General features: G+C 35.8%; 3 protein-coding genes and 1 long non-coding RNA gene across 4 annotated transcripts; all 4 read left to right on the forward strand.

Annotated features, from left to right (window-relative positions):
* Positions 1–15,508: 15,508 nt before the first annotated feature.
* On the forward strand, positions 15,509–16,855 carry LOC138177671 (olfactory receptor 51A4-like). The gene has a single exon (XM_069108883.1). It carries the CDS (start codon positions 15,917–15,919, stop codon positions 16,853–16,855), a length of 939 nt encoding a protein of 312 aa, XP_068964984.1. The 5' UTR covers positions 15,509–15,916.
* A 9,212-nt stretch (positions 16,856–26,067) lies between these two features.
* Positions 26,068–50,533, forward strand: LOC138177674 (uncharacterized). Its single transcript, XR_011172549.1, has 4 exons — positions 26,068–26,320; positions 41,496–41,521; positions 45,873–45,937; positions 50,385–50,533. It is a non-coding gene; the product is annotated as an uncharacterized lncRNA (long non-coding RNA).
* LOC138177673 (olfactory receptor 51A4-like) lies at positions 34,644–35,585 on the forward strand. The gene has a single exon (XM_069108884.1). The coding sequence runs from the start codon at positions 34,644–34,646 to the stop codon at positions 35,583–35,585; it is 942 nt and encodes a 313-aa protein (XP_068964985.1).
* A 6,241-nt stretch (positions 50,534–56,774) lies between the features above and the next one.
* LOC138177675 (olfactory receptor 51A4-like) lies at positions 56,775–58,079 on the forward strand. Its single transcript, XM_069108885.1, has one exon. The coding sequence runs from the start codon at positions 57,144–57,146 to the stop codon at positions 58,077–58,079; it is 936 nt and encodes a 311-aa protein (XP_068964986.1). The 5' UTR covers positions 56,775–57,143.
* The last annotated feature ends 10,767 nt before the right edge of the window (positions 58,080–68,846 follow it).

The following is a 68,846-nucleotide window of genomic DNA, read 5'->3' on the forward strand; positions in this document are numbered from 1 at the left end:
CAATACTGTATGCTTGGGGATCATTTGGGGGTTGATTGGGAGAGGTGGGTATTTGTATGCACAGCTTTAATTTCTATTCTGACATCTTTGCTAATTCTCCCTTAGAATGACTTTTAGTGCTTGGTTCTTTCCTGGTCTGACTTCTTACATGTATTCATTCTGATCTTCAAGCTTCTTGCTAGCTGTACTTCTAGAAAATTTATTGCACTCTGCCCAACTCGTTGAATCATCATTTGCGTACGTTTCTTTGTTCTTTCAGCCATAGAATTATTGAATCATTGATTTCAGGATTTTGGATCTCAAAGGGTCTTCAGAGGTTATTTATTGTTAAATCTCCTTGAAGAGAAATCCTATTTTTAATTTGTCATTTACTTTCCTCTTGGGGTCCCCCAAGGATGAATATCTTGCTATTCAGGGTATCCCATTCCATTTTAGATTTCATGATTTATCAAAAGATTTTATTTACATTAGGCCAAAGCCTGCCTTTCTGCTTCCTCTACCAATTGCTCCTAGATTTGCTTCCTGGGACCAGGCAGATTAAGCTTATTTCTTTTATCAAAGACAGCCCTTTAATTACTTAATGGTAGCTATGAAGATCCTGACAAGTGTCTTCTCCAGGATAATCATCTGGCAATCTACTCAAAGGCTAGATTTGCCATATAACCTCTGGACCTGAATATTTTTATTTGTTTATTTTCTTTCTAATGTATAGTACTGAGAACCGAATACAATAATTCAAATGTGATCTGATCAGGCAGAGGACTACCTAGATGCTCTAATTTTTTTTTGTTCTGTTTTTTAAGATGAAACCTAAGTTTCTAGCAGACTTGGTTGTGTTTTTTTTGTTTCTCTATTTCTTTGTTTGTTTTGCCTCCTTTAGGTTCTTAGAGTGTGACCATTCATACAGCTGAAATTGCTTTGGAATAATAACTGTTTTAGAGAGGTTTCAAAGGTTGGGAAGATTAGAGAAAATGTCTTCTCTACCATCGTAGAGCCCATGTGATCCAGGACTATCATGTAGTGGATTTTAGCTAAAAGATCACATTTTTACCTCATGTTGTATTGACAATCATATCCCATTGATAAAAAAGGAATCCAGGTTCAGGCAAACATGAGAGTATAAGCACAAGGATTACATATAAAAAATGAGTCATCAAGGAGTACCAGCAACATAATTAAAAGACGTACAATTTTAAAGGGACTCCAAGAGCCAAGAAGTATATGAACTCAATGGCCTAAGAAAAGGTAAAAGCTAAATAAAGCCAATTCATAACAGAGTGAATACCAACAAAACATTTTTGTGAACCATTTAATATCTTAAAATTTTTAATGTTGACCTTTTGTATGTATTTTTTCTGTTGTTATAAGTAATATCTCTGAAAAGGCCTCAGATAATTCTGGGAACTAATTATCATTCCCTTAAGATTGAATTTAGGAGCAGCTAGGTTGTGCAATGAATAGAACACCTGCTCTGGAGTCAGCAGGACCTGAGTTCAAAATCTAACCTCAGACACTTAACTCTTACTATCTGTGTGACCTTGGGAAAGTCACTTAACCCCAATTGCCCTGCATTCCCCCCCCCAAAAAAAAAGAAAAAAAAGATTGCATTTATATTCTATTCTTTTACTTAGTGTATGTAGTTTCATTCATCATTGTATGGACAAGGGGACTTTGATTTTGACACAATTTAACTCAGTAGAAACTTCCAAATGAGAGCAAACAATGGAGATCAAAAGTATTGCCTTGGAGTTTTCACTATAGAGCCCTGGAAAGCCCAAAACTTGACAGCAAGAAGAACCAGGCTTTGCTACATATTTATAGAGGAAGAACAGAGGTAAGGGGACAAAACTCCACAAAGGTGAAACCAGATATTAGCTGCCTGGAAGAGGAGGTATTTTATGCAGAAGCCTGTGCCAGCCACCTTGGTTAGGATAAGGATATATTAATATAACATTCTCAGACCAGGTAACTCAAATATTCTGTACTCTACATTTCCTTATTTTCCATTAGAATCAACTGGTGCCACAATAGAAGGCAGAGTTTGGCAGTGAACAGCTTACCCTCATGCCCTTTTGAAAGGAGAGAAGTTAATCTCTCCACATCCAGTCTATCTCCTTCCACATGGCTTGCTCAAGCATTAACATTCATTGATCCCATTCTAAATTCATCATACAACTTCCCTTGAGAGATTTAACATTCTTTCCTCTACTGTTGTTGAGTCATTTCAGTCATGTCTGACTCTCTGTGGTCCCGTTTGGGGTTTTCTTCATAAAGATCCTGGGGTGCTTTGTCATTTCCTTCTCCAGCTCTTTTTACAGAAGGAGAGCAGAGGCAAACAGGGTTAAATTATTTGACTAAGATCATAGTTAATAAGCACTTGAGGCAGTATTTGAACTCAGGTCACCTGACTGGGACCAAGGATATATCCACTGCAGCCACCTAGCTATCCTTCTTTCCTCAGGGGCCCCTGTTTAGAAGAGAGGCTCTTAACTCAGAATCTATGACCTTTAAAAAAATAGTTCAACATAGATTATTTCCTTTGTAATCTAAAACACATGCACATATATAGATATACACACATATATTCCTTTGTAATCTAGCATATATATGTGTGTATATATATATATATTTGTTAAAAGAGGCAAACAGACTAGGTGATATAAAAATTCATATTTTTTATTCCCTTAAAGCTAGCAGATACATGCTACACGGAGACAAAACATAAGTTCTGACTATCTGATAAAAGAATGACCAGTTTTAAATATCTTTTTAGAACAATCTCAACTCAGGATCTCTATGTCACTCAAATTTATGTTCTCCATATATGTTTAACCACAATATGAAAAAGGAATTTTCTTAATTGAATAGGTGGTAAATACAATAAGATAAGAGAGTTGACAAAGTGTCAATTGAAATTATGACCCAGGATATGTGTCTTCTTTACCATTAACATGACATAACATAATATATGTCCATAAAATATTAAGATAAGAAAAAGTCCCATTATTCAAGGTAGTGTCTCAGATTAAGGGTCTCATCCTTAATGGCCATAAACAGAAAAGGAACAATACTCTTAAGTCAACCCCATCTGGCCTTGTTGACATAGGGAGAGGTATTCTCTGGGTTTACTTGGAGAACAAAGGAATAACCCTTATGTCAAGGGGTTTCTTCTGATTGATTAGTTCAGGCTCTGACCCTTATTGAGGTTCAAATGATATTTAATATCTATCTATCTATCTATCTATCTATCTATCTATCTATCTATCTATCATCTATCTATCATCTATCATCTATCTACCTACCTACTTGTATACATATATCTACACACATACATAGTATATATGTGTGTATATGTGTGTGTATGTATGTATGTATGTATGTATGTGTATTGTGAACCAGTTTGAATCCCCCATCACCTGATAAAAGCCCCAAACTTGAATTGGTTAGTTAGGAGAAAGACATTTTTACTCACCTTGAGATAACATGCCATAATGCTTTGCATGCTCTCTGAATGAACCCCAAATCATCCAGCTGTGTCAACATGCACAAGGCTGCATAAAGCTGACCAGGAGCATTTCTGTTTATAACTGATAAGGACTAAGCACCTTGAACAGGACACTATCTTGATTAATGAAGACTTATCTTCACATTTTATGGACATTATCCTGTTATGACATTCAAATTTTATAACATGATCATGTTTATGACTGACAGAGATGGAAACTATAATTTTGGCTGACCTAGGCATCCTAAGTCAAGAGGGGTTTGGGGCAATATTTCCTTTCTCTAAGGGTATAAAGCCTCCTTCAACTAGCCTTTTGTTGAGTCAGACCATTCTGACTCTTGTGCATATGTTTTCTCTAGCTTAAAGGGAATATATAGCATATATTAACCTCATTTCATTATCTCTCTTTAGACCAAACTCTGAAGGATTGACAGCATCTATGTAGATATACACATATGTATATATATATATACACATATATGTGTGTGTATGCAAAGTGAGACATATATAATATATAGTGTGATTTTTATATATGCACATATGGTTTACATATATAGATATATGTGTGTGTCATACATGCAAATACTTTATGTACTTGAAAACATTATTCTTAGGAGAGGTTCAAAGACTTACCACCCTGTAGAAGAAGACAATGACACCTACACAAAAGTTAAGAACCTCTGATTCAAATTATACCAGACTGAATGAAAACACAAAAATGACCTCAAAATCTTGTTCTAGTTTTATTTTATTCTACTTTTTGCATAGGTGTGAACTGACTTCAGGTCTATGAGGATTCCTTTCTCTGCTTTTTGTGGGAGCTTTTCATTATTATTACAGGTATCACTTATATAATGCCTTAATGCACTTTATAAATGTTTAATTTTATGTTCATCATAACCCTAGGATGTAGGTACTACTACTTAATTGAAGAAATTAACACTGAGAGGCTGAGTAATTTGACCAGGATCACAAAGCTAGTAAGTTTTTTGAAATTGAATTTGAACTCAGGACCTCCTGACTATGCTGCTTAGCTGCTGTTATTAATCAAACATTGCCATATACTTCTTGAGCTCTGAAGCCAAAATGATGGAGCTGTTCTGCCTGTATTCTGAGTATTCAATTAGTTATACTTGGCTTTACTTAGAGAATATCAGCTTTAAAGTAATATTGAAAACAGCATGAAAATAAATTAAAAGGAATAAATAGCTAGGATTTAAATATCCATCTTATTAGCTGAAAAGCAGAGTAGAGAAAATAAAAGGAACACCATTGCCTCAGATTCTCAGCCATGGAAGTAAGTTCACTAATGAAGGGGATACTATTTTGACTCAGGACAGTTTTTCTATCCACTCCTAAGGATGAAAATAACCACCTGGAAAGAGTCAGGGTGCACTTAATATCATTATCTTCTGCTTCTGCATCCATTTATTCATTAGTCCATATCTTTCCATGTTCATTTTTTCAATATTTTCCCCCACTCTTTCTCAGACCAGTTAAAAACTTCTCAGGTCAGTATAAAGACCTCTCATTTTAAATTATATTGTAGACCCGGCTCTTGTTATGCTTGTGAAGACTAGAAAGACTAGGGTCCCTAGTGAAGGCCTGGTTATTATGGAGCCACCAGCTACATTCCCAGCCTGAATAGACTGCTAATGTTTCTGCTCCAGGAAATGCTAATAAAGCCTTTTGTTTTACTATATATATGTATATATATATATGTATATGTGTGTGTATATATATATATATATATATATATATATATGTATGTATGTACAAATAACTACATCATCTGCTCTCTGGTATAAACAATGGAACAACCTAAAGAGATTGTGAAGACCAGGATAGGTAAATGGTGATAGCAATAAAGAAAGAGTACTGATTTTACAGTGGGTGATGGTAGGAAGAGAGGGTTGAGAAAAATAATAGGAACACATACAGAAGAAAAAGTAGTTGATCAAACAATGCCCTGGGGTAGACTGTATTTTATCCCAGCTATTATTAAGAATAAGGCAGGCCCACTGTCCTGACTTAGATACTGCCTAGGCTGGATACAAGTGTCAGTGACAGACTTAGTCATGAAGAAGTTTTGCATTGCTTTTCTCTTCCTGAAGAATACAGAGGAAAAATCTTTTTCAGGATGGGTACATGGCAATCGACAAGAGGTGAGTTTAATGGGGTATTAAAAACAAACAAAAACAAAGGAAAGAAAGGAAAAGAAAGAAATTGATACTTAATTCCAAACATTCCTGAAACGATTCATTTCAAGATTACTTGGTTCCACAGAAAGTAATTGATTGACTTTCACTTTAATACACTCTTATTGTCATCTTAGATATCCCTATATTTGGCTGACATTTCTTCTTGTTGAGCTGTCTGACTCTCAGGGTCACCGAGGATTCATAATTTCAAGAGACTTTCTTAGACTAATTATAGTGTATACATAGTAGTTGTAGGAACTGCTAACATGTCATCTTTCCATGGCCCTGTTCCTCCTTAGTCATAGATTCCACAATAATGTTCAAGATTTCTGGACTTTGAAAATCTTCCATGGGAGCAGATTAAAGTGAGTTGTAATTTTCCTTCTGTATTCTGCTCTCTTCACACAATTCCTAGATGAAATGTTCAGTTATGAGCATTTTAGGAAGGACATTGATAAATTAAAAATGTCCAGGGAAACCATGGTGGAGATAGAACCTGAGATTTTGCCATTCAAAGATTGGTTGAATGACCTGGTAATGTTTAGCTTCAGCAACCCTGGCAGGTAAGGAAAATGGGAATTGTCATGACCATTGAACAGATGAGGAAACAGAGGCTTCTTTCCCAAAAGACACACATCTAATGAGTTCTAGAGGGAGTATTTTGACTCCAATCTTGCTGATTCCAGGTTCAACACTCTTTTGGGTTATCTCTTACTACTAACAGAATCTAGGTTGTGAGGTTTCTAAATATAATAGCACAAAGGTCTTAGGAGATCAAGTAAAGTTCTAGTTAACACAGCAGAATGTATAATTAATAGAATTAAAACCTAGAACTCGGGTGTCTAACTAAGGGCAAGGGTTTCTTTTCTTAGGAAAGAGCCATATGGCCAAAGATGAATGAACATCTGATTCATTCCTTTTATCTGCCTTCTCAGGAGTGAATGAAATGCAGTTGGTAGTTTTATTTGGATCCCCAGAAGTGCCAGTTAGGCTTTACTAATTAAAAGAGATATTATATTCAATGATTTAAAAAGTCTAGGAATAAATAAAGAAAAAAAATAAAAGCATGCATCTTCTGTAAGGGGCATGCTATTGATTCATGTTGCCCCATTGGACTAACCAAATATGTATCAAATCATGTCTCATTTAATCAAACCCCACCCTACCATTTACTAGGTTACTGTCATTGCCTCAAAGACAGTACATCCTGGTTTCATTATAATGCATCTTATAGTCCATGACACCTACTTTAATTTTATTGAGCCAAAATATTTTCTTATCTTCTAAATTGTCTTGACTTGTACATTCATCAAGCTTACTAAAAGTGTTCTCTCTGAAGTAATAATGGCCTCATAATCCCTAAATCATTTCTCAACATTTATCTTCCTTAAGCCTAATACCCAAATGACTAATTCCTTTCATTGCCTATTCCTCTAGACTTTTGTTTATGATGTTTTATGTTTTATTCTGAGACCTCAGAGAGCAAGGTTAGCTTGCCCAGGGGATTTCTATATGCCAGGGCAAGCAAAAGGGGGTGGAGAGTAGTATCTGTGATAAACTCTCCTGACTGAGTCTGAAAATAACACTGGATCTTCTCCAGCACCTGTCCTTTACTTCTGTGTACCTATCTAGTGATGTTTAGCCTGGTGAGTGGTCTGGTTTTGATTAAAGTTTCTTAAATCATTTGATTTCTTCCAGGTAAATGGAAGCCTTCATGGGATGACTATATTTATTTTTTGCTAATCATTTAGGTCTTTTCAAATGGCAGATAGGTTTTTGAAGTATTAAATTCCAGTGTATTCCATCTGTCTAAGACCAGAAGGTCTTCTTCCTGGGGTCTAAAGTCATTGGAACAGAGCATTGCTCCACTTTTATCTCTCCCAGAAGTCCCTTTCCTTGGCATTGACTCTTAAACAGCAGTGGTAAATGGAGAAAAGCTGCTTTGCTTCCAAGGAAAGTCTTTCAGTGAAACATTGGGAGACTTCCTGCCCTGAGAGCTCCCTATCTTTAGTAATCTTTTTTTTTAAAGAAATTGGGGTTGAGTAACTTGCTCAAGGTTACATGGCCAGTTATTTCTGCATGTGGTACTAAGTATCAGAGCCCGGATTTGATCCCAGGTCATCCCGACTCTGGGGCCAGTACTCTTACTCACTGCGCCACCTGGCCGCCCCTCTCTTCAGTAATCTTAATTCTACCTCCTCAGCATGGAGGCTATTTTTGATGCTGCCCCTATTTTAAATTAACACATCTAAGTATTTTTTTCTCATTTCTATTTCCTTTTACCTCAGTCCAAGTCAGAAAAGCCAAATCTCTCTCTTCCTTCTGAAAAAAAAATTCAGTTTGCTTATAATCATTTTAATCTATAATCCTCATTTAGTTCACATTCATCTTCATTCTAAAAAATGATTCTAGTACATAGTGTAATTATAATAAAAATAAATTTGCTCTCAGATTGAAAAAAAATAAAAGTTTAAGGGATGATCACAGTTAAGTGGATGAGTGTAACAACTGTACCTAAAACAAGGGCAACTGAACGCTTAGAAATGTAAAACTCAAAGGTGGAGACACTCTGGAGGCCTGCATGAAAAAGAAATAACAACTAGTGAAACCTTACCCCTTGGGAGAAAAATAGTTGCTCACTGGATTCAGAGTAGGGCATTCCAACATCATAATTGAATTGTCAGTCCATCTTGGATAGCCAACTAAATCAATGATAGGAAAAGCAACTAGGAAGGAAATAAAGAGATGGACCTTGAGATAAACAAAAAACAGGGACATTGCTGGTCAAATGACTATCCAGTAATTCTGAGGAGGTATGTGAAATGTAACCCAGTGATTCCTCACCAGTTTCCCATTTGCAGACCTTCTCTTGGGGTTTGGGCAAATACACCTTGGCATTGAAAGCCCTTCACCCTCTGGAGGTAAGCCACCTTTCCAGAGCTATTTCACATCATTCCTTTTCACATTTTCTATGTTACAATAAACTGGACTCCTCACTTTCCTAAACCAAACAATCCTTCCCCTGCTTCTGTGCTTTTGCTTATGCAGTCCTAAATTCTGTAAACTATCCTGAAATGCAATCCATCCAGAGGCTACCTTTTATGAGGAAACATTTCATTGTGCCCCAAGATGTTAATTCATAATTATATAATATATATAATATATAATATAATAATGAAGACTCCTTCTCAAATTTGAAAACATTTATTCTCCAGGAAAATGTTGTGTTGCCCCAGGAGTATTGCCCTTTAGCACAAGGAAAGTTTTTCATTGTGTTTTTCTATTTCTTAATCATTAGACCATGCCTCACTCACATCAGGTGCTATAAATAAACAATTGGTGAATTTAACTGAATTAAGTTGCTGGAGATTTTAATTTTCTGAACTTTTCCCCAAAATCTATGGGCTTCTTTAATTGGTATTCCCTATAAACTGACCATAAAAATAAGGGCCTGATTTTAGGAATCCTCCTACTATAATAAAAAATGATGATTATACACTAAATTATCCCCCCTTATGTAATATCAAGTCTTCAAAAGTCTCTTTCTTGTTACTATTTTGGTTCAGTTCTTTTAGTCATGTCCAACTCTTTGTGACCCAAAGTTGTTGCTGGTTTTTGTTTGTTTGTTTTTTTGGCAAAGATACTCAAGTGCTTTGCAATTTCCTTTGCCAGTTCTTTTTACAGATTAGAAACCGAGGCAAACAGTTAAGTGACCTGCCCAAGTTTACACATCTAGTAAGTGTCTGAAGTCAGATTTGAATTCAGAGAGGTGATTTCAGGCCCAGGAGTCTATCCAATGTGTCACCTAGCTTCCCTACAAAGTAGCCTAGTATGTGCTATTTCATTTAAATCCAATAATAACCTTTTGAGTTGTTAAAATTATCATTGTCATTGAAAAGATGAAGAATTCAAGGCTAACACAGATTAAAAGAAACAAAAACATTTTCCCAGGTCACACAGCTAATAACTGTCTGAGATAGTATTCAAATCCAGACATTCCTGACTTCAGTTACAGTTCTCTAACCACTAGAAAGTAACACTTTTCTCTAGTAATAGGGATGTTCAAAAAAGTGCAGACCTTGAAGAGAGAGCTTTACCTGACTCAACTCCACTTTAAAGTAAGATATGACAGAGAGAGAAGGCCCCTGCAGGTCTCAGTACAAGGGAAATGGTCAGACCAGAGTTCTAAGCAAGGGATGGAACTCCTTTCTTTGAGGGTAGACTCCCCCAAGAGCTTCCACATTGCAGCTTTGGTGGCTTTTTCAGTCATTACTTACCTTACCACAAATATACATATATATGTATGTGTGTCTATGTATAGGAGTGTGTGTGTATGTGTGCATGTGTGTGTATAGCCTTTTTCCTAACTCCCAGCTTCATTTTTTCATTGGTAAAACAAATAAACAGATTGAAACCTTCATAACAAACACACCCAGTCTAAAGAAAATAAAATCCCACTGTAAATGGTTTCTGATAGAGAGTTGCTACAGTAAATGTAGGTTTTAACATATATATTTATATATTAATATCTTCTATGTACTTGGAAGTATATATAAATTGTCTTCTCTAAGACAGTCATACCTTAAAACATTTTTTTTTCAAAAGTCAAAAATGAAAGTTCAGCAGCACAAGCCCAACACTTTAGACAAGTCACATGTTATACGCAGCTGTCACACATGCAGTTTCCTATATCTACAAAGAAATAAAGGAAATGAATTTTCATCTTTTCTTTCAGTCAAACTTTGTAATTACTATTTAAAAATATTTAGTTTAAATAATTTTACTGTTCTTTCCTTTCACATTTTTTCAGTCATTTAATATAGTAATTTCAATCTGCATCAGATTGTATGTCTTTCCTTGATACTCTGTATTCATTATATCTTTCATTTTTTATAAAGCAATGATACCAGTTTACATTCATATATCCATGATTCATTTGGAGATTCCTCAAAAAGTAGATATCATTTTACTTCTAATTCTTTGGTGCTGATATATTTTTGTGTATATAGTAACCTTCTTTTTTGGCCATTAACCTCCTTGGAGAATATGTCTAGTTGCATGATCTCGGTGTCAAAACTTTTAGAAATTTATTTCACTGTCTTAACATAATTACAAATGAATTTCCCAGAATAACTGGACCAATCCATAGATCCACCAAAATGGTATTAGTCTACCCATCTTTCCTCATTCTTTCCAATATTGACTTTTTTCTCTTTTTTTTTTGAATCGACAACTTACTTGGTGTAAAGTAAAACTGCCAAACTGATTTAATTCACACTTTTATTATAGTGTTGATTATTTGAATATTCACATTGTTGATAAAGAAATTGCTATGCTTTTAAGAAAGTTTTTAAAAAATCTTTTGACCAGTTATTCATGGGAAAATGTTTTTTGTCTGGTATGTTAGAATTTAGATCCCTGGCCTAGATGTCAGTTATGGTCTGTACCAATTTGAGATTTTGATATTTTATCAAGAAGTGAGGTTGGGAGAACAGCAGAATACTAGAGGCCCTGGTTCAGTCACAGTGCTTTTGCAATCTTCTGAAACTTCCTCATTCTGAAAATTTACATGTCAGCATATTGTGGATAATGATTATATGAGATAGACTTAAGGCAATATTACTATTCTTCCTTATCTTAAATGTACTAGTTATTGGCTACCTCATTCAAAATATAGAACATAATTTGATTTTGGAATTCATGTGATTTAAACTTGACTACCAAAAGTATTGATGGATTAGTAATTTTAACATTATTTTTAATTTATGAAATAAAACAAGCAATTCTATAACATAGTACAATATAAAATGATTTGCAAGAAACTGAAAATCTACTGTGCACAACTTTCAAATCTGTAATCAAATTATCATGTAAATTTTCTTTTTTCTTTTTTTTTCTTCTCTCCCCCTTCCACTCTAGAGATGGCTACCTTTAGAAACAGATATGTATGTTGATTTTTTGGGTAAAATTATTCTATACATACTTATTTTTATCAGTTCCTTCTCTAGATGCAGATAACATAATTCTTCATATGTCCTTTATACTTAATTTGTGTATTTGTAATAGACAAAATAACTTATTTACTCAAAGTTTCTTAAAACAATATTGCTGTTACTATGTACAATGTTTTCTTGCTTATGCTCATTTTGCTCATTATTTCATGCAAGTTTTTCCATGCTTTTCTAAAATTATTGAGCTCATCATTTTTTACAGCACAGTAGAATTCCATCACAATCATATAAGGATTAGTATTTTTTAAATCACTTCTTAGAAGTTCCTCAGGCAACCTATTTTACCTGCATTTTAGGGCTAGCAAGCTATTGCCAAGGGTTTTTGTCACTGTTGTTGTTTTAACTTAATAAGTTATTGTTATTAAAATAACAACTGTAATTATTCATAATGCTAATAAAATGAACAGATTCATTAAAGTACCTCTTTGATATCTTACTATGACATGGAAGTGACAATGGTGTCTAAAAACTATGCTGGAGGAACAAAAGTTCAGATGTGGTATGCTCTTCTCTAAAGGAACAGTGTACAGTTAACAACAAAGTGGCTCTGAGTTCCAGCCTCTCTAAAAGCAAGAATGCTTATCATCTGATTAGCTATTAACCATTAGGACATACACACACACACACACACACACACACATACATACAAACATACTCTTTTTTCTTTTTTTCTGTCTTTAATCTGTATCTGTCTCCTGGTGGTTAATGGTTGACTATCATATATGTATATACACACATAAATATATTCATATTCCTATATGTGTGTATGATGTATATACCTATGAAAACTATGTTCTGTGGAAAACATAAATATCACTGTAGATTGGTAACAGAGGACTGTACACCAGTGAAAACATACTCAGAACAATCAATGTGCTTTTATTAATTTTGTAACATATTTCACATATAAAAGAATGCTGGTTTTGTGGTCAATAAGAACTTTTAATGGGCAATTGGTGTTTCGCAAAATTCATATTTTTCATCTTGCACTAACCATTCATGTGACATTGAGCAAAACACTTAATTTCATGAGTTTTAAGTAACTTTCTAGCATTTTCCTATAAAGGCATAGGTCAGCTACTATTTGTATTCCAGCTAGCTAAATAATTCCATGATATCAACATTGACTGTTGTAATGCTATTGAGCTAGCTGGAAGGTTTCTTCCAGGTTGGGAATGCTAACTTAAACCTACCAAACGTGGAAATTTAGACTTCCACAAAATGAGGACATATTCAGACCAGTTCAGTTCTGCTCAGCTGCAGGGGCTTGGCTCTGAAAAATGAGACTCTTCCCACTGTGGTTATCTATCTCAATATAAAAGCTGTGTAAATCAGGATTTACAAGCTAAAACAAATCATCAGGATAATCAATCCTAACTTGATTAGGAATTATTTATTTCAGCCTGGGCAAGTCATTTAACCCTGTTTGCCTCAGGTCATTCATCTGTAAAACTTGTTAGAGGAGGAAATGGCAAATACTCCGGTATCTCTGAGAGGAAGTCCCCAAATGTGCTCAGAAAGAGTTGTACATGACTGAAAAATGACTGAACAGCCACAGTAATGTGCCAGGCACTGTGCTAAGTATGTTAGAAATCTTATCCCATTTGATGTTCAAGGAAATCTTGGGAGTAGTTACTATTATCGTCCCCATTTTACAGTTAGGAAACTGAGATAAAAAGGTGCTATATTACTTGCCTTGTGTCATGAAACCAGTAAGTTTCTGAGGGCAAATTTGAACTCTAATCTTCCTGACTTCAGGTCTGGTGTTCTGCCCTATGTAGCTGTGTAGAAATGCACGAAATGTTGCCAGGAAAATTGGAATTGAGAATATAGGTGAAACAATAAGAAAATGCATTTATTAGATTTTTAATGTGTTCCATGAACTCTGTTAAGTGTTAGAAGCACAAAGAAAAAGGAATGGGGAAAAATGCTTGGTTTCAATGTGCTTACATTAAAAATGTAGGAAAAAATGAAAGTAAATAAATATGTACATATTTGATACATATAAACAGAAGATAATCTTAGAGGAAATGGCACTAGAAGATAAGGGCATTCAATAAATTCTCCTGTCTAGAAGGTGATATTTGATCTGGTTCTTGAAGGAAGCCAGTAATTTTAAAAGGAATATGTGAAAAGGGAGAGTATTCCAGACATAATAGATAGATAGACCTGGAGAAGGGAGGGAGCGAACATTATGTTGTGTAATGGGAAAGGAAGCCAGAGTAGTCAGTCCATCAATTCACTAAATTCACTAGCATTTATTGTTATTCAGTTGTTTCACTTGTGTTCAACTCTTTATGGCCTCATTTGGGGTTTTCTTGACAAAGACATTGGAGGGGTTTGTCATTTCCTTCTATAGCTCATTTTACAGAGGAGAAAAATGAGACCAACAGGGTTAAGTGACTTGGCCAGGGTCACACAGCTACTAAGTATCTGAGGACAAATTTGAAATCAGGTCTTCCTGAATCCTGGCCTGGCACTCTATCTACCGTGCCACCTAGTGTTTAATATGCACACACTATGCGCAGTGTGTTAAACCGTGGTTCAGGATGGCTGATTCATAGAATGCATGGAGTAGGGAAAAGGACAAGAGGATAAGAAAGGTAGGAAGGGAGAAATTTTGAAAGGATTTTAATAGCCAAAGGAGCCAATTCAGTTTATTGAGTAGAGGGGTTGACAAGGTCAATGCTATGCTTTAGAAAAAAATCAATTTATTGTATGGAAGATGTGTTCACATCAAGCAGTACGTTATCAGTGAGTACTTCTTTTGTAAAGGAACACAGTATTATTGTCATGTATGCAGTCCCATGCAAGTTTATAGTGATTATTATTAATGATACCATGCAGGTTGCCACTGACCTTTGATGTTGCCTATGACTTGGCTTTACTTGTAGAGTTGGTTTAAAGGCAATAGTAGGATTAAGTCATGGGCTTTCTACTTACCCCACACTGTCTTTTGAATATATGTTTTCTTTAAACGTCAGGACCATCACTCTGCATGTCATCTAACTAGGTAGGTTTCTAGCCTACCTTAAGAGACAAGTTAAAATCAACAGCCTCTTCACATTTGATGGCAATATTAAGATCCACATGTTTAGAAATGAATGCAGGGATTCCAGATACCTCAGAAATTATCACAGAAAGAGAGATGAATAATAAGAATCTTTCCCCCCTCCCCAATTCACTTGGAAAACACCTTTGGAAAAGATGACTTAGAAATAACCCCAAAAGACATATAAAGAATAATAGATTGAGGATATTTAGGTAGAAAAACGTACAAGCATTTCAAAAATAACTCCAGATATCCCACAAGAATCTAGTTATTCAAAATTTTCCTTTTGTTCTAATTCATTGTTTTAAAATATTAGCTTAAATGTTTGTTCTCAACTATATGATTGTCTATGTCTATATCTCTCTATATGTTTATATATTTATTTCTACATCAATCCATGTCTATATGTATCTATGTATCTATCTGTCTATCTGTCTGTCTGCCTGTCTGTCTATCTATCTATCCATCTATCTATCATTAAATACCCAAAGGTAGGAGTCCTGGGTTCTAATTGCAGTTCTTTCACTAACTGACTTGATGGATCATTGGCAAGTTACTCTCTCCCTCTTAGTTTCCTCTTATGTAACAGGGGACATTCAACTAAATGACTTTTAAGAGCCCTTCCATCTCCAGAACTCTATGATAGATTTTCTCTCTCTCTGTCTCTTTCTCCCCCTCTCTCTCTATCTCTTTGTCTCTGTCTCTGTCCCTCTCTCTCTCACACACACACCACATTTATACATATGTATATGCATACTCATACATGAATAATTTGAACTTGGTATTTTCTGAATTCCTTTCCAATTATATGATTCTTTCGGGAAATCTTTATGGGACTCAGGCATGCCTTATATTTATCCAGTATCCCTGTTACTGTAATTAGCACAGTGCCTGGCACATTGCACTTACTATTTAAATACTTATTCTACTACCCCTTAGTCATAAATTAGACAAACTCTGCCAAACATTCTTAGTAGTGAACAGTGTCGGATATAGAAGGTAAGAGATATAGGAGGGGAATAGGATTTATATTTTTAAACCTAGAAGGCAGCTCAGATGTAATCGATCGATCTGTTTTCTTTTGGTTTTTGTCCATTTCAGGGAATGCCATCTGTCATGTAAACCTTACTTCCCACCTCTGGCATTCATGTCTCCTCTCAACACCACTGTGGTTGAGATTTCTACCTTTTTCCTCATCGGGATCCCAGGAACAGAGCATGTGCACATCTGGATATCTATTCCCATCTGCCTCATATATATCATTGCCATAGTAGGCAACTCTACTATTCTCTTCCTCATCAAGACAGAGCCTTCTCTCCATGAACCCATGTACTATTTTCTCTCCATGTTGGCTTTCTCCGATTTTTGCCTGTCTTTCTCCTCCTTGCCAACCATGATAAGAATCTTCCTGTTCAATGCTCCAGGAATCTCCACAGATGCTTGCATTGCCCAGGAATTCTTCATCCATATCTTCACTGCCATGGAGTCCTCTGTGCTTGTCATAATGTCCTTTGATCGCTTTATAGCCATTCGCAACCCTCTAAGATATAACTCAATTCTCACCAATATCAGAGTCATTCAGATTGGGTTGGGCTTTGCCATTGCCTCTTTTGCATGTATAATTCCATTCCCTATCACTCTAAAGAGACTAAGATTTTGTAAAGGAAACCTCTCCCATTCTTATTGTCTCCACCAAGATGTAATGAGATTGGCTTGTTCTGATAACAAAGTCAATGTCATCTATGGCTTCTTTGTTGCTCTGTTAGGCATGATAAACTTAGCATTGATTTTGTTGTCCTACATAATGATCTTGAAGACTGTTTTAGGTATTGCTTCCCATCAAGAGCAAATAAAGGCCTTCAACACCTGTGTTTCCCATATCTGTGCTGTGCTAATTTTCTATATTCCTGTTGTCACCTTAGCTATTGTTCATCGTTTTGCTAAGCATGGGTCACCATTAATTCATATCCTGATTGCTGATGTCTATCTTTTAGTTCCTCCACTGATGAACCCTATCGTATACACCGTGAAGACTCGCCAAATTCGAGAGAAGCTCCTTGGGAAATTGTGCCTGAAGACCCTATGAGTGATTAATAGTTTTGTTATTTTTTTTCAGAATTTCTTCTTTTTTATACTCATTCACAATAAAAAAAGTGGGTTATGGTCCAACCCACTTCTCCCTCCACTCTCCCCCTTACTGACAGGATGGTGAAGCTCTGTAACCAATCTCAATGTCAACCTGAAATAAAGAGGATGTTCTTGGGGAAAATGAATGATCCCAATTATCTTATTTTACTTGCTGATGGTACATAACAATTACTCTCCATTATTTTTCCCCTTTTTCCTCCAGTCACTCTGGGTGCCTTATTACAGATTCCCTCCTTAAACTTTCAGCTTTCTCGATTTTCTTCTTTTTATATATGTGTGACCCTTAATTTTAGTTTTCACTATTACATCTACTTCATGGCTTACAATAACTTTTAGTCTTTTGATATCTCCTAATGGTTTGCTGATTTAGATTCTCACTTATCTCCTTATTCTGATCTTCCTGCTTTTTGCTCATCAGACTCCCAGAATATTTTCCTGACTCTGTTTTGAATATTGATTCTTCATTCAAGCACATTCCTTTGGTCTTTCAGTTACACAATAACTGATTTTTTGAATAATTGAGTCACATTGTCTCAGATTGGAGAAGACTTCAGATGTTATTTATTGTAACAAGTGCTTGAGGCATAACACCTGCAAGTATTTTGAAAAGCTGTATTTGAGTATCCAATGGAAGACCTCTAGTAATGAGAACTTGTCAATGGAGGGACTCCATTCTATGTTAGACAGATTGAATTGCTAGGAATTTTTCTTTATATCAGATTAAATTTCCTCTTTTTCAGGAACCCCTTATTCCTAATTTTTCCCCTTCAGACCAGACAGTACAATATCATCCCCCATTTTAAATAAAGGCACTCCTTTCAATACTTAAAAACAGTTTTCTTTTCTTCACACTAAACATCAACCATTCCTTTAAAAACTAGATTTATTGGAATATCTAGTCCTTTCCACATCTTGTTTGTCTTTCTTGGCGTCTATTTCTCTTTATCTAGGTTTTTTTTTAAATGAAGCACTCGGATATCAATACAGTATTCCAGTTGTAACCTGACAAGTACAGAGTATAAGGGGATTTTCACCAACCTTTCTCTTGCTGCTGTGCTTCTAGAGTAGGTGACACTTAGCAGTTGACTTGTTTGGGTCATTTCTTCTATGTTTTTTTTAAACAACTACTGAACTAAATCTGCATCAATGTGCTGAGAAAACAGCTGGCAAGTTATGCTAACATCAATGTTCTGAAACAGCAGTCACTCATTTTCATATGACTGAGTAAAAATAAAACAAAATCTGTTTCAGTATTTCATGCTTCAAAAAGCTCATTTGCTTATGAAAATGGAATATGTTGTGTTTAATTTTTGGTGAAATATAAACATTGGAACTATAATAATTATCAAAAAGATATAATTGCCTCATTATGGCTGTCAGAAAATATTAGCATATTATAATGTGAAATTACTCAAAAAATCCCTAGATGATATTCCAGTGATGAGTATATAACATAATAAAATCATTTTAATGAAAAGCTGTAATTCTCACTTTGTACTGCCACTTAGTGTCAGGCAGATTTGGTTGCCTAAAGAGAGGTTGGAGTTGCATGTTTATTGACTATCCCTATGAAGGAGGAAAAAAAGGAGGAGGAGGAGGACAAAAGTGATCATAATAATGACAAAGAAGAGGAGGAGATATTAGAAGGAAGAGGGAAAAGAGGAGGACCAAGAGGAAGAGGAGGATTGGAAAGGATACAAATTTCTTTCTGCTACCATCTGTTGCTTAGAGGAAAGAAGAAAAGAAAACAAAATAAAATATACTTATCTGCAGCCTGTTGTTGAGAGATGGAATAAAAGAACAATCCTTCTATTGATTAAAGTTAGAAAGACTCAACTTTTGCCAAAATTGAGGTAAAGATTACAGTTTTTTTTTTTTCACAAAATTCATTACATTACTTCAACTGGACAAATTATATACGAAGCTGGAGCTAAGAGATACTACAGTTTTTGTCAAGGAGGAAGGCCTGTTGAGGAGAGGAGCAGCTTAGACTGCATCAGAAGAGAAGCAGCCTAGCAGATCATTCTGATTGAAAGACCCAACATGGACACCATATCCATTAGTGTGAGTGTCTGTCTCTATAGTGGGGAGTGTTTGGATGATAGGGGATTTCCCTCCTCCCCTCTGGAAAGCAGAGGGAACAATCCTCCCAGCTCCTGTCCATCTTCTCAGATTAGCCTGGCTCAAAGTTCAACCCTTCTTCAGTTCTATACCTCTACTTCTTTTGTACCTTCCATATCATTTGCTAGAGATTCTTAACACTTAAGCAGTGAGATTTCTCAGTAGGTAGAACAATGGACCTGGAGTCATGAAGCCCTAAGTTCTACTCTAGTCTCATACTCACTAGTTGTTTGACCTTGGGCAAGTCACTCAACATCTCTCACCTTCAGCTTTTTCATTCATAAAATGGAAGCATAATAGCACCAAATCTCAGAGCTGTTGTGAGGATCAAATGATATAATATTTGTAAAGTTCTTTAAAAACCTCAAAGTACAACATAAAAGCTTAAAAAATCTCATGACTTTTAAGTCTTTTTTTTTCTGACTTAAGAAGACGCCACTGTCTTATAACAGGGCTCTAGATGTATTAGATGATAAGACCTAGATTAGAATATATGATGACTGTGAAGAGATTATGGATAAGGTAACAAAATTGAATAGAGGTATTTAAAGGATCATAATTCAGGAAAATTATTGCTCAAGGAAATCAGGAATGATGATCTCTAGTCCTTCAGTCCCATGAGCAAACACAGGTGATTATGAGGACATATGGGAAAATGTGTAACCTATATTTGAGTGCAGAACTCTCGATCTGTGCTCCTATATCTAATTGTTGTTGCTCAGTAGATTCAAAGGAACCAAGTGGAAACTAACTTTTGGTGAAAATTATTGGGTAGATCAGATTTCTACTCCTGCTTATTATTCACAAGGGGATTTTGATAAGGAAAGTTTATTAACCTTGCAAATATAGACTAGATGAATTTTATTAAATCTAATATGATCAGGAAAGAATTCCATTACTTACTTAAATAAAGCTGACTAATATGGTTATTGGATACATAGGGACTTTCCAGTATGTAGATAGGTTGATCAATGGTCAAATATGGAGTTACTTCTTTTTCTAGTGCCTAGCAATCTGTAAATCTTTACAACTAAATTTTCAATTTTGCAATGCCTTACCAACTGAGTTTTGATACACTCAGAATGCAGTATTATATAGAAAAGCATACAAAATTAAATCAGCACTTCACAAATATGAGTAATGGTAGGGGGAGTGGGTGATAGACCAACCACCTCAAGCAATCATCCTAGTATGCTTTTCAAAGGAAATATATATATGACTTTATATATCTGGAAAGCCAAGCACGAGTAGTTTTCCAGAGCACTGCTGCTATGAACAGCTTTCAAAATTCTGATTACACAGTATAGTGAACTCTGTATTTATTCAATAGCAAAACATTCACATAAAATCAAGGTACAGAATTCAGAATGTTACAACTTATCACAGAAAATCAAAATAGCATTCATCATGTCACAACTCAACAACTTATCACTAAAATGGACACATAGTTTTCACCAAAGTGGTCACGTGGTTTTTAAAAAAAAAGTACATTGATTTAGTCAATCAAAAATCCTTAATTCAATCACAAAGTACAAAAGTAAAAAATTCTTCACCCCTATGTCACAGTAAATCATAATCTTAGTCAGTACACAATATCCAAGTAAAGTCTTCTTTCAGCTTGTCTCAAGGCTGGCTCTCAGCTTCCATGGTTCCTCTTCCATGGTCCAACTGTCACCTGGGTTCAAAGGCAGGAATCTCCCAGTTCTTTATCTAGCTCCTTTTCCAGCTCTTCATTCAGTTCCCATTCCATATTGAAGTTCACAATGTCCAGTCCACCTCAAGTCCTTCATAGTTCCTGTTTCTGGGAAGACAAAGCTTGACAGAGCCACAATGATATTCATGCACATTGCCAGCTCCATCATCAAATCACTATCTGCCTGTGAAATCAATACAGACCCACCAACAAGGTCCAAGAACTCAACACAAAATCAACATAGAAATCAACACAGACACACAAACAGGGCCCATGACGTCAGCACAAATCATCACTAAAGTCCCAGGACCTCCAAAACCCTCCTCTAGAACTTCTGTAAATATACAACCAGAAAATCCTCTTTCGAGGCTTCCAATAATGTCCCAGGGCTTCTGTACAAAGTATCACAAACAAACATCAACACAGACAGAGCAGACAAATAGAGTTCTGGGATACCACAAATTTTCTCTTTCTTGACTCTGCTACCACAAGAGTCCTCTTCTCAATTCTGCTTTCTCTAGCCTGGAAATTCTCCTTATATATGGTCATTAGCTCCTCTGCTTCCTGTTACAGGAATTCATGAATTCTAGGGTTCACATGTTGTGGGGTTCACACATTCTGTTTCTTAACAGACTTGATACAAGGCTCAAAAGAAACTTGAACTGAGACGAGGTGTTAATTCAATAGCTGAAACAAAGTGTGAACTACTTCTGTGCTCAACACTACAGTATCATCACAGCTGCTTCAGTCATTATGGGCCTAAATTATATTCAGAACTCAATATACGTTTATGCCAATGAAGTGTACTCTGATCCACATAGTATAAGGAAACATGCATAAAAGCAGTAAAAATGAAAGCAATAATATCATTTAGAGGTCCACAAAATAATATATTGCAAAAACAGGAAATTAGGCCCACATAACTGACAGCAAAACTCAGCATAGTTCATATACTAACGAGGCTACTATACATGTATGGCAGGAACAACAATAAATAAATAAAACAAAAACATATTTAATCATGCAGCAATTAACATATGCATCAAGGAATATAAACATTTATATGCAAGAGATATGTGATATGGGTCTGACTAGCTTTATATCCTTTTTACCAGTTTCATGAGAGACAAAGATAGTAAAATAGTTGAAATGGCTGGATAATGTTAGCTCTCCTAATATTCTATTTTATTAATTTTTTATTAAAATTTTATTCTTCTACCAGTTGTAAATGATTATATGACTGGCCTAATCCCCATTAAAACTTAATTGATGTCTTCTTAACCCTGAACCTGTAGAGTACTCAGGCTAGCAAACACTGTTACTATACTCCATAGCTTTTGTCTATCACAGGATTCTCTGAAGCAATATGATTAAGAGATATTGCTTCTGAGTTCAGTCTTTTTCATGATTTGAACTCATTGCTGCAGTACAGTGCATGGCCTTCCCTTACAATGTCTGCTTTTGACCAGTCAGGTAATCTTTTCATGATTAGCAGATTGTCTTTCTTTTTTTTTAAGCAATTGGGGTTAAGTAACTTGCTCAAGGTTACACGACCAGTTATTTCTGGGTGGGTGCTAAGTGTCTGAGCCTGGATTCGATCCCAGGTCATCCCAACTCTGGGGCTAGTGCTCTTACTCGCTATGTTACCTGGCTGCCCCAACAGATTATCTTTCAGCGCAATTAAGTGTCCATCAGTCTCAACCTGACTATCTGAGACTTCAACTAAGTTGATATTTGGCAAGGAATTATCATGGTAGTTTTCTTTATTGATCCCCTAAGTCTCTAGGTCTATTTTAAGTATAGGGTAATTTACATCAATGCATTAATATATGTGTTCCATGCACACTCAAAGTTTTCAGCAGAATTCTGTCACTTTGTTGAATTAATGAAAATAAATACAAATTTCATGCAATTATTTATTTTCTTTCAGCATTTTTTCATCTGAAATTATAACTAGGTGCTAAATGTCCTTCTGTTAGTCTCTATACCAAGAGATGTGCTAGTTGTAAATGTTTGTAATCTGCCCATCTCCAAGGACACCAAAACATCAAGTGATAGGTGTCCATATATCAGTGGGTTGAAAGTAAGGGGAATTATTATTCTTGGTGGAGATACATGCCTGTTTTAGGAGAGCCACATATTTATTTGGTCCACTGTCTGTTCCTAACTTATTTGTCAGCATGTTATAAGGATCAAATGAGATCATATTGGTTAATCACTTTGCAAACCATAAAGTCCTATATAAATCTGAGATATTGTTAATGTTTGGTTGAAATGATCAAGTTGTGAGACAAAAATTGAGGATATCAAGTGATTGTCTTCAACTCAGTGCCAGAAAAAATGATTACATATCAAATAATTTATGGCTTGATCTAAATGGATCTGGCAGGATGTCCGTACACTGAAGAATACTTCTTCCACTAAACATTAGCAACCTTGGAAGCTTGCTGGTTCTTGGTTGGGTATTCCTGTGCAGAAATTGTAAAGTTATCAGACACCTCCAATTTATGAAATTGCCTTGTTCTCCCCTAGAGATAGGAGGTCATTGTAGACCTCCAAAGGTTTGCTAGTGTTTTTGTTCTCCAAATATTTATTCAACATGATAAAGCATTTAATGAGATAACACCTATAAAGCAGTTTATAAACCATAAAGTGTTCCATAAATGGTAGCTATTTTTGTTTGATCATTTTAAGAGTAATGATAATAGTACTGTTAATAATAATGGTTTTCTTTTTACAGTGAGCTCATCTCATACCTCTTGGCTATTAGAATCTATTTATCACTAGCTTTATTGTTGTTTCTTCAACTAAATACAGAAAGATCTTATGTATAGCTTTTCCAAAAGAGTTATATGCACTGGGAAACACTAACTCCCTTTTTGTGCCAGGTGTGGGATCAGTGATTGATGGTCTGATACAATACTCCAGTGTATGGCTCCAACTTCTGCCATTGTTTTAATAGAAAAGTGATCTTAGAACAATGGCATTTGAGTCCTTTAACATCACCACTTTGCTTCTTGGTCTGTATCAATTCTTGGTCTGTACACAATTTTTTCATTGGCCATGTACTGATCGTCAGTTATTCACATACAACTGGGTCAAGGAAAGATGGGTCCATGAAGTGAAGTCAGTCAGTCCATATATCTTTATTAGGCATCTACTATGTGTCAGACACTCTGCTAACTGCTGGAAATACAAAGAAAGAAAAAAGACAGGTCCCACCCTCAAGGAGCTCACAGTCTAATAGGGGAAAATAACACATAAAAAGAAGCTAAAAATTAGGGTACTTGGTGTGGAGAGCATTATGAAGTCCTGTAGTCACATGGGAAATCATGAGGCATCTTCCCTAGACTCCCTACTTATTCAAAGGCACTCTGCAATGTCCACTCTCCACCCTCTCCAGTCAGAGGGAGGGACCAAAAGGCCAGGAGTTGCTTAGAAGGTGTGAGTTTCAAAGTTGATATTTTATAGAAGGATAATTTTCTGGGAACAATGATGAAGAGCAGGTAAGGAGCAAGGTAGGAAATTATAAGTCTGCCATGTCTCCCGCCTCTGCTAAAACAGAGGATACGTATTTTGATGGAGTGCTGTTTAGGGAAGTCCCAATTATTCAGCTGCAAAGCCATCTGTTTTTAACTCAGATCTTTTGTATTGAATATAGCTTTCACTACTTTAATTTAGGTATAATGAGAGGTTCAATGTCACATGACCTTCATAATAGGGCACTTACGTCCATGTTATTAATCCTTGGCCAGTAATATATGCTGTTTGTAGGGTTACCACTCAACTTTGGCTAATGATATTTAATTTGACACTGTACAAAATACATAGTTCTCTCCAGCCCTGACAACAGAATTTTTGTGATCTCTTGTGATCAAATGAGAGAATATTAAAAAAACAAACAAACCATCAATTAGCACAGTGTCTGGTACCCAGAAAACACCGAATAAATTCTCATCCCCTTTCTTCATTTTCCATTCCCCCATCCCTATTATAAATGACTCAAAGTTAGTATCACCACTTTGTGGACAGAGATAAAGTTTCCTAGTATGTGAATTTTTCTCAAATCATTTCAACCCTTGACACTTTTTAACATACCATTATTTCTTTGGTAGATTGTTGTCAATACAATCTGATAAAATAAAAGTTTGCCTTCATCTTTGGCTGCCCATTTTAGGAAAAATACATTGATAACGGCTCACAGTGTTTATCCAGAGGAGGATGACCAGAATAATGAAGGTTCCCCAACATTGAAGGATCAGCTAAGAGAATTTTCTTTTTGAGGGGAAGGAAAAGATTTCTACTTACTTCAAAAACTCTTCAAATATTTGAAGAGTTGTCCACTTGAAGAGGTACTGACTTATTCTGTCACAGAGAACAGAACTCAAAAAAATAGGTAAAAGTCACAGCCAAGCAAAGTTACACTCAATAAACATTTCTTTAAAAAAAATAGAAGCTTGACAAGATTTAAGAACTTTAATGCATTACAAAGACTAATTATTATTTTAAAAAAAACCTAGGGAGAATTATATTCACTGCCTAACAGACAGATGATTGACTAAATGTACAGAATGAGGCAATTTATGGACATGAACAATGTGGGAATCTGTTTTGTTTGTATATACACATACACATGTATATGTATATATATATATATATATATCTACATACATACACATATAGTGTAGACATACCACATATACACACACCATATATATGTGTGTATGTGTGTGTGTATATATATATATATATTGTGTGTGTTTGTGTGTGTGTGTGTGTTTATTACAAAGGTTTTACTTCCCTTCATCAGTGGGAGGTTGGAAAGAGAGAAAATGTATATTTATAAATTCGCTTGATCAGTCTTTTATTTGTACTACCCTGGTTTAGGCTTTCCAATTTTGGTTGTCTGATGGTTCCATACTGGGAGATTTAGGCCTGTTGTTCAGATACTATATCGGGTTTCCTCATTTATAAAATTAAGTGGAGAAATGAGTGGAAAACCATTAAAGTATCTTTGTCAAGAAAACCCAAACGTGGGCACAAAGAGTCAGACCGAACTGAAATTACTCAAGAATGACAGTGATCTGTCTCCTGGAAGCTTACATGTACTAGTCTTAATTTAACATATCCAATTCTTCTACTTTATCCCCATATTGGTTTTTTAGACCAATAATCTCCTTCCTCTACTTTTACTCTGTAACTTTTTGCCTAATAACACAGGCATGAATTTCTATGAACAGAAAGTGATGACAATGGTAGAAAATCCGGTTTTCTAAGAAGGAACATTAAAGATTTCCTCTCTCCTGTCTACTTGTTTTTCCTTGGATTCAATCTTCTATTAGATAATATATTCTATTTACTCTCATAGTTGATTCTCCCCAGTCTTTATCTCCAGAGGGCTGTGAACCCTTGGACCTGGGGAAATGATAACATTGTAGGAGAGGGAAGAGGGGGAGGGGAGTGGCAAATCAGTGAATTCTATATAAAAAAAATCTGTGTATTAGAGCAGGGAAAAGAATGCTCTGGGATTGTCAGTCTGAGCCCTGCCCTTCTTCACTCTAATGGGCTCATTCAGAGTCTCCTACCCAGGTGAGTGATCTGATTTTTTATGGCTGTTGTTGGCCCCTTTATATCTGAGTTTTATCAGGGAATGACATGACAAAGAGCTTTCCCTTATGCAATAGACACATCCTTGCTTAAATGAATTCATACAGAATCAGAATTCCAGATCCCACAGAGACCTCTAGAAATCACAAAGATTAGTTTTATGCTCCCTGGAAAGAGGTCTTTTTACATGGCCCAGGTTTTTGGGGAACTAATCCACTACACAGTCACTCATTCTTTGAGGTTGTCCATAACTGCATGTACTTCTAATAATTTGTGGCTGTTCCTAAGTTTCTTCCTAACCACATTCCTAACACTCCACTGCCAAATATCCTACAAGTTTCCCCCACCTTCTGTTTTCTCGGGGATGGCAAAGAAACACAAGATACTCTGCTCTGAAATAGCAGAAAATAGAGGGGAGGTAGACTCCAAACTTTGCTGGCAATGACTAACATCACTCTCAAAAAGGCAAGCGGTTTATTTGTGAAAAACATTGTAGTCAGAGGCATGGAAATTATGTGTTAGTAAGTTTAGGATGCATTGTCCAGAAAGGTGCTATCAGATAATCCTCAGTTTGAAAATACTGCTAATGTATGTCTAATTACAGTATTCCCCGGATTAAAGACCTTGTTGGTTTTTCATTGTCTATAGAAAAAAATACACTTTAAGTACCAGTGATTTTTTTCCTTCATTATTTACATTTACCCACACTCCTTTCTTCCACAGCACACAAGTTCTTGGAGGAGGCAATTTGCAGTATGAGATAGAGTGATATACTTGGAGCCAGAAAGACCTGAGTAGTTATACACTAGTTATATCACCCTGAAAATTCATCTAAATTCTGAAAATCGGTTTCCTTATCTGTAAAAATGTGAATAACGACAGCTTGTATACATGCATGTAAACATGTATGTGTATATATCTACAAGGTATGTTTAATGTGTATGTGTATCTATATTCGTTGTACACATGTGCACACATATCATGTATATATGAATTTCAAGTGCACATGTATACACATATAAAACTGTGCAGACACATACATACATGTGTGTATATGTACACACACTGTGTAGAAATGTACAAAACTTTTTTTTTTTTTATGAGCAATTGGGTTAAGTAAATTGCTCGAGGTTACACGGCCAGTTATTTCTGGGTGTGGTGCTTAGTGTGGGAGCCCGGATTCGGTCCCCAGGTCATCCCGATACTGGGGCCGGTGCTCTTACTCACTGAGCCACCTAGCCGCCCCAAAATTTACAAAACTTAAAGTAAGATATACGCATATATGTCTGTGTGTCAGGTTTTTATTTTTACTTCTGTTCTGTCTTGTCCCTGTCCATTGACACAAACCATCTTCCATTCTTGGAAAAGTTTCTGTCCTAATCTCATTGTTCAAATTAATCTTTTCATTTTAGGATCCACTTTAGGATCCATCTCCTTCATAAAACCATTTCATCCATCCTCCTTCCTCCAATTTCCTCTGGGTACTTTTTCCAATTATAAGTTACTTGGTATCCCAGTTATTAGAGTATATGTCTTATCCACTTTGTTATAGTCTTAGTTCTATGACTGAAAGAATTAGACAATTTTTTTTGTCTATGCATTATTATTCCACCCCTACCTTCAATATCCAACCCAGTAAATAAGAAAGCCTGACTAGCGCTCATAGAGGTTGATTCAGGAATAAGTGGGTATCTTTCCAATGACCACAAACACTTTGATAACTACCAAATCCAGCTGAAAATAATGTTTGCTCCTGCCAAATATGTGAAAAACATTCAAATCTGTTTCTTTCCATTCCCCATTCCTTCACCTAATATGAACAATCATCTCTGTAACTGGCATACCACTTAAAAAACAACTTGGAGTATGGATATTATAGGGTGTAAAAGACTGAACTAGGAATCTGAGCTATCTTCCTGAATTTTAGGGGTCCTCATCGCTAAAACTTGGACAATTTATTTCACTTCTGTTAACCTCAATACTCTAATTTCCATAATGGGCATAATAACACTTGGCCTTAGTTCTTGGGTGTATTGTAAAGATTTCATAGGTTAATACATGAAAATGTGCTCTAATAGTAAAGTAGAATGTAAGCTCCTTGAATGAAAGGGTTTTCATTTTGACCTCTGGTTTCTTATAACATAGCACAATGGCTTACACATAGTAGATGTTTGCAAAATATCTGTTGAATTCAATAGATAAAGTAACTGCTAATGTAAGAATTACTAGATTTTAAAAATATAATTTATGTTTATTTTAATTTACATCATTTATTTCCACAAGATTCTGAGTTACAAGTTTTCTCCCCATCTCTCCCCTACCCACCACCACAAAACAGCTATCCCACTGTATACCCCCTCCGCCAATCTGCTCTCTCCTATATCCTCCCCCATTCCCTCTCTAAATTTCCAGTAGGACAAGATGGATCTTTATACCCCAGTGCCTGTATATCTTATTTCACAGTTGCATGTAAAAATAATAATAATATATATTTTTTAAACATTTTATTTTAAAACTTTGAATTCCAGAATCTTTCCCTTCCTCCCTCATCACCCACACTTACTGAGAAGATAAGCAATTCCATATAGGTTGTACATATGTACCTATGCAAAACATTTCTATAGTAGATATATTGTGAAAGACCGAGTATATTTCTCTCCATCCTATCCCTTCCCCACTTGTTCTATTCTCTACTTTGACTCTGTCCCTTTTTAAAAGTTGTGCTTCTCGGGGGTGGCTAGCTGGTGCAGTGAGTAAAGCACCTGCCCTAGAATCAGGAGGACCTGAGTTCAGTTCCAGCCTCGGACACTTAACACCCACACAAAAACACTAGCCCTGTAACCTTGGGAAATTTACTTAACCCCAACTGCCCTCCAAAAGGAAAAAAAATTGTGCTTCTAACTTCCCTCCCCCCCAAACCATCCCTCCCCTCCATCATGCCCCCTCTCATCCCCTTTCCCCCTACTCTCCTGTAAGGCAACATACCCTATTTCATGGGTATGTCATTCCCTCCCTAAGCCAAATTCAATGAGAGTAGGGTTGACCCATTCCCTTTTGCCTTCCTTTTCTTCCCCTCCATTGTAACAGATTTGCCTTGCCTCTTCTGTATGGGATAATTTACCCCATTCTGTCTCTCCCCATCTCCTCTCATTATATTCTTCTCTCGACTATCAATTTCATCTTTTAAGAATCATCTCTTCCTATTCAATTGGTCCTGTGCCCTCTGTCTATGTATACCTGTACACATATATACACACACTCAAATATGTATTCATATGGCCATATACCCTCCTATATAAACATACATGTATATATGTATATATATATATACACACACACATACATATATTTACTTCAACTATTCCCATACTGAGAGAAGTTTCATACATTATAATTATCATTTTTCCTTGTAGAAATATAAATGGTTCAACTTTGATAAGTTCCTTATGATTTCTTTTCCCTGTTTACCTTCTCATGCTTCTTTAGCTTCTTGTATCTGAATGACAAATTTTCTATTCAACTCTGTTTTTTTCATCAAGAATGCTTGAAAGTCCTCTATTTCATTGAATGATCATATTTCCCCTGAAACATGATACTCAGTTTTGCTGGGTAGGTGATTCTTGGTTTTAATTCTAGTTTCTTTGACCTCTGGAATATCATATTCCAAGCCCTTTAATCCCTCAATATGGAAGCTGCCAGATCCTGTGTTATCCTGATTGTGTTTTAATATGATAAATCTTAGGGCCTGAGGCTCTTGGTGGATATGATGTGAATCACTCTTGATGATTGTTGAAGTAGCATCAAGAATTAAACAGTCAGTTCTAGCTGCAGGACTAAGAGACAGGCAATTAAGTAAAATCCAAAAAGAATCAGCCCACTGCTATATGCAATGGAAACAAGAAGGCCCAGTGAATGAAGCATTAGGCCTGGCATCAAGAAGACCTGAGTTCAGATCAGCTACTTAGAAACTGTGTGATGCTGAGCAATTCACTTACCCTCTGTTTGCATCACTTTCCTTATCTATAGGGGGGATATAATAATAGCATCTACATTGTAAGATTGTTGTGGGGATCAAATAAGATGATATTTATAAAGTGTTTAGTATAGAGCCTGGAACATAGTAAGCATTACATAAATTTTAGTTTTTATACATTGGATTATGCTAGGAGCTAGACATACAAAGACAAGCATAAAAACAGGCTCTGGTCTCAGGGAATTTACATTTCAATTTAACCCTTTAAATCTGAGTGCCCCTATAACATGGTCACTTAGGTACTAACCTCAATGTTTCATTTCAGTTCCTCAGCTCTTCAACTAATTACTCTTCCTTATAATTAATTAACCTTTTTTTATACGACTGGGCTTTAGAATTTATCTGGCCATTTTTAGTAGGACAATAGAATTTTTTTTTTAATCTCAATGAAAGGATAAGAATTCTGTGTAAAACTTACTAGCTGTATGACCTTGCAAGTCATTAAACCCTGATTGCCCTGCCTTTCCCCCTCCAAAAAAAAAGAGTTCTGTGTAAAGAATCTGGTTCTATACCTAGTTCAGGTAAGGCAAGTTGATTCCACAGGTAAACTGGAAAGACAAACAATCTTCCCAATTTGGGGCAAATAACAGAAAGTAAACTGGCATCCTGAGTCCTCAGAAAATAACAGAAAGAGGGGCAAATAAGAGAAATCATTTTCTTCAATCTTTTTTTTTTGCAAGCATTTATTAAAGGATTACCTATGGGAATGATACTTGTTTGTTTTGACTTGCAAAATTTTCTGCTGAAATATGAATATTAGGAAAAATAGATTAGATATGCATTGAAAAATACAACCATATGAATCTTCCTTTAACTGTGTGTCTTTGTGACCTGGTTTAAAATGCAGCCCAGTATTAATAAATTCAGTAAAGGTGGGAATGGGGGGAGGGGAAAGAAAAACAATGGAAACAAAGGAAGAATAAGGGGAATTCAGAGAAATTTTGTTGATAGAAGCCAATCTAGCTTTGAGCTGCTCCTTGGTCTGGGTAGATGGAAGGTGGCAAAAAGATTTGAACACCATTAATCCAGTAGAATTATAGAAATTTTTCTATATTAAGTTTTTTCACATTAATCACTACCTCAAAAATATATGACTAATTAGCATTTACACTCCATGTCAAGTGTTACAAAGTCTTTTGACAATATTAGCTAATTTGTTCCTTTCAACAACCATTTGATGTAATTATACTGTGAAATATGAAGATTTTGCAATAAGGAATTGTAGTGTAGAGAGGGGAAGAGGATTGCCCAGTATCATAGCAGAAACATGGCAAGGTGAGAAATTGAGCTGTAGTTACATATTTAACTCCTCTTTTGCTAATCTTTCCTTACTGAACATTGACTCTGTTTTCTTGGCCTTTTCATTAGAATATAAAAATATTCCTCATAAAGGCTCTGCTAAATGGAATTTGTTTTAATGACATCTGAATTTCACATGTGTGTACATGTGAATGTGTATGCATTTGTGTGTGTCTGTGTATGTCTGTGTGTACTGAGAGAATGGGAGAAACAAACACAGAGACAGAGACAGAAAAAGAGATAAAGATAATGGAAAGAAACAGAGACATAACAGAAAAAAAAAACAGAATCAGGAATAAAGAGACAGTGTTTATTTTACAGTCATATTGTACTAATGGAAAACATGGCCATTATTTCAGTACCTCTTTCAAATAGTTTTGAAAAACTAGCAAGTTATGTTTCACAAAAGTATGAAGTAAATTAGATGCATTGCATGTTTATCCCTTAGTCATACTTTGGGGATATCATCTATAATTTGGAATAAAATTTAAAGAAGATAATATTATAAATTTCTAATGCCAAACTATTAATAAATTTTAGATATCTAAACTTTAATAATTAAAGATGTAATTATTGCAGGGGAAGTACTTACTATTTTTTTTTTGGAAAGCAATTGGGGTTAAGTGACTTGCCCAAGGTCATATGACTAGTTTTTGTGTTAAGTGTCTGAGGCTGTATTTGAACTCAAGGGCCAGTGCTATATTCACTGAGGGAAAGTAATTCTATGCCCAAGTAGATGTCAAAACATATTTAGTCTTGTTTTAAGAGTGATAATACTATTTCTGCAGACTATTGAAAATGCAGAAAATTTGCCAATAAAGTAAAAATGCCATGCATCTCCCAATCATTTGGTTATTCATTGTACTTTAGCACCATTAAATTAATTATTGGTTTTGCCATAAACACAACAATTTTTTTTGGAAAAAGATTTAAAAATATCTGGAAATAGAGCAGAAAGGGAACTGGACTTTAGGGAAAAATTTGGCTTCTAGTTCTAATTCTATACACACACATAGATACATACACACATACAATATAATATATAAACATATGAGTGTGCATACACACCTACATATATTCACTATACATATACACATATATATTTGTGCACAAATGCATATATTAATACTTAGGAATATATACACACATATATACATATATATGTATGTATGCATGTATATACTGTCTAACCCAGTTTGGCAAGTCACCTTATCTTTCTTCATTTAAATTTACTCATAGGGAGGGATTGAATTAGAATTCTGAGATCTCTTCCATCTCACAAACTCTGTGGCTTAAGTGAAAATGAGTTTAAAACAGCCTGTTCAGCCTAAGTACATGTGTGTGGCTTAAACAGTGATTTCTAACATCTATTACAGCTATATGAGTCTGTGAAAATTTTCTGAAGGGATTTGAGACTACCATCATCCTCCTTTGATATCTAAACAATATTGTGATGGTCCAAACTTCATTTACTGTTCCCAATAAGAAGCTGTGAGAGTGGGAAAACAATCATAAAAAAGTAAATGTAGAAGGGATTTCAAAGAGCATTTCATTCAGCCAACCATTACATGAATCAATTCTTATTCCATAATTTCTGACATGGGGTAATCCATCCTTGACTTGCATAGTGTCAGTGAAGGGTAATTTACTTTCTTTTTTTTTTGTCTTCATTAATTTGTTTGTTTACTTTTACTTTACAAGATTCAGCTCTGCAATTCCCTGAGTTTCAAATTTTCTGCCCCTCCCTCTCCCTCTGTACCCCCCCACCCCCCGGCCATGGGGGTATGCAATCAAGTATAGGATCTGCAAATACTTTCACATTAGACATTAGACAGGTTGTAAAGAAGGCTTGTAACCAATGGAATGAACAATGGGAAAGAGGAAACAGAACTAAACAAGAAAAAGAAAGAGAGCAGGTAGTTTGCTTCAGTCTACATTCAAACTCTGTTCTTTCTAGTTCTTTCTATGAATGTACACATCTCCTTCCAACATTAGTCTCTTGGAGTTGTCTTATAACCTTGCATGGCTGAGAAGAGTCCAGTCTATCAAAGTTGGTCATCACACGTATGTTATGTCTATAATTGTGTACAAATTTCTCCTGGTTCTGCTCTTCTCACTCTGCATCAGTTTGTATAAGTCTCTCCAGGTAAATATGAAGTCTGTCTGATACTCATTTCTTATAGCACAATAGTATTCCATTACATTAATATACCAAAACTCATTTAGCCATTCCCCAATTGACAGACATCCCCTTAATTTTCAATCCTTGCCACCACAAAAAGAGCTGTGATAAATATTTTTGTACATACTGGTCTTTCTCCCACTTCTATGATCTCTTTGGGATACAACCATAGAAATGGTATTACTGGGTCAAAGGGTATGACATTATTTATAGCCCAGTAATTTACATTCTTATAACCTAGATTTTTCTATCATCTTAACAACATAAGAACTTTCTTTTTTTTGGGGGGGTGTGTGGGCACTGTTTATTGAGCAGCAGGCATGAGAGGTAGCGGGCTCCATGTGGCAGGACACAGCAGCAGCTCACTCCAAGGAGCTAGCTGCTGAGGGGCTGGACCCAGCACTACAAGCTGCAGGTTGGGCAGGGGCAGAGGACAGGGCTGCAGGCAGGTGGGCATCTGGAGGAGGAGACGCCCCTGCCCACCCCCAGGAAGCAAGGAGCTCATGTCTACGGGGTGGAGTAGAGGCTGTGGTGATGGTGGCCAGCAGGCCCAACCACCTGGGAGAAGAGGAGCGGTGTGCTTCGGCTCTGGCTGCCAAGAACTTTCTTTTTGCTTAAGTTAAACAATAGACTTTTCACTGTGAAAAAATCCACACAAAATCTCTATTTTTTTTTCTCTTAAGGATGAGAAAATATGAGTAACCCAAATGCATGTTTTTCTTATTGTTTCTTTGTCTTATTTCAGGGCATGTCATCGGCAACTCCGATTATAGTTCCTTCCTTAGTTATAGATGCCCCCTCTTAATATCACCGAGGATAAGATTTCCACCTTTTTCCTCATTGGGATCCCAGGAATGGAGCATATGTACATCTGGATATCTATACCCATCTGTCTGATATATATCATTGCTGCTCTAGGAAACTCTACCATCCTCATCATTATCAAGACAGAATCTTCTCTTCATGAGCCCATGTACTATTTTCTCTCCATGTTGGCTTTTTCTGATCTTTGCATGTCTTTCTCCTCCTTGCCGACCATGCTGAGAATCTTCTTGTTCAATTCTCCAAGAATTTCCATTGATGCTTGCATTGCCCAGGAGTTCTTCATCCATACCTTCACTGCCATGGAGTCCTCTGTGCTTGTCATCATGTCTTTCGATCGTTTCATAGCCATCCGCAGCCCTTTAAGATATAGCTCCATTCTCACCAATGTCAGAGTCATGCAAATTGGATTGGGCTTTGCCATTCGATGTTTACTATTCATAATTCCATTTCCTATTACTTTAAAGAGACTGAGATATTGCAAGGAGAATCTCCTCTCCTATTCCTACTGTCTTCACCAAGACATAATGAGATTGGCCTGCTCTGACAACAGGGTCAATATCATATATGGGTTCTTCATTGCTATCCTAAGCATGCTGGACTTTTCAGTCATTGTTATGTTTTATGTACTGATCTTGAAGACAGTTTTGGGCATTGCCTCCCATCAGGAGCGTCTCAAGGCTCTCAACACCTGTGTGAGCCATATCTGTGCTGTGCTGATCTTCTACATGCCAATCATAAGTTTGTCCATTGTCCACCGCTTTGCCAAACATGGGTCCCCACTCATTAGGATTCTCATTGCTAATATATTTTTGCTGGTTCCTCCATTGATGAATCCCATTGTATACTGTGTGAAGACCAGGCAGATCCGGGAGAAGGTCCTAGGGAAGTTAAGGGTAAAAAAGACCTAAAGGAAAATCCCAGGCATTCCTATTCGGATTTCTTCTCATATTCTAATCACAAAGTATTTAGTTGCTTCCCAATGAAGGAACATTGTGGCCATATCCTGGGACCAATCTTTTATCTAGGAAGCAGTAAACTGGTGAAAGTTAATAATGAAGCAACAATTTCCTCAAAACAGGTTTCTGTATGCTAGAATTTTGAATTCTTCTCGCTGACCTCTCCTTTTTTTCTGTGTATGTATAAAAATTCAGTGATGTGAGTGTGTGTGTCTGTTTGGGGGGGGGGGAAGGGATTTTCTCCTTGCATCATCTTCAATACCTCACAAGGGTTGGGAATCTGAGTGGAAGGATGATAGTTCTCACAACTGTAAATAGAGAAATTTGGAGGAAGAGTAGGTTATCAAGAAAGACAATGAGTTCTATTGTGGGCATGTTTGAATTTGATATATCTCTGGGATATCTAATTTGAGATGTCCAATTGATAATCTTGAAAAGGAGTTCAGGTGAGAAACTAGGTTTGAATGTATACATCTGGGAGAAATCTGTTTAGAGATAATAATTGAACTCATGGAAGTTGATAAGGCTAACATCAGAAAAGCTATAGAAATTTAAGAAAAAAGAACCCAGAAGAGAGCCTTGGAGAAGGAGTGTTGAGATGATTAGGAGAAGGATTAGGTGAGAAAAGTGCCTTGGAAACTAAGAGGAGAGGGCATGCAGAAAGATACTGTGCTTAACAATGTCAAAAATAGGAGAAGGATCAGGGAGTTTAAGGATTGAAAAGAGGCAATGCGATTAGGCAGATAGATTGTTGGTAACTTTGGAAAGAGTAGTTTCAGTTGCATGACAAGGTCTGAATTCAGCATTGAGGAAATGAAAGCGAGAGAGGAAAGAGAGTAAAGGCACTCACTGTAGGTTCCCAAGGAGTTTGGCTAAGAAAGAGGTGAGAAATATAGGCAAGGATATTGAAAGACTCAAATGAGATAATAGATGTAAACCATTTTGGAAATCTTAATTGTTTTTCTTTGTTGTTCAATCCTGTCAGCCTCTTCAAGACACTATTTAGGGTTTCCTTGGCAAAGATATTGGAGTGGTTTGCCATTTTCTTCTCCATCTCATTTTACAAATGAGAAACTAAAGCAAACAGGGTTAAGTGACAAGATCACACAGCTAGTAAGTGTCTGAGGCCTGATTTGAACTCCTATCTTCCTGACTTCAGGCCCAGCACTCAATTCTATAGTTAGCTGCCTTTGGAAACCTTAAAGTACTATGCAAATGATAGTTATTGTGATTATCTTTAGACTATTTTTATCAGGATTCCAGTCTAATGATGACTTCATTCCCCTGAACTTCTTCTACCCTCCTACTAGATAGCTAGGTAGCTAGACTTGAGTTCTAATCCAGCCTCTGTGACACCAAGTGGTTCTGGGCACACATTCTGGTGTGATTCTCTATGTCTCAGTATCATTAATTTTAAAGTGAGGATAATATTATCAGCTACTTCCTGGAATTGTTGTGAAGATCAAATGAAATGATATTTGTAAAGTTCTTACCACAGTGTCTGACACATACTATGCATTTAACAAATCCTTGTTTCCTTCTGAAATTCTGAGCTTAAGCAATATTGTACAGTGCAATACATGAGTGTACTGACAAATGTTTAATAACTGTGCTTCCTAGGGGAAAATATACATATTTCTTTAAGTCTAATTTTCATTGTTACTTAAGGTTAAATAATAATAAAAGAATAAACTGAGTCCTGATTTATAGCAACTGACAATTCCTGAGATGTAAACACTCACAACTGAAAATTTAGCAATCAGCTCTCACAAGCTGGTTAGAGGAAGCTCCATCACATCCATGTATTGATAGGATGGTAATTAGTGGATGTGGAGAACGTAGTGAGGAATTTTTGAGAATAGAGAGATGCTTAAATGTGTTTGTAGGTAGTAAGGGAGGTAACAAAATAAAAAAATAAAATAAAACTAGAAAGATTAGCTGATGTTTAATTGACTGGAAATAAGTATCGTTCTTTGAAGTTATAGAAATATTTTTACCAGTGGATTATTCAAACTTTCTCTTGTTTCAACATACCTAATTCTGTTTTTTTTTTGAATAAAGGTCACTCTCATGAGACCTAACTGTCCTAAATAGTTTTTGAACACTGATCACTGAATTCATATATGGCAATAATCTTGGATCTTCCAGATATAGCCTAAATCTGTGTTCTCAAAAGAGAAGATTCAAGCTAGACCTGTGAACCATTTAGTTTCAAAATTAGAAGCCTAAATTTTGTTTATCTGTACTTTTTATACATATCAGCTGGCTCATTGAAGCAGGTCTGAGGGCTGTTAGCAATGCCTTTGAAAGGATGACACTATCTACTAAAGGATAGACAGTACCTGTGCATGTATTGTAGATTTTAAAACATAGATAGTTGGAACATTTTTAATTGGTCATTTGCTGGATTTTCTTCCTTTCCTGTTTTCCAATGATAGGTGCATCTTGATAATGGAAAGAGAATTGGAAAAGCAGTTACTTTGTCTGACACAACTCTGAAAATAAATCCTGTGGCCTAGAATTTTTTTGTCTTCATGAAGGAGCATGTCAGGAGCAGACATGGAACACAAGATTCCTTTCTCATTATGTGCTCTAAAGGAATCAAATTGTCTTTAAACTTAGGGACTATTGTTGTTTGTTTGTTTTTTTCCTTCATATCCACAGTTTGTAGTAGAATGCTTTGGAAATTCCATTCACTAATAGGGATTACAAGTGTTATCTGGAGAAGCTAATTAGGAATGGTACAGATTTAGATTTAAAGGAGAAATAGGAATTGGAAGGAGAGTGCATATGAAAGAAGGACACACTGGAGAGTTTCTGTAAAGCATGAAGGTGGATCCAAGTGGTAATTAAGATGGATATTATTAGCTTTGTGGGTCAACAGCAGCAGAAACAGCAACAGCAACAACAGGATATTTAATCCTAAAGATTTTTCATGTTATTTTGAGTACAATAGGCACCTCCTAAGATTCAATTCCATTCAATCAAACATATGGTAAGTGACTCTTATGTATAATGCACTTTGCTTGGCATGAAAGGTGACAGGGATACCCAGGTTTAAGTGTCTTTCAAAGTCATCTTGTTTTGAGTGATGAAACTTCCTTGATTCTGGACAGAGGAAATTAGCACAGAGCAGAGGAGAGACAGAAGAGAAATGGTGGAGAGAGAAGCCAGAAGAGTGAAAAGAATCTGAGCTATTGACCTGAAGTTACAGTTCTTGAGATGCCATGTTTCAGATTCAGGGTTTCTAGGATTCTGTTCAGGCTTCACTTATATTATTAGTGAGGTCGTGTTTTTTTCCTCCATTTGGTTGATCCTGATGCTGAGAAACCTTGATTGTTCAGTCCTGTTGCTCTAGACTCTCCCATTTTATTGACATGCTGATAGAGCAACATCAAGGGGTAATGAGAAATTTCATTAAAAAAGACAACCTTTTTTTCTATTTTAAAATATGTTATTTAAGGCATAAGACCGAAAAAAAGAAATGGAAGCTAAAAGGTTTTATCTTTCTTTCCTCAGGATTTTGAGAGATGGAAGTTTTGGCAAATGGATTGATGCTTAACCTATTTTCTTACTATTTCCTCCGCATTTATAATTGAAATGAATGGACTTTTTTGACTTTTAAACCTTGACCAAATACCTTAAATTCGAATTTAAATACATCAGCTTCAATTTTATTTACTTAACCACTATGAAAATCATCTCTCTTTAATTCATCTTGTTCTCACCTAGTTTCCTCTGGAAAAACAAACAAACAAAAATCTGATGGATAAAATTTAGGATTAGGTCTTTACAAATGTGAGCAAAAGGATTTCCTGATCTGATATAAGACCTTAAAGTAATGAGATATGGGACATTCACTATTTCAAAATTCAGAGAGTTGGGGAAAAAACATAAAAGCACTCAAAGTAGCTTTTAATCTGAGTATGTAATTTGCCTCACTGAATAGATAATATTTCTCACATCCTTTCAGGATCTTCAGTGGTGGATCAGATTAATCATGCAACTTTCCCCTCTTCTGCCAAGTGATTCTCACATTTGCCTTTGCATTAATACTTTTTATATGTATATATACAGTTTTTCAGTCTTATGGTAGTACACTTAGAGCTTGGATCTTTCCAGGAAGGAATACAAACTTGGTCTTCTGCAAAATGGCTGGCAACTATCCAAACAACTTCCATTCAAATACCTTTACTAAAGGCCTACCTGCTCCTTTAACAATGCATTTCACTTTTGCATAGCTTTAATTGTTAGGAAGCTGTTTTTCTACCCTTGTCTCAAACCCAATTCTGCCTCTTTAATTTACATCTATTATTCCTAATTCTTCTTTCTAATGTTGAACAGAACAAATAAAATCACCTGATGCCATTCAAGTTCTTGAGCATTACAGACATATTCTTCTTTTTTAATTTTAACATTTAAATTGAATTAATTTTTGCTGCATTTTAAGTTCTGAAGTGTTGTTCCTTTCCTCCCTCCCCAACACATACTAGAGGATATGTGTGTATATATACACACAAATAAAAGTATACATATGAACACATACACTTATATGTGTATGTATATATAAAACCATACATTCTATTTATAAATTCTTTCTCTGGAGGTAGGCAGAATTTTTCCTCATAGGTCCTTTGTAGTTGATTTCATATTTAAAGCACTCAGAATATCTTAGTTGTTGACAATTATTGTTTAAAGAAAATTGCTGTTACTGTATACAATGTTCTCTTGGTTCTTCTCATTTCACTGTATTATTTCATGAAATTCTTCATTTTCCTAAAATCACCTGCTTATTATTTCTTGCAGCACAATAATATTCCATCTAAATCATATACCACAATTTGTTTAGCCATTCCCAAATTAATGGGCATTCCCTCAACTTCCAGTTCTTTGTCACCACAAAGAGAATTGCTATAAATATTTTAGGACATAGAGACTTTTTCCCCTTTTTTCCCTGGTCACCTTGTGAAACAGACGTAATAGTGGTATTGTTGCATCAAAGCATACACACAGTTTTATTACACTTTGGGAATAGTTTTAAATTAATGTACAGAATGGTTGAATCAGTTTAGAAACTAGATCAATAGCTCGTTTGTGTCCCAATTTTCCCACATTCCCTCTAACTTTCATAATTTCCCCCTTCTATCATTTTAGCCAGTCTGATAGGTGTGAGATATCTCAAAATTGTCTTAATTTGCATTTTTTTCTTTTTTTGGTGGGGGGAAGGCAGTACAATTGGGGTTAATTCCAAGGTCACATGGCTAGTAAGTGTTAAGTGTCTGAGGCCGGATTAGTACTCAGGTCCTCCTGACTCCAGGGCTGATGCTCTATTCACTGCGCCATGTAGCAGCCCCTTAAAGGGTTTTCTTTTTCAACCTCTTTTTTTTTTGAGGGGGAAGGTAGGGCAGTTGGGGTTAAGTGACTTGCCCAAAGTCACACAGCTAGAAAGTCAAGTGTCTGAGGTCAATTTTGAACTCAAGTCCTCCAGACTCCAGGGCTGGTTCTCTATTCACTGCGCCACCTAGCTGTCCCTATTTGCATTTCTTTAATAGATAATGGAACATGTTTTCATGACTATATATAACTTTGATTTCTTCATAAAAAAACACTGCTTATTCATATTTTTGACTATTTATCTATTGGGGAATGACTCATATTCTTATAAATTTGACAATGTTCTCAATATAGTTGAGATATGAGACCTTTATTGGAGAAACAGCCTATATTTTCCACCTAATTTTCTGCTTCCTACTAATCTTGGTTACATTGGTTTTATTTGTACAAAATCTATTTAATTTAATATGTTGAAAATTATCCATTTTCACTATATCACAAAATGTGCTCTCTCTCTTGTTTATTTAGAAACTCTTCTGTTATCCTTAAGTCTGGTAAGTAATATATGTCATGTTCTTCTAATTTTCTTGTGATATCTCCCTTTACATCTAGATCATGTATCCATTTAAGCCATATCTTGGTAAATGGTGTGTTATTGGTCTATACATAGTTTCTGCCATATTGCTTTCCAATTTTCCCAACAATAATTTAATCAAAAAGTGCATTTTTATCACTAAAGCTTAAAGCCTTGAATTTGTCAAATGCAAGGTTATTATAATGATTTACTACTGTGTATTGCATATCTACCTTCCTATTTCTTAGCCAGTACAAAATAGTTTTGAAATTACCACCTTACAACACTGTTTAAGATGGAGTACTGCTAGAGTTCCTTACTTTATATTAAATACAATAGTCTTGAACTTTTATCCTTCCTAAATCGCTTGTATTTTTTTATATTCATTCTGCATATACATATATCTGTTCATGTTCTCCTTTGATATAAAGAATATAAGCTCCTTGAAAACAGAGTCTATTTCATTCTTTTGCATTTTTAAATAGGGATATGCTGGTGTGATAGTAATAGAATATAAAGATCCCCCTGTATTGGCTTGGTTTTCAAATTGATTGTGTTAAAACCCAGAGCTTGTTAATCCCACCTGTGGGATGGACTTGTTGATGTGAAAAGAGAGTCCTGAACTGGGAGGAGCTGGTGACATAGATTTGGAGAGACACAAGAGAGAGGCAGAAGAACTTTTTGGAAGCAGCACCTCATGGAGGCAGAGAGAGAGAGACTGAGAGAATTTCTGGGGCCACTTTCAATTGCCCTGGACCTTTGAGACCTTCCCCCTGAGCTCCAAGGACTGAGGAGACATGGCTGTTTTGCTGGTACTTTGTGGGGCTGTTTTGATGTTGTTTTGCCAGATTTATCCACTGGTGATAGACAGTCCTTTTGTTGAAGAAGTCCTGGAACCTGGCTGTTGGCTAAGAGCTCCTGAGACTGTCCTGCAGACAGAGAGTGAATAGTGTCCACTGGTGAAGGGCAGTGCTGTTGTTGCAGGGGTCTGGGAACCTTTCTGTTGGTTCAGAGCTACTGAGACTGTCCTGCAGACAGAGAGTGAATGCTATCCACTGGTGAAGGACAGTGCTGTTGTTTCAGGGGTCTGGAGACTGTCCTGCAGACAGAGTGACTACTGTCCACTGGTGAAGGACAGTGCTGTTGTTGCAGGGGTCTGGGAGCCTTTCTGTTGGTTCAGAAGCCCTGAAGAAGGATTTTCTTGTTGTATGTTTACAGAAATCCTGGGAGAGGGTTTTGCTAATGTTTTCAGGGGTTCTAGGACTGTTCTACAGACAGAGGATGAATTAATGAAGGGACTGACAATGTATCTTGTGGCCTTGCTAAGCCTTGTCTCCCCAGGAACTAAGATTGCTGAGAAATTGCCACTTGTCAAGATGAAGAAAAGACCTCCATTTGGGTATTAAGTGCTGTGCTTAAACTTGATGTAACTCTGGGGTAGATTCAATTGTGATCCAGGGGTGGGGAACTTTTGACCTTTTTGTGTTCTATGGTTGAACAAATGAATGTACTTTACTTATGTTTGAAAACTAATATCCATTTGAGAAGAGGGGTTTTGTGATGGACTAAATGAAGGTACAGCCTAGGGGTGGAGTAGTATTTAGAACAGGGACTTTGTAATTGATTGAATGAATGGAAGGTCCTGGGGTGGGGTAGTACTTGGAGATTATTTAATTACCCTTAGTAAATGCTGTATTTTGAATGATGTCATGTTTTGACCTTCTCTGTTCTTGGTTGGTCACTGAATAAAATAGAGAGCACCTATGCTGGTATTCTGAACCTTGGGAAGTTGCCTTTCCTTGGCATTACATTACAGCTGGTAAGTGTCCAATGTGCTGATAATGAAAGTACTGGTAATATGCTTAAAAACTGGCTTTCCAAAAAAAATAGATAGGTGTATAAATAAAGAAATGAATAAATGAAGTATAAATTAACAAAGAAATCAACAAGCAAAAAATGGATAGATAAATGAATGAATGCATAGCTAGGCATTTAGATAAATAGATAGAGATAAATGAAAGATATTCTATTAAGGTTAGTCAATATTACTAAAATTTGCTCCATTACTTTCTAAAGTCTAGGCAACAATAAAACAATCCCTGACTTTTAGTACTTATAAATTTAGAAGGTGTAAATACCCATCCTGAAATTTTAACAATTAGCTCTTATGAGGCTATTCAAGTTTCCTTCCAAATACCTCCGCTTAATGACCTTCACAGCTTAATCTCAACCCAAATTTCCAGGCTCATTTTATATGATTCTCTCCATCACAGATATTTTGTGATGTTCTCCCATCTCCATACTTTTTCACTGACTGTCCCCAATGCCTGAAATTCAAGTTCTAACTCCTTATCTTCACCCAATAAGATCTCTCTCTCTTCAAGACAGAGATCAACTATAATTTTCCATATGAAACCTTTCCTTATTCCCTTCTACACCCAATTTCTAGTACCTTCCCACTCCAACTATATTTTATTTAACTACTTTATTTGTACTAATTTTCTTCAAATTTATTGTGTATATACTTGAATATATTCTTATTATCTTTCCCTTTAGAATATAATTTCACTGTGATTAAGTATTGCTTTATTCATTGATTGTTTGTCCTCAATGTCTAGCCTAGCAGCATCTAATGATAATAGGTCCTTAATAAATACTTATTTGTTGTTTGCTTGACTCTTTTCTGGGATCATGATCTGTCCCTGGTCTTAGGTCCCAGATTATTCATTGAGCAAGAATTTCTAAATAGCTGCATTCTCTTAGAAATGACAAAACAAAGATGGGTTGGGGATTAAGGAAAGTGGTGATAATTGTTTGTGACTGGAAGAGGAGGAAAATTAAAGGAAGGATAAGGAGGAGGAGGAGGAAGAAGAGGAGACAGGAAAAAGATTGTAGAGAAGGGGGAGAAGGAACCAAAATGTGAAGAGAATCAGAATGGGAAAAGGAATGCAAATGGACTTCTGAGCTGTAATTAGAATAATATTATGACAGAAGGGGAAAGGAAGAATAACAATTATGAACTGGCTCAACAGATGGACTGAAAAGCAGCAATAAGTCACAGAAACCATCGGTTCGTGGAATTCACTGGGTATACCCACTTGTTCCCAGGCCTTATCCTAACCAAGCTGAGCAGCAATAATTCTATTCCAGTTGACTATGAAGAAATCTGTGGAATCAGTTTCTGGACATTTAAGGCCCATGTTTTCAAATCTCTCGATCGACTGTTGAGTTGTAAAAGAGGAAAAAAAGTCCACAGGATGCCACAACTGATAGATGAAGCAGGTTCTGGCTGAAGGCTCTTCTTGGATATAGCTGTATAGAGGACTAGATGTAATCTCAGTGAGGGGTGAAAGAGTCCTTCTCTACCCTAATGATGCTATTTTTGTTGCTCTTATATGTTTATTTCCATTACTATTAACTTTATGAAAAGATTAGGCAGCTAGTCTCTTTCCATTCCCTACCACCAAGGTGGAGAAGAGTGTAAGAGGGAGAGCCTAACAAGTAGGAGAAATAGAGTGGCAGATATGAAGAGCTTAGGTCACTAGAAAGATCCAGTTTGGCTATTGATCACACAAACCCAGTACATAAATAAAATCAGATGTGCAATCAGAAGTCTCAAGAAAAATTAATTTATGTAATATCAGTTTCCAAGCAGCTTCATCTGCAGCTATAAATTTTATTTAATTCCATTTAAATCATTCTGTTAATTTACATGATAACTCTCTATGCTTGACATTGTTTTTATGTGGAAATAAAAGACCCAGTGCATGTGGTACACTGGATACGTTATCCTTGCCTACCTTTCTGGGAAAGCCCCTTTATATTTTGTATTTTTATAATTAGCAACTAATGTACTAGTGAATTATATATATATATAAAACAACAGAGAGCAGAGTTGGGAAATAATCCAATAAATGTGAGAATAAGGAGCCCAATTCAGAATCCTTGAAAAATGTTTCGTGGAAAGCCCAAACTGCTAGGCAAAAACAAGAACTAGGATATGTTTCCAGGCTTGAGGTCTAAGCCAATTCAGCTCCTTTATGCTCTTTGGGGATTAAGGCAAAAATACTCTGGTGCCCATTTGAAAAAAAAAGACTGTAATTAAAAATAATTAAAAGATTGTAATTAAAAAGGCTATCATGAACACATGGAAGTAATTGTGCACCATTGTATAAAATTGTTTAAGTAAAGTGTGAGATTGCTTGTATTTATATAAATATATGTAATTGCATCGTAACATTTAAGATGATAAAACTTTGAGCATGTGGTTCTTGGGTAAATGTGGGAGATGATAATGCAAGAATCTCATTCAAGGTTTATTCTTTTTCCAGGTCAACAATATAAAGAGGAGAATCTGATAAGAAAACGTCTTTATTCACACATTTATTTCACCAAGGTACCTGGAACAGTACTACACAATGACAGTTCTTCAGGAAGGAAAGCAAATCTGTTCAATTATAGAAGAAAAGGTGACCAAGTATAATGCCAGGATTATGTATTGATTCACATGAAGAGAAAAACAGAAGTTTGACAGAAAGAGAATGGAGTGAAAGGGAAATATACTAAACAACTTAGATTTTTAAAAAAGATTAAAAAATTTAAGAGGTATAGGCATATATGTTTGTGTATTTATATCTATTTCTATATATCTATATTTGTAGGCTTAATCCCTTAAGGAAAGTGTCACAGGCTGTAAAGCAGAGAAGGAATGGAAGCTGGTGAGAAAAGCTAAAGATCAAAAAGAAAAAAAAGAAAAATAATTTTCCCTCTATCTTTAATACTTTGAAATCTCTCTCTCTCTCTTTTTCTCAAACAATAGGACAAATAAAAGGGGCAAAGAATGTGTCTCTTTCTGGTTCAAAGGGATTGAAGATAACCAAGGGGAAAAATAAGACATTGTTTTAAATTGTTATTTTCTCTTGCCCCCTCAAATTAAATAATATTCAGACTAAACAAGACAGAATAAAAGTTATTAAAAAGAAGTAAATGCACATGATAAATAGAGACTACCTAACATCTTTTGAAATGGCCCAGATAAACTTCCACAGGAGAGATTTAGAACTGCAATTATCTTTAGTGAAAATTTAGTACAAGTGTTGTATTTCAAAGATAACAGAAGGTAGAGAAGACACTGGTGGTAAAGTGATTTGCCCAAGGTCACATAGGTAGTAACAGAGTCATAATTTAAAGCTAAGTTCTCTGACTCTAAATCTAGCACTCTTTCTGTGGCACTATGCCTCTCATATCCTTTATAATCCTTATATCCTTAGGTGATCAAATAACTGTAATACGTGATTGCTAAGCCACTTTTAGTAGTGACATTTTAAATATCAAGCAAAATGGAAGAAATATTTTCCTAAAACACAAATTATGTAATACCATTGTCTTACTTAATAAATTCCATTAGCCCCCTATTATCTATAAGAATAACTATTTCCCTGTTCCTCATTTAAAGCCTTTTGCAACCTGGCCTCACCTTACTTTTCTAGCTTTATTGCATACAGACCCTCTTCCACAAACACTGAAATCCAGCCAAATTGATCTTCATGCAGTTGCTCATATGTGGAATTCTACCTCTTGCCTCTGAACTTCTTTCTTGGCTCTCTCCCATGCCAAGAATGCACTCTCTCTCTCCACTTCTGGTTCTTGGAATGTCAGCTTCCTTTCAAGGCCTTCCTCAAGTGTCACCTTCAAAATTTCATTATCTCCTCTCATCCCCAAATCAGCTGGCTTCTTCCCCATCACTCCTCTCTCTCTCTCTCTCTCTCTCTCTCTCTCTCTCTCTCTCTCTCTCTCTATCTCTCTCTCTCTCTCTCTCTCTCTCTCTCTCTCTCTCTCTCTCTCTCTCTCTCTCTCTCTCTCTCTCTCTCTCTCTCTCCTTCAGTCTCTCTAACACATACAGACACTCACTCTTTATCTCTTTCTCATTTTATCTGTCACATTTAAGTATGTGTGTATATACACATGTTTTCTCCCCTAGCTAAACTATAAACTCCTTGAATATATGGATTATTTTGACTTTCATCTTTATAGTCTCAACAGGAAGGGATGTAATTATAATTTCCAGTTTTGATATTATATTATGAGATGTGATATAGTCATGTTATACTATATAGTGTTATATTTAGCTTAAAATACACAGCGCTTAGACTTTTTTTCCACAGAACCCACAAGACCTCAACAAGTCACTTAACCCTTCTATAAGCAATTCTCTAAAATTTTAAGTTGAAGGGAGGTGTTAAATTGCATTAGTAAATAACTCATAGGGAGATCCCAACAGCAATAAAATTATAAATCCAGGCTTTATCTCTTTACCTAACACACATTCTAGCATGTACTAGACTTAATAATTTCTTTTCTTAATTTACTGTTTGAGAAAAAGTTAGTTTTATAAAAATAAAAATAATTGAATATGTATAGATCAGCAGATTTTATATTGATCCCTTATAAATATCTAAGGCTTATTATTAAAGAGGTGATTAGTAAACATCTAGACAAAGAAATATTACTATAATGAGCTAATGTGACTTCATCAAAAACCTGCCATGTTAGACTAAATTTGTTTCCATTTTTTTTTAATGAAAATGGTTTTTTTTTAGCATTTACTATATGTAGTGCAATGCACTATGGACTAGAGAAATGCAGAAAAGTAAGACAGTCCTTGTTCTTAAAGACAAATTCTAATGGAAGAGAGAAGACAAATATTAGATTTTAGCTGAAACACAGATGGTAAGGTTTGCTTCTTAGTGTACAGTGGCAAATCAGATAGAAAAACCTCTTATTCAATGATATTCCCACTGACAAAATCATTTCGGTTTCTGATATTGAGCCATTAGACAGTGCCAAAGATTTTGGCAGCAAGAATTTTCCTTTGTGGACCTTCATTACTGTTAACAAAGCACCTGCAGGAGTGGTTACCAGGCTTCATCTTCACAGGGGTTGTATCCCAGGACACTTGACTAGAAGTGGCCCTATTCCCTAGACTCTTGGGCTCAGCATTTTGGGCTGCCTCCTTCTAGGTAGTAATAAGATGTCATTTTGAATCTTGATTTTGACTTTTCAATCTGTATGACCATGAGTTAGTTACTTGATATTAGCAAAATGCTTTGTAAGTCTTAAAGCACTATATAAACACTATAATAGTGATTACCATTACTATTCATTATCTCAGTTTCCTTATGGGAAAAACAAGGAAAATATTAAACAACACAAACAACCAACAGGGTTATTGGGGGAATGAGGGAAATACTTTATAAAAAAGCAAAAGAGTAGAGCAATGCATTATTTTGATTTTTCTTGAAAAATTCTCAGAGTCCAAGAGCACAAATGCGCAAATCAACAACACAGAAGCTGCAGCAGCTCATCAGACACTGGGAGCTGAGGGGAAGTTTCCCAGGCAAGACTTCCTCTTCCAGTCCCTCAGAGCCCCTTGAGAGTGAAAGGTTTGAAAAGAAAAGATAAGATCAGGATAAATGATTGTCTGAGGCATAAATAATCATTCACAATCAGGTGTAAAACCACTGTAATGCCTAGGAAGGAATAATGGCACCATGAAAAAAAAAAAGATTTCTTGCAGCATCCGTATATTAAGTAATGTGGGCTCTAGTTTTGTCAATACCATGGGCAATGGACTTAGCACTTTGCTACTGTCATGAAGGTTACTACTTTCCATTGAGTTTAGTCTTTAGATACATACTTACCTATTAAAAGCGATGGTGTCTTGTAAACTCATTTCCTCACATGAACACTAGTCAGGTATTATATTACTTGGTCCTGTATTCTCCCAAAGTCTCACATATTTATTGTTTTCCTATTTCTGACTCTTCCCATTATTGAAAGCGCACTTTATGAGGTCATTTCAACTGAATCTGAGGTATAGTGACTTCCTTAATGTGATCTGACTAGTGCCATACAAAGAGCTCTGAAGAAGGGGATATTTGTATGAACTGAAGCATGATGAAACATGTAGAATCAGAAGTAGAATAAGCTTCATAAACAAATGACTGCATAAATAGAAGTGAAAATAATGTTGGGAGGAAGCCAAGTTCTGAATAGTGATAAAAGTCGATATGAATTGTGGAGAACAGATGATGATATGGTTTTGTATCCTCTCATAATAAAAGCAGGGCTCTATGGAAGCAGGATGCACAGATCTATGTAGTCATATGTCGTCTATCTATCTTTGGCTTAATTTAACTGTCTTTCTTCGTTAAAAGAAGAAATCATATTAGAGGAGATGAGGGATGATCGTAGGGAATTCTATTCCCTAAGCAGGGATATGAAGCTTCCCTGATTATTTATTCTTAGAGCAATCACTTCAGCCTTCATCCCCGGAGGGAACTGGACCCCAGGACCTAGGGAAAGGAATGCCTCATTAAGGGGGACATAGATAGAGCATAGACATCTTTGAGTAATATAAAAACCATGTACATTTGGCCAAGGACAAGAATTCTGCAAGATCTACAGCCTGAACCCTGCTACTTTTCATAATAGCTGGCCCATTCAAGGTCTCATATTCAGGTTAGTGATCTAATTTTCATTCCTGTTCTCAGTCTATTGATTTCTGGCCATTTGGAGGCAAGGAGAGACAGGGAAGAGAACCAAAACACTCTCTGTATACAACTACCATATCCTTGCTTAATGAAATTCACAGAGAATTGGAATTCCAGAGCCCACTAGGATCCTCCAGAAGTGATTGAGATAATTTTTTCTGATCCTCGGTAGAATGGTCTCTTCTATAACCAAGGAAGAAAGGAGACTGACCCTCTATACAAGCAGTCACTCATTTACTTGAAATTGTCCATGAATACTTGTACCCCTAAAAATCTGTGGTTCTAACCTAGTTTCTCCTGGATCAAATGCCCAACCGTACACTGCCTGATGTTCAACAAATCTTCCCATTCCAACTCTGGCAATCAAAGACACTGTCCAGTGATGACAGAAGATTGACAGAGGAGTAAAGCGCCAAATTTCATTGGCAGCCATCAATATCACCTTCAAAAAGGCAAGTGGTTTTTAGTTATAAGCATGTGGATCCAGTGGCATAGAGATAATGTATTGGGAGATTCAACATTCTTTTTCCCTGAAGGGGTTTTCAGGTAACTCCCAGACTTCATGTTCTTTAACAGATAGTTCTGAAATATTATCAGTGTACATATATGGCCATATTTTTTATCAATTCAAAAGTTTTCAGTGACTCCTCCTCTCCTATATGATCAAATTCAATTTAAGATAAATCATAATCTGGTACCAATGAACCTTTTCTAACACTATTTCACATCATTCCCTATCCCTCATGCTACTTTTTATCCAATTGTACTAGTGAGGAGGCAATGTACCATATATCAATATACCAATATACCACTGGACAGACAGTGCTGTACTTGGAGCTAGAAACTCCTGGGTAGTAGCCACTCTATATATGCAAACCTGGGCAAATAATTTAAATTCCCTGAACCTGGGTTTCCCCATTTATAAAAGGGAAATAATAATAATAGCTCTTTTCTTTGAAGTGTGCTGTATTAAGATATAAGTGTAATGTAAAACATTAGGAAAAACAAAGTAAACTGCTATATAAATGTGAGCTTTCATCACCATCATCATCATTTTTGTCATCAGTCTTATTCATCTTGTTCCTTGTCCATTTAAATATTCCACCATCTGTACTTGGAAGTGTCTCTCCTAATTTCTGCCTGTTAACATTGTTCTCTCCATTTAGGACTTATCTTTAGGACTCCCTTCTTCACAAAACCTCTACCATTTCTCCAGCTAGATTCAATTTCTCCTCCAATTGCCTATGGTTATTTGGTCTTCTTTACTCCTATCAAATGCTATCTTATATTATAGTTGTTTGAGTATACGTGTTATCATCCACTTTATTAGAGATTGTCACCTCTCTGGTTGATGGGAATCAATCAATTTTTTCATCTGTTTGTCACTTCTCCCCAATTAGCCCAGTGGGTTGTGTGAAGTAGTTAAATGAAAGTTGAATGAATCAATGAATGAGAAAACCTGATTACTGCTGTCAGTGTTCGATAAAGGAATAATTAGTGATCCTTTCATGATCACAAAAACCTGCATTACTAAACACATCTGCAAATAGTGTTCCTGCCAATAATATGGATGTTTTTAACAATTACTTGTTCCTGTTCCTTCACCCAAGACCAAACACCCCTGTCACTGAAGCATCACTCACCAAATTGGAAAAAATGTGGAATGGAGATTATTATAGGGTACAAAATGATGGACTCTGAATCAAGAAATCTGGGAAAGCACTGGAATTAAGAGGGTTTGAGGTAGGCATTTTATAGAATGTGAGATCTTTAGTTGCAAGCCAGAGAGGTCAATATTGTGAGTGAAAGGGGGAGAGGACTCCAAGTACAAGAGATAGTTAAAGAGAATTCCCAACATTGAGAGATGGAATGTGTAATTCAAAGAACAGCCAGGATACCAATGTTACTGTATGGAATAAAATATGTTAGTGAATAAGGTTTAAGAAGAATAGAAAGGTGAGAGTGGTCTCAATTTATGAAGGGTTTTGAATGACTAACAGACCATTTTGTATTTGCTGCTGGAGGCAAGGAAGCCACAGAAGTTTATTCAGTAGGGGAGTAATATCTGCATTTTACAAAAATCACTTAAGTGGTTGAATGAAGGATGGTTTGTAATGGAGAGAGACTTGAGGCAGGTTGATCAGAATATTATTTCAATAATCCAGAAGTGAGGTGATGAGGACCCTACACTAGAATGGGGAGAATGTCAGAGGAGAGAAGAAAGCAAGTTCAAAATATGTCGAAAGGTGAAATTGGCTGGTTTTGACAACAAAATGGATATTGGCGTGGGGGAAGAGATAATAATAAATACAGGTTGATACCCAGGTTGTGACCCTGAGGGATTGAAAGGATAATATTTCCCTCTATAGTAATAGGGAAGGGAAGAGAGGACCCACGGGGAAAGATAATGTGTTCTATTTTGGACATAATGAGTTTAAGGTGTCTTTTGGAGAACTAATTCAAGATATCTAGAGAGCAGTTGGTGATCCAAGATTGGAAGTCAACAGAGAGATTGGGACAAGTTAGGTAGATTTGAGAGTCATCAGCATAGAGATGGTAATAAGATATATGGGAGCTGATAAGGTCACCAAGTGAAGTCATATAGAGGAAAATGAGAAGAGTGCCCAGTTCAGAACCCTGACAAATGCCTATGGTTACAAGTTATGTGGAAGAAATCCAGGCAGTACAACTTCTTTACCTCAAGACATCCCCACAGCAGCAGAACATAAATGAGTATGAAGGCAAATTGCGTCCTAGTTTATTTGGATGGGTAGGTTCTTAGTTTTTCCTTTTTTTCTCCGATTTCTCTACAGATGGGGCTTGGTTCCCAAGCCTGTAAGCACAAACTTTGTATTCTCAGTCATAGTGTAGTCTAGTTTTCAGTGCATACTCAAAACTGGCAATCACAAATAACCTTTGAGATAAAGGAATGACTAAAAAAGCATTTAATAAGGGTTCACCAAGTGCCAAGAACTGTGGTAGCTATGAGGATATAAATTCAGTAAGAAAGATAGCCCCTACCCTTCCAGAGCTTATAATTAAACAAAGTAGACACAACACAACTGTGGTAGTGATGGCCAGGAAGGGATGTTGTTCGGTCCATAAAGTTACAGGCATAGTGAGTTGGACCACAGTAAAGTAATTTCTTATACCCCTTCCAGGAATAATGGCAGAGTTCATAATATGTTTTTAAGATTGTAGACTGGGCAGAAGAGTACTTGCCAAGTTCCTTTGTACAAGGGTTGAAGGAAGGTAACAAGGAAGTTAACAATGTTGTCTCCCAAAGAGTAGCAAGTGAAGTAAAGTACAGATAGGGCTTTCCTGAAATAATGAGTCTGGTGAGATAATTACCAACTGGAATGAGAAGTTCTCAATAAAAGAAGGTTTACATCTCCAGAGTAAGGAGCCATAGGATAAGGTAATCCAATACAACAAATATGTATTAAGCACATAGTGTATGAAAAGCATTTTGTGAGATATACCAAGATGATGATGATGGTGGTGGTGGTGGTGATGGCAATGGTAGTTGTGTTGGTGGTGTCCTAGAATATGATCACAAGAAACAGGCTACAGAGAAAAAGACCAAACAGCCTCTGCCTTCAAGATGCTCATTGTTTTTCTTTTTTTTTCAATGTATTGTTTTTAGTTTTCACCATTCATTTCCACAAGGTTTTGAGTTACTAATTTTTCTCCCCATCTTTCTCCTACTCCCCCCCCAAAATAGTGAGCCAACTGAATACGCCTCGCCCAATCTATTCTCTCTTATGTCCTCCCTCACCCCTCGCCCAATCTATTCTCTCTTATATCCTCCCTCACCCCCCCTGCAACTTTCTAGTAGGGCAAGATGGATTTCTATACCCCAGTGCCTATATATCTTATTTCCCAGTTGCATGTGAAAAGAAAAAAAAAAGATTTGTTTTTAAAATTTTGAGTTCCAGAATTTTTTCCCTTCTTTCCTCCTCACCCACTCCCACTGGGAAAAAAGCATTTCAATATATGTTGTACATGTGTAGTTATGTGAAACATTTCCATACTGCATATATTGTGAAAGACTAAGTATATTTCCCTCCATCCTTTCCCACCCACCCCCCACTTATTCTATTTTCTCCTTTAACCCTGTTGCTTTTCAAAAGTGTTTGCTTCTTACTACCCTCTTCCTCAATTTGCCCTCCATTCTATCATCCCTCTTCTTCCCCTTCCCTGCTATTTTCCTGTAGGATGAGATACCCAGCTGAGTGTGTATGTTATTCCCTCTTTAAGCCAAATTCAATGACAGTAAGGTTGTCCCATTCCCTTTCACTTTCCTGCTCTTCCCCTCCTTTGTGACAGTTTTCTCTTGCCTATTTTATATGAGATAATTTACCCTAATCTAACTCTCCCTTTCTCCTTCTCCCAATAAATTCCTATCTCACCTCTTAATTTTATTTTTTAGATATCATTCCTTCATATTCAACTCATCATGTACCCTCCATCTATGTATTCATGAACATACATATGCCCATACTCACATACATATTCATACACACATATACCCTCCTATACATATATAAATACACACACACATACACACACACACACATATATATATATATGTATATATATATATATGTATATATATATATATTCCATTCAACTATGCTCATCCTGAGAAAAGTCTCATGAGTTACAATTATTGTTTTTCCATGTAGGAATGTAAATAGTTCAATTTAATAAGTTCCTTATGATTTCTTTTTCCTGTCTACCTTCTCATGCTTCACTTGCTTCTTATATTTGAAAGTCAAATTTTCTGTTCAGCTCTGTTTTTTTTTTTCATCAAGAATGCTTGAAAATCAGGGCGTCTAGGTGGCACAGTGAGTAAAGCATCAGCCCAGATTCAGGAGGACCTGAGTTTGGATCCAACCTCAGACACTTACACACACACACACACACACACACACACACTAGCCGTGTAACCTTGGGCAAGTTACTTAAACCCAATTGCCCTCCAAAAAGGAAAAATTAAATAAAATAAATGCTTGAAAATTATCTACTTCACTGAATGACCCTATTTTCCCCTGAAGTATTATACTCAGTTTTGCTGGGTAGGTGATTCTTGGTTTTAATCCTAGCTCCTTTGACCTCTGGAATATCATATTTCAAGCCCTTAAATCCCTTAATGTAGAAGCTGCTATGTCTGGTGTTATCCTGATTGTGTTTCCACAATACTCAAATTGTTTCTGCCTGAGTGCTTGCAGTATTTTCTCTTTGACCTGGGAAATCTGGAATTTGGTGACAATATTCCTAGGAGTTTTCTTTTTGGTCTTTTCAAGAGGCAACTGGTGAAGTCTTTCAATTTCTTTGTTGCCCTCTGGTTCTAGATTATCAGAGCAATTTTGCTTGATGATTTCTTGAAAGCTGGTGTCTAGCATCTTTTTTGGGTCATGGATTTCAGTTAGTCCAATGATTTTTAAATTATCTCTCTTGGATCTATTTTCCAGCTCGGTGGTTTTTCCAATGAGATATTTCATATCGCCTTCTATTTTTTTTCATTTGTTTGGATGTGTTTAATAGTGTCTCAATTTCTCATAAAATCATTAGCTTCCATTTCCTCCAATCTAATTTTGAAGGAATTATTCTCTTCAGTGAATTTTTCAAATTCCTTTTCTGTGTGGCAAATTTTGCTTTTTAAGGCATTCTTTTCATTGGATTTTTGGGTCTCTTTTGCCATTTGAGTTAATCTATTTTTTTCAAGGTGTTATTTTTTTCAGTATTTTTTGAGTTCTCCTTTAGCAGGCTTTTGTCTTGCTTTTCATGATTTTCTTGCATCATCCTCATTTATCTTTCCAAAGTTTCCTCAACTTCTCTTGATTTTCAAAATTTTTCTTGAGTTCCTCCATGGTCTGTAACCAATTCATATTTTTTTTGAAGCTTTTGTTGTGGGAGTTCTGATGTTATCTTTCTACCATTCCATGCTTTGATCCGTTTTGTTCCCCAAAAAAGGAATCTATGGTCTGATTGTTCTTCCTCTGCTTGCTAATCTTGCCAGTAAATTACTTGACTTTTTTGCTCTTTGGCATGGTAGAACTCCGCTTCTATAATGGAGAGAGCTTGGTCCCAAATTGCTGGGGTTTTTGCAGCTGCCGTTAGGAGGGTGCCCACTCTACAGCCCTCACAAGCTCTGGCACACTGGCCACACACCCCAGGGCTGCCATCCAAGACCATGATCCAGATCCAAGCAGGTTAAAGCAAGAGAGATTTCCCTCTGAATGGTCTCTGGTTTCCCCTACGATCTGAAGGCCAGGATCTTTTAAGGCAGCCATATGGCAGCAGCTGCCATACCTCTGCCTACTTCTTACTCCAGGGACAGAGTAAAGATCTTGCTCTTCTGTCCCATTCTTCAAAAAATGTTACCCAATGACCTTTTCCATTCTCTTTGGCATTTATGGCTTGAGATGTCTGGAAACCACCACAGCTGCTGGTGATTCACTGTCCTGGGGTGTGCTCTGGCCACAGCTGATTGGAGCCTCCTCAGGGCCCAAACCATGTGGCTCATGTGAGATTGTGCTCAGCTCCCAGCCCAGTGCGATAGACCCTTCCTGTCAGCCTGCCAGACGACCTTCAGTGGTTGATTTGTTTCTCTATGTCATTTTGTGGGATCTGTAGCTCTAAATTTTGTTTAGAGTCATTTTTTAACATGTATTGGAAGTGATTGGAGCAGGAGCTCATGCCATGTTAGTGCTTTTACTCTGCTATCTTCAAGATGCTCATTTTTTACTTGAGAAAATATAATGTGTATCTGCAATTCAAGTTAGAAAGTGATGGAGGTAAAGAAATGTGCTAGGTACTCAAAGAATATTCAAGTGTGGAGAGGATATATTTATTGTGTGAACAATATTTATTGTGTGAACTCATTAGAGATGACTAAACCAAGAAGGTGATATGTGAGTCAATACTAATAGAACTCTACCAAAAAGCTGAAAGAAACAGAATGATTCAAGTATCTTCTTTTTCTCATTCCATTTTAGGGAATGTCATCCATATTCCTAACTTGATCTCCTTTTTCTGCCTGCCATGTCTACATTCAACAACTCTAAAGGGGAGATCTTCACCTTCCTCTTGATAGGAATCCCAGGATTGGAGCACACTCATATATGGATCTCAATCCCCATCTGTTTTATATATTTTGTCACCATTTTGGGCAACTGTACCATCCTCTTCATCATTAAGACTGAGTCCTCACTTCACAAGCCAATGTATTATTTTCTCTCCATGTTGGCCTTCTCTGACCTGGGCCTATCCCTGTCTTCCTTACCTACAATGCTAAGGGTCTTTTTATTGAATGCTACCAGTATCTCTGCTGATGCCTGCTTTGCCCAGCAGTTTTTTATCCATGGTTTCTCTCTCATGGAATCTTCAGTTCTTATGATCATGTCCTTTGATCGTTTCATAGCTATCCACAACCCCTTAAGATATAGCACTATCCTTACCAATGCAAGAGCCACCAAACTTAGCCTGATGTTAACCATGATAAGTTTTCTATTGATTCTGCCATTTCCTTTCACTCTGAAAAGTCTGACATATTGTAAGAGGACTCTTCTTTCCCATTCCTACTGTTTACACCAGGATGTCATGAAACTGGCTTGCTCTGACAATAAGGTTGATATTATTTATGGCTTCTTTGTTGCTCTAGTGGGCATGTTGGACTTAGTATTAATTTCAGTTTCCTATATTTTCATTCTGAAGACTGTTTTAGGCATTGCTTCTCACCAAGAACAACTCAAGGCTCTCAGCACCTGTGTCTCTCATATATGTGCTGTGCTTATTTTTTATATACCTATTATTACCCTGGCTGTTCTTTACCGCTTTGGCAAGCATGCTCCCCTACTCATTAGAATCCTAATGGCTGATATCCTCTTGTTGGTCCCACCATTAATGAACCCCATAGTATATTGTGTGAAGACCCAACAGATTCGAATCAGAATCCTCAAGAAACTATATTTTAAGTAGGGTAGCAGGAAGTCCTAGCCACTCTCTATGTCCAACCTACTAGTAAACTTTGAGATAAAATTTATGTCCCCAATGGATAAATTAGGAATGAAGAGAAAAGCATCACAGAATATGAAAATTGGAAGGCACTTAGAAGGAGCCATCTAGTCCAACCTCTACTCAAAAATATTTCCACCATAATATATTTTATAAACAGTTATCCTGCCTCCATTTTAAAAGCTACTAGTGATAACAACATAATACCTCTCTAAGTAGTCCATTATAGTCATGGACATCAGGTAAATTCAAGGAATTTGCCACTTTTATATATTTCAGCATATTTGTCATATGCATTACCTAGTCATTTTTCTCTTTCCTGATGTGAGATGTGTTTCATCCATTTAACACCTGCACTGGAATCTTTTAGTGTTGTTTTCATATGCCATTAATGTGGGCATCATGTATCATGTTCTCCTGGTTCCCTGTAGGTAATATATATGAATTCATATAAGCTTTCTTATGCTGAACTGAATGGTTCATGTTGTTCATTTAAATGTTAACATTTTATAATTGGTCATTTCTCAATCGGTACTCACTTTACAATTTGTTTCCATAGAAATTGCCATAATTACTCTTTTGGTATACACAGGTTTTTATATTTCTCATAAAACTGAAGGATAAGCATAAAAATAGAATAAGCATGTCAACAGTTTGGAGCATAACCCATTTTTCCCCCAACTAATCTTTGAGGTAATTAAAATTTTCACCGAGACTAAATTATAGCAACAGTTTTCCTACAGGCTCTTCTATGGTGATGATTTCTATTTTTAATCATCTTTGACAGTCTAAGGAGTATGGGAAGAAACTTCAGGTTTATTTATTTCATTTATTACTAGATATTTGAAGTATTTTATATCATTGTTGGCACTTTCTAATTCTTTTTGCAAATTATATGTTGACTGTTTGAGTATTGGAGAAGTCATCTTGGTCTTAAATATTTGTCTTGAATTCCTATATGTCTGATATCTGATCTTTATCAAAGAAATCTGTTGCACTGACTTTTCTTAATAGATTTTCTTCTAATTCTGGTCAATTGACTTTATTACAAAACACACAATAACATTAAAATGTTTTCCTCTTTTACTTGTTAGATTAAGAACACACACATATATGTACACACACACATACATATATATATATATATATATATATATATATTACCCCCCCCTTTCCATATTTTCTCTCTTCCTGCCTGCCAGGTAAGACAGTATTACTGCACTCTTTCTTGTTAGATACAGAAACCAAGAAGCTTAGAAACTACTCTCATGTGAAAGCTAGTACAGTAGTTCAGGTAGACATTGTTGAGCCTATGCCTTTGACTGACTCTTCTACTTTGTTTATCTGTGTTGATAGTAGGAGAACTAACATTAATACTGAGATACACCTTAGAGGAGTGTCTACCCCAATAGCTTTGTTGGTTATATGTTTCTCAGTTGCTTTGGGATTTTTCTTAGGAGGAATCCTTGGCAACCTTTGAATTTAAGTTCCATATTAGTATTTAGACCTTGTTATAAAATATGATAGAAGTTGATCAAAATGTAATTTCACCAAACTTCTTTTCATTTTTAGCAGCAAATATTTTTGAACCATACATCTTAATCCATATAGTTTGGAATTATCACTTAATTAAATACTGGAATTTTGGGGTCAATGTTTTTTGAGTTCAAAATGCATGCCATTGATCCACTTTTATATGTTTTAGTACTGATTGCTTTGTAGTATAGTTTGAAATATGGAAGTGCTATTCCTCCTTCATTGCTAATATTTTCATTACGTTTTTTCAACTGTTTTCCTTTGTTATTTTTGTAATTTCACCTAATTCAATAAATAATCTCCATGATATCTTGATGATCTTGGCATTGAATGTAAAAATTAATTATGAAAAATGTCTTCCCCATTTTTTAATTCATGCCACAATAAATAATATTTTGTAGTTTTATATGCATATATAGTATGTATACGTAATATGTGTATATACACATATGTACATGTATATATGTATACACACATGTATATATATTTTTGTATGTTAAGTCCTAGATACTGTATAAATCCAGTAGTATCGAGTTGAAATTTCTTTTCTATCATTTTTTCTTGAATTTAGATTGAACTGTGCATAAGTGATTATTATCATGGATTTATTTTTTCCTATTTAAAAATTGAAATAATTTTTTCATGTTATTCTCTGATTCTCTAAAAGAAAACATCATGTTTATAAATAGTTTGAAGAAAATCTCCTGATAATAAGTTAAATAGCTTGAATTGCTATGCCTAACATTTCTAGAAGCTGTTTAAATAACAGTGCTGATAGGGATATCCTTGCTTTCCTGTGATGCTTATTGCTAAGTTTCTGATTGGAAATAATATTAGATCTTCATTTTAGTTATGCACTTTTGGACATATCAAAAAAGAATCCTTTATATTGTTTTAAGTATTTTAACACACACAATTTTAATTCATTTTATTTTTATCTTATGGAACAAAATGAGGATTTCCATAAAACAGTATAATAATAATAATGAATGTACAAATTTACTAGATATAAATTCATGTTCTTTTAAAATATATAATAAAGCTATCATATATATTTCTTTTTATCCCCTTTTTTCTTCCCATACCCTTGAGATGGCTAATATTAGACACAAAAATGTGTATGTGTGTGCATGTAAAATTATTCTATACATGCTTCTATTCATTCATTCTTTCTCTGTATGCAAATATTGTCTTCCTTCATATGTCCTTTATAAATAATTCAGATAATTATTATATTCTTATAATTATAACATTATAATATATGTGACAAAATAAATTTACACTTATAATATCAATAATGTATAACGCTTTTAACAATAAGTATAAATTTAATATACCCACAAACATTGATGCTGGGTGTGATGCTAGAGGTATTTTCATTCTCACTCTTCACTGAGGGTGATAAAAATATTACATTTGTCAGACTTGATGGATACCTTGGATGCTTATGATGATAATTGCTTTTTTTTTTCTTTTTAAGAAATTCTTGTAAAGGATTGCTTTTTGGAGGGAAGTGTAATATATTTGGAAATATTGATGATACAAAAATAAAAGATATCAATTTTTTTTGTAAAATAAAAGCAAATTGATTTGGGTAGCTAATTGTTTTTCAATTTTATTACTCTTTAAACTCCCAAATATTAGGGTTTTAAGAAAATAATCTTCTTCTTTTTTTAAAGCAATCGTAGTTAGGTAACTTGTGCAAGGTTACACAGCCAGTTATTTCTGGGTGTGGTGCTGAGTGTATGAGCCCAGATTTGATCCCCAGGTCATCCCGACACTGGAGCTGGTGCTCTTACTCACTGAGCCACCTGGCTGCTCCTAAGCAATTGGGGTTAAGTAACTTGCTCAAGGTGTTTCTGGGTGGGTGCTAAGCGTCTGAGCCCGGGATTAGATCCCCAGGTCATCCTGACCCTAGAGCCAGTTCTCTTACTCGCTGGGCTAACCCCTGAAAATATTCCTTTTATGGTTGTATTTTGTTTTTCCTAATTGGCAGCTACATGGCGACAGGAAGACTGGTGTTTATATCTGGCCTCTGATACATAGTAGCTGTATAAGTATAGACAAGACCTTTAAATTCTATTTGCCTCATTTTCCTCATCTATAAAATTGAGATAATAATAGCACCCATATTATAGGGTTGTTGTGAAGATCAAATGAGGTAACAATTATTATATAGTTCGCACAGTGACTGACACATAGTTAGTGTTATATAAATGCTGGTTGTAATAATAATTATCATTTTAAATCATATTACCTCAGAAAACTTATTTAGCTCTATGTTGCACTTGTTTGTTTGTTATCTTTCTGTTATTACTTTTATTAACATTTCTTTGTTGATTTTCTGAATTGTTCTTTGACTCACTTTTTATTCACTGTGTTTTTTTAATCTTTTATTTTTTTCCTTCAGTAATAATTTTTTTCTGTTCACTCTTTTTTTTATAATTTTGTAACATACAAATGAGTTTTTTTCATATGATGTTCCTTTAAATTTCTATATGATTTCCTTTGTATATGACAAAGATAATCATAGTGAATGTTGGGGAAAGCAATATGTTGCTGCAAGAGAATGTAGCTTAATAAATAAAGAAATGGTCTTCCAATCATGAAGTCCCGAGGAACTCCAGCCTTTCATACTTATTGGGTCCTACTCTAGGCATCTCTTTAAGACAAAAAGTTCAAGAGAATGTGTTCATCTACATTGCTAGAGGGAGTTTCTTCTTATATTAAAGTCCATACCAATGAAATCTCTAAAAATCCTACATTGATATCAAATCTCAGGGCAGACAACCTAACTGCTGGCCAACTATGCCTACTTTGTCAAATACATGAGGTCTATTAGGAAAAACAACAATAAAAACAACAAATTAGGTTTTTCCACTTGGCTTTTGATGCTTCAGAGACAAAAAGGAATACCAACAGACTCCATGTGGATGAGTGTGTTATACCTGAAGAAACTGGGGGGAGGAAGTCTTTAAAATGTGAATTCTTTGATACATTTGTATATTACTTTCTTGGTATTTTCTGTGTTCTAATAAATGAAACAAACCAAAAAAAATGAATGTAAAAGCATTTATTAAGGAATTAGTGTGTGCTAAGCACTGTGGAAAGGGCTGGGGATACAAATAGAAAATTGAGGCCTTCAATGCTCTTAAAGAGTCCAAATTCTAACTGCTACAATATAATACAGGAAGTTTTAGAAACAAGGAGGACAAAAGGGGTCAGTGTTCTTCGATATGTAGCTTTGGGAGAGATGGCAAAATTTAGGGGTCCTTAGGGAATTTTGGCATATTGGATTAGGCCTTTTCATCCTCTGTCTTACAGGAAGCATTAAAGATAGTGATTCCTTGTTTATTCACATGATGTCAGTGGCCAGATTCACACAGCATGGAAGGGGAGCAGCTTAGTTGATCACTCTTGGCAAGAGGAATTGGACCAAAAACTTAGAGTAGGAAATCGGTTATCTATCTTAAGAAAGCTCATGAGAGTGGTTGTCTAATTAGACAAAGGATTAGGAAGAAAGCATTGGCAAGAAAAATGAGGGAGGTCTTCTCTCTGGGTAAGTAGAAGGGGCAGAACAACCAGTTTCCTGCTTTTTATTGGGCCTTGTTTGACAGAAACAATACCAAATGTTAAGAGAATGGGAATGGTGGATAGGTGGGAGCAGAACCATGGGCAACACATCCTGAATCACAGAAATTTCTAGAGATAGAACACTAGACATAATAGTAAGGTATAGAGTTCTAGTTATTTCATAGCCACCTTCCATGTGTACATTCCTAGTTATAAGAATCAATTTATTATTTACAAAATAAAAGGGTTATGTTAAATGACCTCTAATGTCCTTTCCAACTCTAAATAAATAATATTCTTATCCCTGTTTTGATAAACTAATTAGGTCATCCCCATTTTGTTCACTTAAACTGATTTTATTTTATTTATTTATCACTTAAACTGATTAGATTTCCTCTATTGCTCTGGCTTATTAAGTCATATTTTTTAATTAGACTTAGATTTCACAGAAAAACTATTCTAGCCCTAGCTTTATTCATATGAAAATCTGCTAAGAAGTTCATTCATTCTTTAAATGGAATTATTTTTTTAAGTGAACAGTATTTGGCAAAGGAAAATTCTTGAGTACTTTCTAAACTGATCTTGCACCAGACTGGTACAGTAAAAAGAATGAAATTCTGGCTCTGGAATCAGAGGAGGGAGATTCAAATCATGCTTTAGATATTTACTACCCATAGACACTGAGCAAGTGAAAACTCCCCTAGCCTCATTTTCCTTATCTATGTAGCCAGCTGGCAAATAATCCTTTATGAAACATATATTATTTGCTAGGCATTGTGCTAACCACTGGGCAAATAACTCACTTGATCTTTTAAATAATCCTTCGAGGTAGGTATTTTGTCCACTTCATATTTGAAGAAACTGAAACAGAAAAAGTTTGACTTTTCCAGGGTCACAGCAAGTAATGACTTTTCCAGGGTCACAGAAAGTAAATGTTTGTTGCTGGGTTTGTAACTCAGGTCTTTGATTTCAGAGCCAGAGCACTGCACCTTTTCTAGAAAATGAGAGTGGGATGGGGGGAGGGGAGAACAGGTGGCCTCTGATGTCTCTTGTTAGTTCAAGAGCAGTTACCTTACGATTATTCTTCCTGTTCAATCATTCAACAAATTTGAAATCCTCTCCTCTATATTACAGGTACCCCCTCATCTCTCTATATCATCTATAGAAACAATAGAACAGACTTTTTTTTTAACAAACTCTCCATGTCTCAACTAAAACTAGAAGAAATATTCAAGATGCCTCTGCTTATGCTTATAGAGCATACTGTGACTTTCCTTTTCTGGTCAAGAGAGCTTTTTTCTATTCATATTGTGATTATTTATATTTTATTGTAAAATACTAGCTTTTATACCCAAGGAATCATTTTATTTAGACAAGGAAAAAAGAAACCTAAAAAGTCCCTTAAGAATATACAACAACAGCTAATATAAACTATCATAGAAAAATAAATTACTTAGCAAATGTCATTATTTTTATATCCTCTATTTTTTCTACTCCCATTTCCCTATTCTAAGAGTTCTTCTCTGCCTGAATGCATTCTCTGTGGGTTTCTCTGCAGCACTGGATATTTGTCAACAGCACAGCCAGATGTACCATGATTCCCTGAGGCCCATGTACCCGGAAAGAGAGAGTGATGCTGGGAGGATTTCAGTCTTGGTCCTGTTCTCTTCTACTACAAGATATCTACTCAGAGACTTCCATTTGAGCATGTGATTGGGTTGTCATACCTATCTTTGATCCATTTATCCTCTCAATCCAGGAACAATAAGGAAAGAGAATCTAGTATTTCCCCCAAATAATCCATTGCACTCTGCAATAGCTCTAATTGTCAGGATGTGTATGTGTGTGAATGTGTGTGTATAATATATTCATGTATGTGTGTATACACACATATGAAAATGTATATATATGTGTGTATATATCTGTCTATATAGTACATATATTTGTATCATATACATATGTAATATCCACACATACCCTCCCACAATCACCCTATTTTATACACACACAGATACAGTTAAATTTATTTTATTATATTCATCATGTATATATTGGGTTACATTTATTAATCCAACTTACATCGACCCCCTTGTAGCATGCATCCATTGCTCCTAGTTCTGCCTTGCTGGGTGAACTGATTTTTTCTTCCAAATTTGTCGTCTTCAGATTCTCGAAGACAGCTATATTTCCCTCTTGTTTCCACAAAACCTTTACTTATCCTGAATGATTTCCAATGCCTCCAACCAATTTCAATATCAGTGCCTTTTGCCATGGTGATTGCCATCTTAGGTTGCCTCTAGGTAATGTTTTCTGATAAAGATAGAGTGCAATGGGTCAAGTGCATTATAGTCCGAAGTTTTACACCTTTATTAATATAGCTTAAGTTTGCATTATTGACTACAAAGATTCACTGCTGACAAATCAGATTTTCAGTCCACTAAGAGCTCTAGATTTTCAAATTACCATCTACTTAGCTAAAGTCTCCTCTTTTATATTCATGTCAAATTTTATTTTCTTGCAGTTGTCCCACTATTATACTATGCTAAGATCTTTTGGAATCCTTACCCTTTATTCAAATGTGTTAGTCATCTTTAATAGTTCTGTGTCATACACAAATTTGATAGACATGTCACCTATAGTTTTATCTAAGTTACTTTTTAAAGAAAATGTTAAACAGCATAAGGTAAAAAAAAAAAGATACCATTGGTTAAATCTTAAATCTCTTTTCAAGATGGTATCAATCCACTAGTAAATAAATTTTGGAGTCTGACCATTGACACTACTCAAAATCCATCGAAATACTTTATCACCTTACCTTTGTCTGGATTTCCACATCACACCTAGTTCATGAGGTCCTTTGTGAATTGCTTGTTTGAAATTAAATCCATTATACTTGCATCCTTCTCCAGAGATATCAATCTAGTCATAGACGCTCTGCTATAAGAGGAAATAAGAATCTCTTTTGGCCTGTTCCAGTTGCAGCATTATTACCTCTTTGGGAACACAGCTGAATTTTCCAGATGTTGTTTTATCATCCTTCTAATAACAGGTCATACAATATTAGCAGGAATCTAATTTAGTCATCACCCCACCCCTGCCTCAGCTTATTATGCCTAGACTCCATTCTCTTAATTTATTTGAAACATGTATACATTTGCCTTTCTCCCACCCTATGGTATCTGACTTGCTCTCCACAAGTGTTCTAAGAGCACCAACAGTGGCTATAATGCCAATTCGATATTCACAGTGTCCATGGTGGCTATTAATATGCTGGTGTAGTTGTGAATCACAAAATGTGACAGGCTTTCCACGTGGAGGGCAGAATCAAAGCATTTGTTGAAATACCAGAAAACTGAATCCCAAAACCAGAAAGCCAAATTCATCATAGTAACCACAAAGTTGGTATGCATAACCAATGCAGAGAAAACCAACATTCCCAAGTCTTCCCTCTGTCAGGCCTTCAAAACAAAATAGGCACCCTTAAGCAAGACTTCCCCTCTCTCACTCATACCACCAGCTCAGCCTCCAATCTGCTTGCTCCTAGAAGTTCTGGCTCTCTCAGCTATTTCTCATCTTTTTATCTGGTTATTAGTGCCACCCTGTTCTGCCCACCTCTTACTTCCTCTTCCTGTCTTTGACAAGACCTTCCCACTGTGGGTTTCACAAATTCTGGTTATTAACAAAGACTTGATATAGTCAAGGGCAAGGCTCAACTGAAACAAGGCACTAAGTACTCATTTGCTTGCTATTACAAAGGGCAGGGAAGATCTTCAAATGCCCATTACCATTACAGTGGCTAAGTGATTATATCTATCAAAAATCACAATCCATCTTGTTTTAACAAGAGCAACTGGCTATTCATATCTCAATATTTATCTTGTGTATTAACTCTTAACTAGCCATTTTATACTCTTTTTAACAGCATAAATACCGTTCTCTTTGCCGGAGACAGAAAGGGACAGAAACTGGGTATGTTATTAGCTTGGCACACGTGATAAAATTGCAACTTATACTTCTAAAGAGCTTTCTAGAGAATCTAGAGAAGCTAAATGATTTCCCCAGGTGACATAGCTAGGATAAATCAGAGGGGGAACATGGATCAGTTTTGTTTTTTTCTTGCTGAATAAACCAGATCTCTATCCACAGACAGGACAGTACTAAGAGTTGAGGCTCTCTACCTTATTTCTTTATAAGTTAATTTTATCCCATACTCTATGATCCATGATCCTACTTCTATCATCAGTAATCATTGATCATCTTTCCCCCAATATAGTTTTTAACCAAACTTTTTAACGCCCTCACTTCACTTTCCTTGTCAAACTCAACTCATTCTGAGATTTATTGCTCTGGATGTTTGTTATTAGTATTATAAAACCAGCACTCAAGCTAAAATATTTTCATCTGGTTTGAGCTCCCTTGGGGAGTGTCTGAGATAAAACTTATTTGATATATTCTGCAGTGGCTAACTGATACATAAAAACTGGTGTAGAGGGATCTATATGGAGAATAAAGTAGGACAATTTTTTTTTCAATTTTTTAAGCAGAGACACTAATTATCACAGCAAAAAATATAAAATGTGTTTAGAGTTCTAAAAGAGGTTTGAGCGACATGTTTTATTTGTTCACATCTGGGGAAACATATCTGAATGAAGGCAAAAATAAAGAACTAATGAAAGTATTATCATTTAAACTTTTCCTTGAAAGATGGATCAACTAGTAGTTCAAATAGTAGTCTTGCCTAAAAGGGGAAAAGAATGGTTGCAAGTGGAAGGTATGGGTTGAAAAGCAACACAGAAGTGGGAAAATGTGGTGTATCAAAATGCGGTGTGTCCTGTTTGGTTCAAAAGTCAAACACATTAAGAAGAGAAGCAATGTGAGATAAGGTTGGAAACATTAGGTTGGAGCTGAATGATTTGGAAATTCAATTGTCAAATTTCAACTTTCAAAAGTCTAGGCTTCTTCAATTGTACTTATCAGAGTTTATCGTATCTGAATAGAAATGTCCTTTATGACGTCTCTGACAAGTAGTCACTCAGCATTTCACTAAAGAATTCTAGGTGAAGAGAATGCACACAGGTCTTTAATATTCTTTTCACTATAAAACACACTACTTTTTTCCTTTTTGTCCACTGGGCATCTAGATTCAACTTCTAAAATGATATTTCTTATATTTGGGCTTGTATTAAAGATATTTTTGGACTTTTTTAATCAACTTGTAAATTATATGTGTGTTAGTGTATAGATGTTTAATATGTGTGTATGCATATATATATATATGAGAGAGAGAGAGAGAGAGAGAGAGAGAGAGTTGGAGGAGATATATGAGGATTCTGTAGAATATAGAACTTAGTTCCAGGAGATTTTATGAAGGACATAAAATGATTCTAGGGCCACCGTACCTGGCATTTGATCTTTCAAGTTACACAATTATCCTGCTCACTTGCTATCACAGAGATTCTTTTCTCCCATTCCCCCAATTCCACTTCCTCCTGATGTTTTTTTGTTTTTGTTTTTTTGCTTTTTGGAGGGCAATTGGGATTAAGTAATTTGCCCAAGGTAACACGGCTAGGGTGTGTGTGTGTGTGTGTGTGTGTGTGTGTGTGTGTGTGTGTGTGTGTGTGT

The sequence above is a fragment of the Petaurus breviceps genome, unplaced genomic scaffold (genome assembly GCF_028583685.1).
Source record: "Petaurus breviceps papuanus isolate PSGF00001 unplaced genomic scaffold, PetGlider_PUasm1.0 90444, whole genome shotgun sequence".
Lineage (NCBI taxonomy): Eukaryota > Metazoa > Chordata > Mammalia > Diprotodontia > Petauridae > Petaurus > Petaurus breviceps.

What these genes read in the sequence shown, in the direction of transcription:
- LOC138177671 (XM_069108883.1), top strand. Translation starts at nt 15,917, where the DNA reads ATGTCTCCTCTCAACACCACTGTGGTTGAGATTTCTACCTTTTTCCTC.
- LOC138177673 (XM_069108884.1), top strand. Translation starts at nt 34,644, where the DNA reads ATGCCCCCTCTTAATATCACCGAGGATAAGATTTCCACCTTTTTCCTC.
- LOC138177675 (XM_069108885.1), top strand. Translation starts at nt 57,144, where the DNA reads ATGTCTACATTCAACAACTCTAAAGGGGAGATCTTCACCTTCCTCTTG.